Below are 71,417 nucleotides of genomic sequence, written 5' to 3'. Positions count from 1 at the left end.
AGGTCTGAGTCTGAGCCCACTTCACCCCACCTGCATCTGCATCCCTGAGGACAAGTCACTGCTCCTCTCTGAGCCTGTTTCCCCAGATGATTCCTGCCCAGATTCTTCACATGGCTGTATAGGTTGCCCCAAGGCAGCCTCTAGAGAGCTCTGAGGGTTGATCCAATGCAATCATTCACCCAGCAAGGATTTATGGGGTGCCTGCTGTGTGCTTGGTTCTGGGCACAGTGTTATGTGCTAGGGACCATGCTGAAGAGAAGACAGATGGAGATCTTGGCCTCATGGAGCTCTCAGTCCAGGGACAAAGGCAGGCATTGCTTGGATTAGTTCAAAGGAAAGGTCTTTGAGAAGTTTAAGATAGGTCCATTTAACTTAGTATGGAGCTGAGACCCCCCCAACCCCCTACAGTGAGCTAGGAAAACTGGAGCCAGGGCAACATGGATATTGGCATGTGCAAAGGCCCTGAGGCAAGAGAAAGTGGGTGAAGGAAGTTCCATGCACAGACAGCAAGTGGGAGAGTGACTTAATGATCCCAGGGATGTGATGCAGACCCTATCAGCAGGGCTTCAGAGGCCATTTCCGCAGTTGGGGAGCCTCTGAAGTGGGAAGGAGCATGACTCAGTTTTGTTTCCTTAACACCTGTGACTGCTTTGTGGGGAAGGGATTGCAGGGAGAGCAAAAGCAGAAGCAGGAACAGCAGCTGGGCGGGCGTGGGGAGTGGGATGGGGTGTGTGTGTCTTTGCAGGTCTGAGCTGCTGCTGACGGTGGCCTGGAATAGAGTAGGGGCAGCAGTGATTGAGCAGATGATTCCAGAATGTTTTGCAGGCGGAGATGGCAGGCCAGCTGAGCGGTTGGGCAGAGCATACAAAGGGCATGGGGTCATCCAGCACAACTCTCAGGTTTCTGGACAGAGAGCTGGGTGGCCGGAATCATCCTCAGGGCAGGGAGTCTGAGGGGTCTGGGAGAAGATGCCACGGGGCAAGATGTAGAGCTGCATGGCACGCAGGCTGGTGTGGGGAGTGCTGAGACGGTCAGGTGGAAATGGTGGAAGTGGGCTGAAGGCATGGAGTAGGTGGACCAGAAGAGGGGTATGGGGCAGAGACGATGCTTCAGAGTCCTCAGTAAGCAGGGGGCATTTAAAGCCACGCGTGTGGACGAAATCATCTAAAGAGAAAGTGTAGTGTAGAGAAGACGGTTCCAGACCCAGTCCTGAGGGCCTCCCCTTAGCTGGGAGGAGAAGCGGGGACTTGGGGAGAGGGGGCCCTGGCAAATTTAGTGTCACAGCAGCCCAGGGAAGAATGTCTCAAGTTGCAGGGGACTTTCAGTTGTGCTGGAAGCTGATGGGCACGGAAGGGCGCCCAGTGGATTTGGCTACGTGGAGGCCGTTCAGACTTCAGCAAGAGCTGCTTGCTGGAACGGTGGGGACAGGAGACGGAAGAGCTGATGGGAGGAGAGGCGGAGGGAAGGGCTTTGCTGAATGAGAGGGAGAACATTTCTGGGTGCTAATATGATGATCTGGGAAAGAGAGAGACTGAAGATGTGGGAGAGAAATTGGATTCTGTGCAGAGGGGGTATCCTGGTGGGACTCAGGGTCCATGTGCGGAGCCTGGCCTTCCGTGTGTGTGTGTGTGAGTGTGTGTGTGTGTGTGTGTGTGTGTGTGTGAGTGTGTGTGGCAGGGACACGGTTCCTCCTCTGTAAGGGGGCAGCTGACAGGAAGGCCGTGCAGTGGGGCTGGAGGAGGATGCCTTGGTGGTGGAAGATGAGGGAGTCCGGATCCGATGGTGTCTGTATTATGTGAGCTGGAGAGACAGGGCCCCTGTCTGTGGGCGAGCGTGGACGGCGAGTTGAGGAGAGACAACAGGAAAAGGCCTTTGGGGAGGAGAAGCAGGAGAAGAGGAAATAAGGTGCCTTTTTGTTGGCAGTTGGTTTCCTGAGGCTTGCCTGCCATCACCTTGACCTTTTCACCCCACAAAGGCTGCCCTGGCCTCTCCATGGAGCAGCGGCACCCTGGATTCCAGATTTTTCCTTAAGCAGAAAATCATTTCTTGAAATAAAACCTGACATGAAGCCTCAACACATGTACAGACGGCAGTAGGGTTCTTTTGCTGATGGCAGCTGCTGCCAGGCGTCCCCCACCTTCCTCAGCCAACTCTGCAGGGTCTCTGTGAGGCCTGGGCCCCTTCAACCCCAGGGCGAAGCCCATGGGTGCAGGAGCCAGGGTCTAGTCCCTTCTTTACCATGTGCTAGGGCAATGCTTGGGCCTTGATTTTCCTCGTCTGTAAAATGGGGATACTATTAGCAGAGTGGAGACAGAAGACAGGATTCCCCTGGGAACCCCACCCCCAGACGTCTGTGATTTTATGAACTTCCACAGCATTTGGTTCTGTTTCATGGTCACTCATCAGCTGTCTTAGGTTGTTATTTAAGAATCAAGACATAATCCTGGTCTGATTAAAGCCTGTGCCATGTAGATGAGACCAAGCATTTTACTTTTCATCCAGGGGCAGCTTCCCACGGAGCTGGGTACCGGAGCTGCCTGGTGGGACGGATGGATGGGAAAGGGCACAAAGGGTGGATCTGCAGGCAGGCAACACTCACGCCGGCCCCGGGCAGTGCCAAGGCGGGCTGGGTGGCCCAGCTGCCTGGCGTTTTCTGTCTGCCCCTCTCCCTCCACGGAGTGTTGTGTGGGGGCAGGGCTGTTATGAGGGCCCCTCAGCCGAATTTGCCATGATAAAGACTCGGCTACTGCCCTCTGGCCAGGCTCTCCCAGAAACAGGTGCCCCTTGGAGACCATGTTTGTGTGACAGCACGTGGAGCCCAGCAGACTTTGGTTCAAGTCCCAGCTCGGCCGTTTCCAAGCTGTGTGACCATCTATGGACCTCAGTCCCCATCTGTAAAATGGTGGCAGAAAGGCTGTTTTTGGATTACTGTGCAACTGTGGGCACAGAGCCCCGCCAATGCCTGGCACATGGCAGGAGCCCTGTACAGGGCAGTCCCCTGGATTTTGCCCATCTGTCCTATCAGAAAACCCAAGGACATCCCTGCCCCTTCAGGCCTGAGAGGTATCTTTCAGAGTCTTGTTTGCTGGAGAAGTTTTTTCTGCTCTTTTGTGTTTTTTTTTTTTTGTTAAGTGGGTATGGATTTTGGATGGGGTGACGGGGCCCCCATGTGGGCCGTGTGGAGGATGGGCACCAGCATGGACCTCAGACTCACAAAGAGCTGCCTGCAGATCTCCCACCTGCTCACTCGGTGACTTTGGAGAAGTCACCTCACTCCTCTGGGCCTCAGTTACGTCACCTGTGAAACGGCAAGAATCATCGCACGGCCTCGGATGGTTATTGTGAGGACCTGAAGCATGGTTGGAAAACAAAAACTGCCATTTTCACCCCTGAAGCCCAGCTGTAGCTACTTCTGCGTCCTCCATCAGGGGAGGAGACAGCACGGTGCGTGTCTGTGGGAGAATTGATCTCTGCACTGAGACCTTCCTCCTACGGAGCCAGCAGGCCAAGAGCCAAGCCTACGGATTCCACGTCCAAAGAGAGACAACAGTTCTAGGGCTTCTCCTGAGGCTCCGGGCTGCTGAGGGCAAAGACTCAGTTATTTCACTGAGCAGTTTGGAGAGGGTTTTTGGACATATAAAGGCATGTGTCTTGCCAATGGGTTTCAGCCCTGGGCAAGTTCGCTATTCATTCAGTGTGATCAAAGAAAATGACAGCCATTCACCCAACTTTATTTCCAGGTGACAGGTCGGTCACTAGAATCCCACCCACTCAGAGCGAGTCTGCAGGCAGCAAGCCAGTCTGTGCCTCTAGGCCTCTCTGTCCTCACAGCCGTCCTCTGGGCCTCTGTCCTCGGCACTGCCACCACCCCAGCCTCTGCTCTGCTCTCCTGCGGCCTTGCAGCCCTGCAACCCTGCAGCCCTGCCACCATATAGTGCCCAGAGCACTGGGCAGAGCTCTTTTTATAGAGTCAACAGCCATGTATTGCCCACAGGTGTGCAGTGAGCTAGTCAACCAGGGCCAGGTGAGAATCCTGGACACAGGAGCTCTCATTTTATCCACAGCAGGTCTGAGGGAATTTCTGAAAGGGCTAGAAGGTGGCTCCAGAGAGAAGTTGGAGGCCGGGGAGCAGAAGAGAGGAGGAGGGGGACAGAGGCTGAGAGGCCGGGGGGAGTGGGCAAGGGGCCTGTCACTGAGGGCTTCCTTCTGTGGGACCATGGGGATACAGTGAAGGTTCCTGTGGTCAGGATTCTCACCTGGCCTCGGTTGACTAGCTCACTACACAGGTGTGGGCAACACGTTGTTATTGACTCTTTATAAAGAGCTCCGCCCGGTGCTCTGAGTTACACGGTGGCCCGGCTGCAAGGCTGCAGGAGAGCAGGGGCTGGAGTGGTGGCAGCACCGAGGACAGAGACTGGCTGTGTGGGCAGAGAGGCCCGGAGGCAGGGACCAGCTTGCTGCGTACAGACTCGCTCTGAAGGGACGGGATTCTAGTGACTGACCTGCCACCGTGGGAATACAGTTGCGTATAAACCCTTTCACCCCAAGAACATTCCACTGTCATTTCTTTGGTCTCATTGAATCCATAGTGAACTTGTCTGGGGCTGAAACCAGGCAAGACAGACCCACAGAAGGATTTCACAGCAGAGATATCTTACCCTCCGTTTTAGAACCATGTGGTTTTCCTCCATTATCACCCCTCAGATCCTTCAGCAAATCTGCTGCCCACATGACTTGTCCCAGCAGACCTAGGAGGGACCGAGGCAAAGGCCTTGCCACGTTTGTTCCACACTTGGGTGGACATGAGGCAGGGAAGACAGAAGGACCATGTGAGTGAGAGGGAGACTGTCCCGGAGTGGTGGGACTCCAAGCGAGCCGCATCATTGCCTGTGGCTTTGTTTGAACATTAAAGGAGAGCAAATCCACAAAGCTGTAAGACATGGCAACGCCATCATTCATTCCTGGACACTTACTGAGCACATGGGACATGGCCTGCACTCTGCCAGGTGGACCAGGGATACAGGTGAGCAAAACGGAGGGGGCAGGTGTCCAGGCAGGTAATCAGAGTTACACATATAAAGCTTAGCTTGGTGCTTGGCGCACTGCAAGCACCACAGGCTTGTCTTTTCAGAGGGTGGAGGTCTGTTCTGGGAGGAGTGGTGTCCATGGGGTGGTGTTAATTCCACTGAACGAATGAGAAGCCAGAACAGGCACCTGAGGGTCATGGGCTCCGTGCTAATTGCACCCGTGTTTCTCCAGCCGGGGGTGTTGGCTGTGATGCAAGTAACACAGAACTGGCTCGGAGCTGTCATCTTTCCAGCTAGCTAGCCTCGCCCCACTTACAGACTCAGTGGGACTCTGGGCTTTGCACCTTTCCTGTCCAATGAAAACACCTGGAAAGTAAATGGCACTCTCTTCTCACCACACATGCAACTTGACAGATTTTAAGATCAAATTCACTCTCGCCATCTACTCCCCTGAGAGCTGAGGCTGGAGCTGGCTGCAGCGTTCAGGAAAAATCCAGGCGGACACAGAGAAGTCCGACAGTGTGCTTGGGGTTATGGAGTAAGGCTGTTCTTCGAATTCCTCTTTGCTGGTCCCCCAAAGGGAGAACCCCTGCATTCAAACTCCAGCTCTGCCTCTTACCAGGACATGGTCTTGGCCAAGGCACATCCCCTTTCTGAGCCATGACGCCCTTGGCTGCCAGCTGGGTCCCATATGGTGCTTTATTTTTGGGGTGTGAGAATGAAATGGATGCTGCTTGGGAAATACTCAGCATGTTACCCGGCACTGAGTCAGTTCTGTTAGGAGCAGCCGGGGCGGCAAGCTCATCAGTTCAGACCCCAGACAGCCCCAGACCCTCCTCCTGGGCACGTGGAGGTCTGCATGTCTGGCCCCCTCGGCGCTGGGTTAAGCCATGGGCTGCGTCTAGCCAGTGAGTTCGGCATGAACTGGGGGTCATGCTTGCCCCTGTGAGACCCTCTAGGGGCTTTTCCCCCCTTTTCCATGATGACTGGCTGCTCAGGCAGCCTGGGTGCTGTAAGAGGAGGAGGCTGCAGAGCAGACCCTCAGGACCCACCGCAAAAACAAATTAAATACATAAGAAATGAACACCGTGGCTTCAACCCACTGATACTTTGGGGTTGTTAATGCAGCCAACATAGCCTTTTCTGACTAATGCAGAGAATGACTTCCCATCTCTGGACTTCACTTTCTCTCTCTGGAAGGTGAGGGATTGGACCGGGTGGTCAGTCTCCCCCAGGTTCCCTCCACTCTGAGGAGGAATCCGGGGGGTGTTGTCGACACCCGTTTGGGGGTACCTGCCTCATTTCCTTCCATGCTCCCCCCGAGCCGATAGGTTCCATCCTTCCTGCAGCTGAGCAGTGCTCAGAGGATGGGGTGAGCCAGGGATGGGGGTGGTTCCACGGGCATTTCAAGCTCAGCAGACCCAGAACAGAATTCCTCCTTCCACGGGTCCTTCCTCCTGGCTTCTCTCGCTCAGTGAGGGCTGCACGACTCGCCACTTGCCCAGAAGAGAACCCGGGATGCCCCTCTGGGCGCCTCCCTTTCCCTCCCCAGCCCTTTGCCTTCTGTCCCTTAATCCCTCTGACACCCATGCCTCCTCGCATCCCTTCGCCCACCTCGCCTCCTAACTGCTATCTCTGCCAGTTACTCTGAACCTCTCCCCTCATTCATTCACACCATTGCTGCCAAGAAGTCTTCCGAAATGGCAGCTTGGACACGTCACTCTCTCCTGAGCTCAAAACACAGCAAGCGACTTGTTGTTCCCACAAACGGTCTCCATCCGCGGTCCGTGCCGTTCCTTTTTCCCAGCTCCCCTTTGTCCCATGGCTGCCCGAAAAATTCTTATTCCTTCTTCAAAACTCAGCTCCAAAGCCTCCTCTGATATCGCTAGGTCCGCGGAGTGCTGCGTGTCGTGCCTCCGTTATAACACCTAAAACCAGGCCCTTGGACACATGCCCAGCTGACCTGTTACCGCCAGCCCGGGAGCTGCCAGTGGCAGGGACCATGTCATTGGCTTTCTCCCAGGGGTTCCTAGCACAGGGCCCGGCACACGGTCAGGGCTCAGCAAGTCTCCTGCCCTGGCCTGCCTGCTCACTCACCCGCCTTGGCTCTCTGCAGCAGGCTAGGCACCGGAGACGCAGCAGTAAGTGTGAAGCTTGCTTTCTACTGGGAGATGGCGGAGCCCCCAGTAAGCCAGCACCAAAGCAGATACACAAGGTGGTTTTAGACAGAAGCAAGCACTACGTGCCTTAAACCTGGGGATGCAGAAAGGGAGCTGCTCTAGATAGATTGTCAGGGCAGATCTCATCGGAGAGGTGGCATTTGAACTAGGACCTGAATGATGAGAATAATGCACCTTTCATGTGGGCATCTGACAGGAAAAGTTCCAGCCGGTAGGAATAGTATTGCAAGAGCCCTGAGGCGAGAAGACCCCAGTGCTTATTGAACCGGTGGGTGGGTGGTGCCCACTGCCTCTTCTCCCCTTGGAGTCTGCATGATGAATTGTTTAGGTGGCCAGAGTCAGTTTTCCTCACTTTTCAAGATGATGACCTTCTCTCCCAGAACCGTCGCTGGTTGTTTATAGTCAGAAGCCAAGAGCTGACACTGGCTCCTGGAAGCTGCTCACAGACAGTGCAGGGGTACCCGTGACCTAGGCTGCTGGTCCCCTAAGGAGATACACTTTTGTCTGGCTGGTTTGCATTTACTTGAGCCAAGGCACTGGGGAGGCTGTAGACACCTGCTTCCTAACACATGTCCATTTTTAATTTTTTGAGAATTTCTTATTTAGACCCACCTGCAGCTGGAGGGGATGCATTGGACCAGACCAAATACTGGGAAGGCCCCAGCCTCTTTCCTTCTCACCCTGTCCCCCACCACTGCCTTCTGTTTTTGCGGCTTTCCGAAGGAGTTGGTACCACTAATTTGATATTTCAGGCTTCCTGGCGGATCCCCACTGCATACATACACATAGGTACTTCTCATCTCCGTGAAATGCCTCTAACGAGGAGGTGCAAATTAACGAGTCAGAGGGCAGGTGTGGGACTTGCTGCAATCAGCCTGCAGAGCAGCGGAGGTGGTTTTCCCCATCTGCACCCAGGGACGCCACACCGCTGTGCTTGTTGGATGAGGCTGGAACCAAATTTCCACCCCTCTCCCCCCCTGAGCTTCCCTCCCCTGCTCTCAAGCCAGCAATTAAGCTGGGACCAGTGACTTTCCCTGGGGAAAGGAGAGACAGCTAGCGTTGCCACCCTCAGGCTGATGGTTTCTGCAGTAAGAGTTCCTGGACACCTAGAATGTGGTATGAATCCTGGACTTCTACAGCTGACAGGCTATGTCCTGTGCAGGGAGGGAGTCAGGCCACGGCAAAACCCTTGGGACAAGATAGGTCTGGTTTCCAAGCCATCTCCAGCTCTGAGGTGTGGCTTTGAGCATGGAACTGACTTGCTCTGAGCCTCAGTTTCCTCATCTGGAAGGGGGATGGCAGGGCCCAAGGCCCTCCTCCTGAGTTGTCGTGAGGGTGAATTGCAATACGTCTGTCAAGTCGCTGGTGTGCAGAAAATGCTCACTGAATGTGAGTTTGGGCTTGGGGATCTCCCTGAGTTTATCATGTTGAATTTTTCTACCACACCCCAGTGCCAGGGTAGAAAAGAGAGGGAGAATCAGAGATGTAAAGTGACCGGCCAGGTACAAAACCTACTGGACCCAGGCAGTCTACTTCCCAGGGCTAGGACCCAGGCCCGGAGGAGCAGAGGGAAGTGAGTATTGGCTTGGCAAAGGGATGTGGCTGTCTCTGCATGCTGGGCAGGTCAGCCCCACCTGAGTCCCCCTGGTGACAGGTCCCATGGACCCTCTACTGCCAGCAGGGTGGGGCCAAGGTCTCTCAGGGAAGATGATAGGATGGGAGAGAGGCATCCTTGCTGTTCTAAGCCGGGCAGGTGTCAGAGCTGCCTGAGCTGAGCCCTGGTAAATATTAATAGACTGAATGTCAGACACAGACCTCCTGCATGGGGGCTTCCTTGCAAAGCTGTGGAATACATAGTTTGTCTCCAGGGTGGGGCTTTTCTAGTGGTTTGCTACTAAAGTGTGTAACAACTAGCTTTTTAAGGAAAAAAAAAGACAAAATCTAATTTGTAGCATTTGCCGATTTCCATTGTGTAAACACCTAGCAAGGCCGCTTTCACGCTGCTGTGGAAGTGGGGAGAGATGGCTAATCAGCCCTCACCGAATCATGTCCAGCACACTCTGGGCTTCTCCCTGGCCTTCCTATGTTCTGGAGCCCCCACCCCGCCACCTGTTCTTCCCCTTCTCCTGCACGCAGCCTGCACTCATGGCTCATGGAAGTGCTGGACTCGCCCATGTCTCCCAGAATGGCTTGTCTTGAGGCATAGCCAGTGATGGACTATGGCTGGCCTCTGGGACTGGCTGCAACTGGAGATGTGGGAGGTAGATTGTTCCAGAGATGATACATTTTTTTTTAAGATTACAGGCTCTTTGAGGATCTAAGATGAATCAAACATTTAACCAGGGAAGTGTACAAATATGCATATGCAGAAAACATCTTGTGCACAGTATTGGATTCCTGGACCCCCCAAAGCAACTGGAGGAAATTCTCAGTGTTCAGGGGTTAAGTGGGGAGAGGATCAGTGACGAGGAGCTCACACGAGGTCAGGATGGTTATGTGGGGTCTCTGGATAGCATTTCAGGTCTTAAAACATTCTCCCTTCCATCACCGGAAATTCAGTGCCTGGCCAACCCGTGGACGCTATGCTGTTCTGTTCCTCATTACCCCTCAGATTAGGAAATGGTGGCGGAGAGAGGAAAGATACCACCCAAGAGCCTTTTGTTGCTAGCAGCACATCTGCCATCTTTTGGGTACCTCCTATGTGCCAGGTGGGTTTTGCTATTGTTGTTGTTTTATTATCATCATTATTATTATTCAGCATATGTTTGTTCAGCACTAACTATGCACCAGGCACCTGAATGCATTAGTGAACAAAATAAAGACTGCCCTCGTGGGGGGTACATCCTAGCCCAAGGAAGCAGAAATACATAATTTGCTCAATAAATCTGTTGGAGAAATCTCAGATACTTCACATAGAAACTTGAGACCTTTTCTTAAAGTGGGACTCTGGGCTGTCACATGGCAATTGCTAATTGTCTGAGATTTGTGACATCTGAACTCTTAAGTCTGTTATGGGCCAGGGGTTTTAATAAACATTTCTTATCTTTCCAGCTCTGAGAAGGTGATCATGAGTTTCCAGGGTTCGTTGTAATACAGATTACCACAACTTGGTGGCTTAAGCAACAGAAACGTATTCTTTCGGTTTTGGAGGGTGCAGTCTGAATTCAGTGTCACTGGGTCAAAATCCAAGTGTTCGTCGGACTGTACTTCCTCCAGAGGCCAGAGGCAGCATCTCTTTCAGCTCAGGCGGCTGCCAGCATCCCTCGGCTTGTAGGCACACGGCTCCCATCTTCAAATCTCTCTGCTGCCTCTTTTCTCTTTCAAACCTTCTCCTCTGCATGTGCCACATCTCCCTCTGCCTTGCTTTTATAAGGATACATGTGATGGCATTTAGGGGCCACCCAGACAATTCAGGATAATCTCCCCTCCTCAAGATACCTCCTCAAGTACCTTGGGGATATTGTGAGTTTGACTCCAGAACCACCCCAATAAAGTGAATATTGCAATAAAGCGAGTCAAATGAATTGTTTGGTTTCCCAGCACATATGAAAGTTACATTTATGCTGTATTGTAGTCTATTAAGATATGCAATAGCATCTGTCTAAAAAAAGTTTATTGAATACTTACTACGTGACGGGAACGGAGCACATACCTTAATAAAAAAATACTTTATTGCTGATGAACGCTATCATCTGAGCTTTCAGTGAGTCGTGATCTTTTTTGCTGGTGGCGGGTCTTCCTTGGATGTCAATGGCTGCTGATTGATCAGGGTGGTGGGTGCTGAAGGTTGGGGTGGCTGTGGGAATTTCTTAAAATAAGACAATGTGAAGTTTGCTGCATCAATCACCTCTTCCTTTCATGAACGATTTCTCTGTAGCACATGATGCTGTCTGATAGCATTTTTCCACAGTAGAATTTCTTTCAAAATTTAACTCAGTTCCCTCAAACCCTGCTGCTGCTTTATCACAAGTTCATGTAATATTCTAAATCCTTTGTTGTCATTTCAACCATCTTCACCAGGAGTAGTTTCCATCTCAAGAAACCACTTTCTTTGCTCATCTGTAAGAAGTAACTCCTCATCCGTTAAAGTTTGATCCTGAGATTGCAGCAATTCAAATATGTAATCATGAAAAAGTTTGAAATATTGTGAGATTTACCAAAATGTGACACAGACACAAAGTAAGCAAAAATGCTCTTGGAAGAATGGTGCTGACAGACGTGCTCCACACAGGGTTGTCACAAACCTTCAATTTGTGAAAAGCAAAGTACCTGCACAGCTCAATAAGGCCACATAAATAAAAGGAGATGTGCCTGCATAGAAGGTAGGCTTCACAGGTTCCTGGGATTGGGGCGTGGCTATCTTTTAGGGCATGCATTTTTCAGGCTACCATGGCTGAGCATCATAAGTCCCTTTTTCTAGGTGACATTAACTCACCTGCTTGGTGTTCCCTGTTGCATATACAGCACCCCTGGGATTCGAACCCTGATCTTCGTGTTCTTCCCACCCGCCCCCTGCATTAGTGGTACATAGTCCGCAGATGAATAAACTGAAGCTCAGCGAACTGATGTGATGGTCCAAGGTCACGGGCTACCTCGGGCTTTCCATGCTCTGAGTCCTTTCCTTGAGGGCCAAATTAGGGCCTTTCTGATCCATTCTCAGGCAAGCCTGTGCGCACAGAGCTGGCACCGGGCCTCCACTTGCCGTCAGAAAACACGTCGACAGAAGGGGTGGCCGAGAACTCCCTTCTGTTTCTGCATTTACCAGCTTTTAGCTTTCAAACCCAGTCAGCCTGAAGGCTAATTTTCTGCAGCTTCCAGTTGTTCAGCCCCATTTATCGTGCCTGACACTGTGAAAGCTTTTGCTATTGATTCTGGGCTATATTAACGTTTCCCCCTCTCCTCCCAGCCCCAGCCCCAGCTCTCCAGCAGTTTTTGGTCCAGCAATTAGGTATTGGCAGGGACAATACGGGGTGACTGCCACTGCCTTTCAATTACTGTCACAGTAAATACAACTTACTCTCGGCTCCCGGAGTCCCTGCCACACTCGGAAAGAGGAGATCACTGCTTAAATGACTCCTGTCTCCTGCTTGGCACTCTGCCATGAGCTGATCAATAAGCCTGTCACCCCGCGGGGCTCCTCTGAGACCACCACCCACACTCGCTAATTAGTTCTGGGAGTTGGCTGGCTAGTGGAGTGTATGGATGTCTGTGTGCGTATGTACATGTGTGTGTCCCTATGTGTGAATCTTTGTGTGGGTCCCTATGTCCCTGTGTGTGAGCATATATGGTGTGTGTGTCCCTATACATGTCTCTGTGGGTGTAAGTGTGTGTCTCTGGGTATGTCTGTCTATATACATATGGGTCCCTGTGTGTGAATGTGTGTCTGTGGATGAGTATATGTGTGAGTGTCCCTGTGTGTGTCTCTGTGTGTATGTGTGTGTAAGAGTGTTTGGGGGAGGATGTGGGGGTTCTCGGTTTCCTTACTCTGTCCCGGGTTCCTAGGGGTGGGAGTGCCCCTTTAGCATGGAATGGATTGGAAGGGTCTTTGGCTCTGGGGAAAGGCCTTTGAGTTGCAGGGATGGCAATTTGTGGTTCCTTCAGATTCAAATTCGTCCCCACAAAGCCAAGGGACAAATAGAGGCATTTTAAGGTAGTGGTTATGCATAGGGTGTCACGTCAGACCAAGGTGAGTCCTGAGCCTGGTTCACTAACTTGCTGCGTGGCCGTGGCCCCTTAGCCTCTCTAAGCTTGCTGTCCTCCTCTGTAAAACGAGGGTAATGCCCGCAGCCCTAGGGAGCTGGTCTGGGGGCAGATGGAGAGGCAGGTGTAAAATGGTACATAGGTGGAGCTGAGCTCACAGTCCTCAGAGGAGCTGGGTCTTGAGGTCAGGCAGACCTGAGCTTGGGTCCTGGACCTGCGCCTTGTGTAGCCATAGGATCTCTGTGCCTCGGCTGCCTCTTCTATGAAATGGGACACTAATAGCTGCTATATCAGTTGAACAGTATTTCTCCCAAATTCATGCCCACCTGGACCCTCAGAATGTGACTTTATTTGGAAATAATGTCTTTGCAAATGTAATTGTGTTAAGATGAAGTCATACTGGATTGGGGTGGGTCCCAAATCCAATGACTGGTGTCTCTGCAAGAATGCCGTGCGAAGCCATGGACACAGACGCACAGAGGGGGAGGCCATGGACAATGGAGGGGGAGGGGGTGACCCAGCTTCAAGCTCAGGGCCACTGAGGACTGCTGGCTGCCATCAGAAGCTGGGAAGGAGCTGCCACTCTCCATGTGGAGCCCCCATCCTGTGGTAACCCCAACTTCCCATGGCTCCTCTGCTGGCTTCGAGCCCTGTGAAATAGTGGTGGGGCTTTGTCCTTCCCGGAGGCTCCAGCAGTGATGTAGGCCTTGGTGTAGCAGGGCGGGAGGCCCACGTGGGACGGTGGCAGGGGACATGCCAGCCTGAGAAGTGTGGCCTCCCTCGCTTTGCCTGGGCAGTGACGTGATCTGAGACAGTCTGCAGTTTGGGGCGCATCAGCCTGGTGGCCATGTTGCAGGGGGATGAGAGGCCATGTTAGTTTGCTCGGCTTTCGTAACAAAGCACCACAGACTAGGTACAAAGTACGACAGAAATGTATTTTCTCATGAATCTGGAGGCTGGCTGTCCACGGTGTCCTTCTGAGGCCCCTCTCCTTGGCCCGTAGGTGGCTATCTTCTCCCTGGGTCCTTCCTGGCCTTCCCTCTGTGTTGTCTGCACCCTAGCCCCCTCTTCCTTCAAGGCCACTGGCCATATTGGACTAGACCACCCTAACGGTCTCATTTTAACATAATCACCCATTTACAGACCCTATGTCCAAAATAGCATCATATCCTGAGGTATGGGGGTTTGGACCACAACCTATGGATTTTTGGGGGACACAGTGCAGCCCATAACAGAGGGGTGAGGCTTGAGGCCAGGAGGCTTTTAGGAGACTGGGGCAAAATTTCATGCCTAAATTAGGGCCATAATGGGGAGGAAGGAAGGGAGGGAGAAAGCAAGTCAATGTAGCTCTTTTCCTGCATTCTGAGCACTGTTCAAACCCCTTGTTTTGTGGGAATCAGAGAAAAGCCATCCCGGTAGCAACGGCTGCCAGGCAGTGAGGGCTCACAATGAACCAAACGCTGTGCTGGGAGCCTGACCTGCATGATCGCATCTCATCCCCACCAAACCTGGATGGACAGGGGCTACTATCACCCCCATTTTACAATAAGGAGACTGAGGCACAGAGAGGGTAAACAACCTGCCCAAGATCACACAGGGAAGCAGCACAGAGGGATTCACACCCAAGCCTGGATCTCAGCCCCTCACATGCTTTCATCTGGAAGCAGACTGGGGTTTCACACAAAGTAGGCTGGCTGTTATTACTGTTGTAACTGTTATGTGCTTCCCATAACAGGCCAGAGTTGCAGCACAGGACCCCTATGTAAGCACTGAATAAGTATTTGTTGAGTGGACTAAGACAGGAAATTGCACCCTTGGTTTAAAGTAGAGCAAAGTGAGATGGTGGAAGTTCGGGGGGCTTGACAAGAGCTGCCTGCATGGAGTGCAGGGCCTGGTATGGACTTTGCTGCCCAAGTTGGGGTCCAGGGCTCCACGGAGCTGTCTGTGGCAGGGAGTGGAAAGGGGTGAGGTGACTTAACCAAGGTCACAGAGTGAGGTGTAACGCTCCCAGGGTCACCCGTTGAGGGAGGTGGCAGGGTGGGCTGCACACCAGGCCTCCAGGGCTGAGGCACCTCCCACAGGCACTGGGCACATTCCACAGTGGAATGGGGGGTGAGCAGGGCTGGCACCACTGCACACCCCTAGGCAGCCCAGGGATGGGGAACACACAAGTGTCCCAGAAAGGTGCTGAGGGGTTGATAGCTCACAGGTTCATGTATATTTCCTCTCTGGAAGGCCGATCTCAGCTCAGAATTACACCTCACCATCTTAGAGTCCTGGCATGAGCCCCTTGAACCTGTGCAGCAGCGGCCTGGCCAAGAGGCCACCATGATGCTTTCCTCACAACACTGTGTCCCCACTTCCTGCTGCCACTGGAAGCACCTTCTTATTTCTGCGTCTTGCTACTTAAAAACCGCATGCCCTTGGGTGAGTCACATTGCCTCTCTGAGACTCAGCTTTCTCCTCTGCAGCATAGGGATCCAGCAAGGTCATACCTGATAGCATCGGGTCATGGGTCAAAAGGGCTGTATCCAAAAAATGGGCACAGGAGCTGAACAGACACTTCTCCAAAGAAGAAATTCAGATGGCCAACAGGCACATGAAAAGATGCTCCACATCGCTAATCATCAGGGAAATGCAAATTAAAACCACAATGAGATATCACCTGATGCCAGTCAGGATGGCTGCCATCCAAAAGACAAACAACAACAAATGTTGGGGAGGATGTGGAGAAAGGGGAAGCCTCCTACACTGCTGGTGAGACTGTAAAGTAGTTCAACCATTGTGGAAAGCAGTATGGAGGTTCCTCAAAAAACTCAAAATAGACATACCATTTGACCCAGGAATTCCACTCCTAGGAATTTACCCTAAGAATCCAGGAGGCAAGTTGGAAAAAGACATATGCACCCCTATGTTTATCGCAGCACTATTTACAATAGCCAAGAAATGGAAGCAACCTAAGTGTCCATCAGTAGATGAATGGATAAAGAAGATGTGGTACATATATACAATGGAATATTATTCAGCCCTAAGAAGAAAACAAATCCTACCATTTGCAACAACATGGATGGAGCTAGAGGGTATTATGCTCAGTGAAATAAGCCAGGCGGAGAAAGACAAGTATCAAAAGATTTCACTCATCTGTGGAGTGTAAGAACAAAGAAAAAAACTGAAGGAACAAAACAGCAGCAGACTCACAGAACCCAAGAATGGACTAACAGTTACCAAAGGGAAAGGGACTGGGGAGGATGAGTAGGAAAGGAAGAAGAAGGGGGAGAAAGGGGCATTATTATTAGCACACATAATGTGGGGGGGCAAGGGGAAGGCTGTACAACACAGAGAAGACAAGTAGTGAGTCTATAGCATCTTACTACGCTGATGAACAGTGACTGTAATGGGGTATGTGGTGGGACTTGATAATGGGGGGAGTCTAGTAACCATAATGTTACTCATGTAATTGTAGATTGATACCAAAAAATAAATAAATAAGTAAATAAATAAGAACCCTCAACAGACAAAAAAAAAAAAAAAGAGCTCTGTCCACGCCAAGAGAGAGCAGTGTCTAGCACAGGGCACACCGCCGGTGTTTGCCAGGTAGATGGTGATGGTGATGAGGAAGGATGAGAGAGGCGTAGCACTGTGCCTGGTGCATGGCAGGTTGGTCATGATTACTCTCATCTATTATTCAGGATCAGGGTCCTGCTGGGGGCTCTGGAGGACTCCTACCCAGACGCAGAGCCCAGGGAGTGGAGGGAAGACATGGTGACTCATCTTGCCTCTGTCCTCTCTGAAGCCCTCCCCCACAGGTCGCCCCCACCTCATCCTCTCCTCCTGTTTCTCTCCTTGAAACAGCATGTCGTAGCTGCTCATGCAATCATGAATGCCTAAGGAATGAGCAGGCAGACCACTGCACCCCCATTTTGAGGGAGCAAAGGGAGATGCTGAGGCTGGGGCCTGTGCAGGGCCGCACGGCACCACAGGAGGGAGCCGAGGAGGGTAAGGAGTAGGGTCACTGGGGGAGAATTTTTAACAGCAGAGACCCTGAAGGCAGGAAGGGAAATCAAGTCAGGGGGAAGGCTGGCTCCTCAGCAGGAGGTCTCCCCCACCCCCTCTCCTGGGCTGAGCCAGGCCTCTGGGCTGCCCGCTCATGGAGCGGGGTGGAGATGAAGGTGCTAATGTGCCCTGGGCTCCCTGGATGGGGGAAGCTTCTGAGAGTGTCAGCCTAATGCTTTCTCAGCTGCTGGGCGCCAGCCTCCGAATCCTCCTGGGGCCCTGCTCAGGCATCGTCCTGGCTCTGCTGCAGTTATCAGGGCTGATCACATGACAGTAGTGTCCCATGCTTGAAGGAAGGTAATGAGGCCTCCCAGGAGCTGTTCAAGAAAACAAAACACAGAGCAAAAAATAATTCCAGGAATATTAGGCCAATATATCAAAGTGCAGCAGGAGCCCAGCTGGCACAGGGAGGCCAATGTGGGTCACTTTTCCCCAAGGGAGGCAAAGGGCCTGGGGTTAGTGAACTGGCGAGGAGCTGCCTCCATGAGGGCTGCTGTGCCCAGCCGGGGCAGCAACCAGGGGTCTCCTGGGCCCAGAGACCTCTGCTGACCTTGAGGACCGATGCCAGGAAAGGCAGGGATGGGATGGTGAAGCCAGCGCACTCAGCACCCACTGGCTCTTAGTCGACGAAGTAAGGTACTTAGCAATGGCTAAGCTGCCATTTGCTGCATACTGTAGGGCCTTCCAGTTAGTGTCCAGGCACAGGAGGAGGTTCAAGGCCCTGCTGGGGGCTCTGGAGGACTCCTACCCAGATGCAGAGCCCAGGGACTCCTCTTGCCTCTGTCCTCTCTAAAACCCTCCCTCACAGGTCGCCCCCTCCTCATCCTCTCCTCTATTACAAGCTTTGCAGTGAGGACACCCCCTCCAATGAGGGTGATCACCTACCCTGGTTTGCCTGGCCTTGAGGAGGTTCCCAGGCCAATTTTGAAGCTTGGACAGTGCCAGGGAAACTGGGCTAGAGGCTCTGGCTTGGTGGGTATGTCCCCCTTTGACCTCATCTCACCTGAAAACAGCCCCTGACCCCCCACTGCAGCCCCACAGCTCCAGATTCGAGTTCTTTGTTTCAATGTTTGGTTTTGCTTTTAGACCCTGGGCTTCTGGAGCAGCTTATTTATGTCTTTGTCTCCAGGGCCCTGCATGGGGTCTGGCACACACCAGGGGCCCACCTGAGCTCTGAACCATTGACCATCTACCTGCCTACAGTGAATGACTGAGTGAGGAATGAGTGAGGGACGGAATGACGGCCCTTTCTAGCTCCATAGTTTGGGAGAGAAGGAAGTTCCATGCACTTTGTTTGTTGATGTTTTCTTTATCTCATTCCTGTTGCCTTGGGGTTGGTGAGCAAGTACCCTACACGGCCAGAGGGGTCCTCAGGGGTCCTCCTCCGTGCACCATGGGAGGGGCTGCAGCCTGGGCTTGGGCAGGAGCCTAGGTCTAGCTCCTGATGTGCAGCCCATTGCCTGATCCCAGCTGTCAGGGTGGGCTGGGCCCTCAGAGGTCATCCTGCTCAATCGCCTACAATATAGATGGGAGAAACCGAGGCCCAGAGCAGACACAGGACTGCCCAGCCTGCACAGTGGGGCAGGGCCAGAGGCAGCCAAATCCAGGCCCCAGCTCCCAACCCCGTGCTCTCCCCCTGGTCCGGGTTCCCTGCCTCTGGGGACCATCAGACTCAGCTTCTCCTGATGGGAGCCTGTCTGGTTGTTGGTCTCAGTCCTCTCCGGCTTAGGATGCACCTGCATTGCTGGGCCTGGTCACTGTCCCCCTTCTGCAGTCTGCCTGCCTCTGCTCCCCTTGAAGTGACTCTTCTCCTCATCCCAGGGAGACCCCTGCAGTTTTTTGGGTCCCCCAGCATTGTCCTCTTTTCATGGAGCCTGAGGGGGCTCAGTTCTCCAAGTCCCTGTCAGAGCCCCACCTGTCGCTGTCTGTCCGTTCCTCCTTGACATTCATTGTCACCTATGATGGGCCAGACCCTGGAGGTACAGAGATCAACTCCACATCTGGTGAGGAAGGTGAGCACACAGGGAGATTCTGACACATCAGGGTGACGAGGAGGGTCTGAGCCGGGGTCAGGAGCGTCTGAGGCGGAGCAGGCCCCTACGCTGGCCCCCACCCCTGCTGTCAGCAGAGGCGGGGCCTCCTCTGCAGAGCGACTGTCACACATTTAGTCCATGTCTCCTAACTGCTTCCAGCACTCACGCAACCTCCTTGAGGGTAATCCCAGTATGTGGAGAGCATGTATGAGCTCATCCTGGGGGCAGGCAGTACAGGCTCTGCCCCACTGTCATCCGCCATGCTCATGACTGTAAGATGGGGCAATGGATAGCATCATTTTACAAAGGAGAAAGCTGAGGCTTGTGGAGGAAATATTGTGTCCCCCTGAGGTTATTTGCCTATTCAGTGGCTGAGCTGGGACAAAAGCCAGGTGTGGGGGCCAGTCTCTGCCAAGGGTTCTGCCCGTCTGCCAAAGACCCAGACAAGCCCAGTCACTCTGGGCCACTGCCAAAAGCCCACTGCTCAGAATGCACGAAGCCTGCTCTCCCAGTGCTCCTTAGACACGGTTCAGCCACGGCAGGCTTGTGCCACTGAGGGGCACTGGGCATATCACACGCAGACTGACCTGAGTAGGGACACCACCTCTGACTTCAGAAGGGCTTGGGTAGGACTATTCTGAGATGTGACTGGGGCTCCAGCTGTTTCTTTTCCACTTATAGACAATGCTCAATCTTTGTAGGTGATGTGACTTGAGCACTTTAATTGACATCATTAGCTACTTTGTTTAATACCTAATCTGTGGTTGACTCCTTTTACCTGAAGCAGCAGCAGTTGCAGGAAAGGTTTTAAAATCAAAATGTAATTACTTATTGAATCCAGTAGGATTGCATGCAGATGCAAGACCCAGAAAACCCAACAAACAGGGGATTACTTTTCACAACACAATGGGGAGTCCAGAATTAAGCAGTCCAGGTGCATCTGAAGGAAGTCATCAAGAGTGCAGCCTCATTCTTTCTGCTCTTCCAGCCATATGACTTTCATCTTCTTGGTTGCAAGATGGCTGCTGTGCCACCGGACATTGTGTCCACATTCTAGGCAGGAAGAAGCAGAAGGGTGGGGCAGTGCCTGTGTCATGAAAGGATAAACATTTCCATAAACATTCAGTAGACTTCTATTTGCATCTCAAGGGCCATAATCATATTTCATGTCCACTCGGAACGGCAAAGAAGTCTGGGGAATGAACTGCCCTGAATAAATTTAGTGCTCTGGAGCTGAGAAGGAAGAAAAGAATGGATGTTGGATGGATCCCAGGAAAGTGTTCTCCCTCACTTATATAGCAGAATTAAAAAGTGCAGCTATTAGTGGCACATCTGGCCTCAGAGTCTCCTTGGGGAAAAAATGATCTTTGTTTTGGAAAATCCTTTGGCAATCTTCTGAGGGTGGAAGATAAGACTCGGCGTGAAGTGTCTGCCAATGGCGGATAGCTAAACCAGCAGCCTCTGATGTGCATGGGAATCTGGAGGTGTGGGAATATGGAGAGGAGAGATCAGCAAGAGGGAGAGGGGAGGAAAATTGACAGTAGATGAAAGCTAAGGAGGAACGCTGGTTGTGGGGTGACCAAATATTTTTTAAGAACAGATTTCTAACACCCTAGTGTTAAGTCATTTGAGATCCCGTGATGTGGAAATCCTGGCAACTCCACCAGACTTTCAGTAAAGCCTGTTATACTCGCAGAAACCTTGTAAGTTGTTTGGAGGGTACTGGGGAAAAGAGGCTCTCGGGTCTGGGAAGACACCAGTGTAAGAGGAAAGATGCGGGCCAGATGGAGGGATTAGAAGAATAAGACGTTGGACCCCAAAGTGAACAGGAATTCACACATGCCTTGGAGAGATCCCAGACCTCCAGGGACCTGGACTGGGGGATGTATCAGTTATCTATCTCTGCGTAACACAACTGACCCAATTAGTAATTTCAAATAACAAAAATCACTTATTTGGAAGCTCTGCGAGGCTGGCTGCTTTTGTGTCCACCTCTGAGGTGACAGTTTTCATTAACAGAGATAGGGTGACAAGCTGGGGCTTAGCAGGGGGATGACTTTACTGGTTTTTCTCAAGGCAGGTACTTGTAATTCTTTTTTCCCACTCATTTTGGCATGGTTATGAAGTCACAGTGACTTGCTGGGACATCAGACCCTCTAATATCCAAACATGAGAACAAAAACATGCTCTGGAGCCAAATATAATTGCATTTTTAATTATCTGCACCACTGCTCCCTCCCATTAGTGTGGGAAATCAAGAGTTGAGTGTACAGTATTTACAACAATAATCCCAGGCATGACACTTATACTTTCCAAACAGCTCCTTATCTCTCCTTGCGTTTGATGCACACAAGCTTTGAGAGGGCTCGGGCTAGTCTGGGTGGCCTCTTCATTTTTTGGTTGGATAAATGGAAATGCGGACAGGGATGAGGCTTGGTGGAGGTGGCATGGAGGGGAGGCAGAGACAGATGGCAAAGGTTGGTCACCTGGGCATCTTCTTTATCAAGCGGAGGGCCAGTCTGTCCTGGGCTAGGACTGGGGGTTATGGGGTGTGTGAGGCCAGCACTAGACTTGCAGTCAGCAGACCTGGTTGAGTCCCAACTTGACCACTTCCTAGCTGGGTAACGTTGAGCAAAGCTCTCTGCAGTTCTGAGCCTCAGTTTCCCCAACAGCAAAATGGGAATAGGCCCGTGTCTCGTGCAGGGATGCTGTGGGGCTTGTCACAATGCCCCATGTGATAGTACCTAGTGTGTGTGCCTGGTATGTGGTGGAGCTGTAATACCGTTTTCCTGACTTAGCTTCTTCTAGAAGTCAAATTGGCAAGGCGATGTCCATTTGCTTTATGTCTCAAGACTCCGTATCTCTCAACAATCAAACCTGAGCAGAGACCCCTTCTGGAGGTGGAGGTGAGAGAATGTGCCGTGATCTGCTCTGGCCTCAGAGTAAGCGGTGTGGGCAGGCGGGCCAGGGACTCGTTCCACGTGGCTTGAGAGGGTCTGGATCCCTCTGCCTGCTCTGGGGGCTGCACATTCTCATTGCTTCCAAATGATCTCAGCCTCCTTGGGCTTTTCATTTCTGTGTGTGTGGGGTTAACTTTTCTTCCCAAGAGAAGGTTGAGGACAGGGATGGGCTAGCATGTGGCCTTGGAAAATTCCTCTGCTGCTCTGGGCCTCAGTTTCACCACTTCTGCACCTTGTCTTCAGTTCCTGCAGCTGCTATAACAAGTCACCATAAACTCCAGGGCTAGAAAAGCACACACTTACTCTCTCCTAGTTTTGGAGGCCGGAAGTCCAAAATCAGTGTCACTGGGCTGAATCCAATTGTCCTCATTGCAGCTCTCCTTCCAGGGGCTCTCAGGAAGAATTGCTCCTTGCCTCTTCCAGCCTCTAGTGGCTGCTGGCATTCCTTGGCTTGTGGCTGCATTGCTCCTGATCTTCAAAGCATCTTCAGATCTCTCTCCTCAAATCACCTTCTCCTCCTGATGTCAAATCTCCCTCTTCTCTGCTCTTTAAGGATAGGTGCGATTGCGTTTAGGGCCCACCCAGATAATCTGGGAAAATGTGCCCACCTCAAAGTCCTTAATTGCATCTGCAAAGAGCCTTTTCCAGATAAGGTGACATTTACAGGTTCCAGAGATTAAGATCTGATATCCTTGGGAGTCATTATTGAGCCCACAACAAGCCTATAAACAACTGATTCAAAATTACTCAACAAATTCAATCAAGGGTTACAGGTGTAGGCACTGAAGCCAGGCTGCCCGGCTTCCAGCCTCCCGGCTGGGATACAAACCACCAAAGGGAGGGAGAGCATGAGCGGGATCTGACTAGTGAGGGAGGTCAAGGAAGGCTCCCTGGGTAGGTGACGGCTGGGACATCAGGAGGGTGGGCAGGGTGGTGTGATGAGCATCTGGGGCAGAGAGGACAGCCCGGCCGGGTGGAGGGGCTGGGGAGGTGGGCAGGGGTAAGCTTTGTTCTCTGCTCTGAGGACTGCGGTCCCCATCTTCAGAGCAAGGGGATGCCAGTGAGCGATTTTAAGTGGGGTTGACATGATCTGATGTGTTTTGTGCCTTGACAAAATTAATCTGGCTGATTAAGGCGTGGCTGATTAAGGAAGGGAGGTGGAGGTGGAGTGACGAGCAGTGTGGGCTCCAAGAGCTGTTTAGGGGGTGAAATTGACAGCACTGGGGGGTGGATCTGTTGTGAGCAGGAGGCTGGGGGAGAGAGACGAGGTGACTCACCAGGTTCTGGGCTGAGCGCCCGGACGGTGGTGTGTCATTCATTCCCTGAGACAGGGAAGCAGGAGCACGGAGGAGGAGGCGTGGAGGAGAGTACTGGGGGCGTCTCCTGAAAACGTTATTTGAAGATTCTTTGAGACACTTGAGTACCTAACAGCTTTTGGAAGGAGGTGTTGGGGTTGGAGATGGGAACCCCACAGAGGGAGAACTAGGCAAGAGACAGGCAGAGTGTTTTGCAAAAAGCTGGGCACCTGGAAGGGCTTCAAAAGAGGGCAGGCCCCTCCTTATTATCTTAAGAGTGAGAACTCCCAGGGGCCCAGGGGAAGTTACATCACTGGTCAGGGAGGTGGTCTGTCTGGACCTTGGGGACCATTGTCCATCTGTGCTCAGACATGCAGATCTGATGCCATGGGTGGGTGACTGGGAGGACCCTGGGTCAGGGTGGAGACTCAAGTAAACTGGAACCTGCTGAGCCCTAATCTGACTCAGAAGTGACCTGATTGGAACTCAAGGGGAAAGAGATGCCCAGGGGCTGGGTCTGTAGGCTCAGGAGGACCAGCGTCTGCCCAGCCCCTCTGCTGGCCCTGCCCACTCAGGGAGGGTGGCCTGGGGCCTTTTCAGACAGTGTCAGGACCTGATCTTTGGCTGGTCTTTATCCAGCCGAGTGCATTGCGTGTGGATTATGCTCAAACCAGATCAGGTTGAGTCTGGGGCTCCTTTCTGCATCCCCCAAAACCTTGGCTAAATCCAGTGCATGCTTGATAAACACATCTCAGGACCAGAAACACTATGCTGCTGTTGCCCCACCTCCCCCTCCTCCCTGCTCTTTCTTCTCCTCCTCCTTCTCCTTTTCTTCTTCTTCTCTGAGGAACTATTTTGTTTTTCCCTTCATAAGCCCTGGGAATCTGGTTAATGAATACATGTGTCCTTCTTGCTTTGGCCACTAGGAAGCTCCAACCCAGGAAGAGCCCAACTCAAGTAGACTGTGCAGGACATGACATTTTATAACTTCACTCCCTGTTTTATTTCCTACTCTCACTTTTCTTTGTTTTGACTGGACATCTATTTATTGTATCTGGTTACATGTATTTTGAAAATTGCCTCAAGCCTTTTTCTTTTTTGGTCGAGTGAAATGATATTTATAAACAAATCAACAAAATCAATAGAACAAACATTTGTGGATTGATTTAAAAATAGAATGTTTCTGTATTGCACTGGTATTGAAAAGGAGTTGGCTGTTTGGAGAGTTTTGTGGTTAATCTTCCTGCAAGGGGAAGAGTTGTTCCTTGATTTATCTGTTGACTGAGTCTGGATTTTGGTCCAGGGCTTAGCAAATCAGCCAGATGTGTTTTGAGGACATACATTGAAAGATCCCATAAAAGGGTCTAAGTTGAACAAGTACATTATGGATACCAGCCCAGGCAGGGGTCAGAGCTGTGAGTGAGAAGCAAGTGGGGAACCGCATCTGCTGGCTTGGATGGTCCCCACTCTCCCAATTATCTGAGGAAAGCCTTAAAGAGTCCAGGGCTAGGGTTGAAGCTGGGGTTGGCATCAGGCCTTTGGGGATTGGGTCTACAGGCCCAGCTGTCAATCAGCCAGGATGTGCAGAGAGCGGACGGGGCACACTGGCTGCATGACTGGGCTGCTGTCGCTCTGCTCATTAGTTGTCTCAGTGAGCAAATGCTCTCTCTGCTCATCTCTCCAGCTTTGCCACCATCTATCAGCTTTCCCTGGCTGGGCCCTGCCCGGGCCTTTGCATGTGCTCCCTGCACGGGGAATGCCTGTTAGCATGGTGTAGAGGTAGAGAGCCCAGAAGCCAGAACCAGTTCTTGGCTCCAGCACCTACTGTCTCTATCATCTCAGGCAAGTTCTTTCCCCTCTCTGTACCTCAGTTTCCTGTCTGTAAAATGGGGATGGCAGGTGTACCTAGCTGGTTGGTTGGCTTTGAGTCCCGGTGAGTTAACCTGGGTAGTGCTTAGAAAAGTGCCCGGCATGGTGTTTGCTGCCGCTGTCCTTCCCTCCCGGATGCTTCACCTGGCTGCTCTCTGTCCGCCTGCCAGCGCTCAGGGTCTCCCAAACCCTTCACTCACCACTCCCTCTGCCGGCCAGATAAGGGACCCTCCTCCAGGCCTCTAGAGCCAGTCTTGCAGACATCTGTCTTCTTCGGTTGTTTCTGCATCCTCCCCTCGACCTGGAGCCCTTCAGGGACTGAGGGTGAGTCTGGAACATCTCTGCAGGTGCCTGGTGTCCAGCCCAGGGCCTGCAGCAGCAAGGTGCTGGGAAGGGACGGAGGACCAGCAGCATGGCCTGGGGATGCAGGATGCCAACAACCATGGATGAAGAAGCAGTACTGCCAAGAGCTGGCATCACTCGGGCCCCTGCCATTCTGCCCACCTGGAGGTAAAGGGTGGGGCATCTCCCTTCTCCCAGGGGCTGGGAGAGCAGAGGCTGATGATGCTGGCCTCCTGCTCCTCTTGGCGGGAATATTTCCAAATCCAGGTTCACCTGGATATCCTCCCGATGAACGGCGTCTGCCACATGGAGACCATGAGTAGGAAAGGTGTTTTACTCTGTCTGGGGGAGGCAGTGTAGCACAAGGGTCAGAGCTCAGGCTCCAGAGCCAGGGGATGGGGTTCAAGTTCCTTATCGCCCCATGTCTCAGTTTGTTCAACTGATAAATGGAGTTAATAATAGTAGCTGTCTGCTAGGATTTTCTATGAGGATTGAAGAGTTATTATTTGCGAGTTCTGGCATAGTGCCAGGTACATAGACATCCTTCAATAAACAGTAGCCATTATAATCATTCCTGCTATCATCCTTCCATGTGTTTCGGTGAGGGCCTTCAGGAGCTTGTTTGGTCCTTTCTCCCCAGTCATTTGCTGCTATGTCACATGACAAAGCTGCTGATGACCATGTACACATATTCGCCAACTTCATGCTATCTTCACACCCTTGTCATCAGTTCTTATCTATTGAATGACAGTACATCCTGTGCCTTTTCTATGTTATTAAGTCTTCATGGCCACTCTGCAGTGACAAAAGTGAGGTCCAGGGAGGTGAAGTGTGTGGCCTGGGGTCACACAGCTTGAAAAGGTAGGAATCGAAAACCATTTGGTCTTGCTCCAAAGCCCGTACTCTTTCCACCAGCTCATGCTGGCTCGATGCCTGCCACAGTGGGTGATGCATAGCGGCACTTGGGAAAGAATGCATGTTGAAAGAACAGATTCACTGTGTTGGACACTGAGAATAGAAAGGGGACTCGGACATGGATCAATGGCCTTACAGTCCAGTAGGTTCGAATGTGTTGGCCATTCAGGGTCCAGTGGGCATTATGTCTGAAGGATGCTGTGGCACACTGTGGTGGCTGCTTGCCCTAAAGCTATCACTGCCTTTTTCCTTTGATAATAGAACTGCCCTGCCTGTCTAGTGCTGGCTTATGAGGTGGAAGGGGAAGTCTGCTGGGGGAGGGAGCTTCCTCCTTGACAAGAGAGGGATAAACCAGGGAAAAACTCTGCCTCTGCCTGCGTGCTGCCTTTAACATGTTCATGGCGAGTGGAGGGGTCTTATGCCTGAATAGCTTGACACCTTGTGATCCTGAGAGTGAGGTCAAAATATTGCAGAGGCTCCCTGTGTCTTGATCATCAGTGGACCCCTGACCCAGTCCCACAATGCCTCACCTCCAGGCTTCTGAGCAAATACAAGAGGATGCATGAGAAAAATATGCCTGTATGGGTATCTGCCCCTCTTAGTTGGGGATTCTGTTACCTGCAACCAAAAGCATTCTCAATAGATACAGAAGCCAACTGAAAGTGGGAAGAGTGGGGACTCTGACATCAGAAGACATGGCTGGACCCTCATCATTGTTATGTAGCCAGCATTTTGGACTAGCCTCGTAAGTGATGTGCATCTTAGCTTTCTGGTACATAAAATAGAGCTTGCTGTGAGGCTGCGGTGAGCCTAACACCAGTGTCCCCTTGCTAAACACAGGCCAAGGGCCCAGTGGTTGTGCTCTGATGAGCAACTTGTGTGGACAGAGGGCTCCCTTGAGCATTTAAGGGGGTCACGTAAAAGGGCTTTTTAAAAGCAAAATGACCCATGAGAGCCACAGGCAGGGCCATCTTCCTGCAGCAGTGCTGGGGCAGGAGACTTATCAGCCATGGGGCATAGGGCAGCACGGCTCCACTAGGGTTTAGAGGAGTGAGAAGATGGCTTGGGTGAGAAGACAAGGGCAAAGCTCGGGTCAGGAGAAATCTGAGAAACAGCAGGAATGAAAGGATTGTGAAGGAGTCGTAAGCAAAACGGGATATAAGGACGAAAGCTGGATGAAGGGAGCGCTTCTCAGGGTGTGGGCCCAGAACCAGCAGTGTCAGCATCATCTGGGGACTTGCCAGGAATGCAGGTTCCTGGGCCCTCTCCCAGACCGGCTGAATCATAAACCCGGAGGGTGGGCCCCAGAGTCTAGGCCTCAACAGGCCTTCCTGGTGATCTGCATGCACACTGACGTTTGAGACCAGTGGGGGCTGTTCATGACTTGGTCTGTGATCAACAGGTAGGTACCCCATTGCCCCCTTGGCAAAGTGCCTGACCTCTGCTGGGGGGGGGGCAGTGGGGAAGGGTTTAAGGAAGCCACACCAGGATGCTTATGGGGGGGTATTAAGTTAATTTGTAGAATGGGGGCACAGGAAGTGCACATCCCATGTTCTTTCTGCTGTGTGGGAGCCGAGTCCAGGGCTTTGGATTAGAATGTGAAGGAGTGAATACTGTTCCAGCTTTCTAAGAAAGAACAGGAGAAAAGAATGTGGCCCGTGTGTGTGCCTACTTGTGTGTGTGTGTGTGTGTGTGTGTGTGTGTGTGTGTGTGTAGAGGGAGCTGGAGAGACTTGCTGACATCCTGCCATAGCTTGAGGCAGCCCTGTACCAGGACCCATTTCTCTTTCTCTCCAGCGGCTGGCTCAGCTCAGTGGAGGAGCCACACACTGACAGCAGCCAGTGGTCCGGACCGTGTTCCCCCTCCAGCTGAGGTGCAGGCTCTATGCGGGGCATCGATGCCAGCTGGGCAGGCTGCCCACTGCTGAGTGAAGATGTAAGGAGCATCCTTACTGGGAGCCAGCTCCCTGCCTTCTGCCAGGCTCTGGGGTTCCTGAATGCCTGTGTCCCTGCTCTGGGGCGGGGGACTCTCCCGGGGACTCATTTAGCAGCCACGGGCTTGAAACGGAGCATGTTCCTAACTGCTTAACTCTTCTGGATGCTGGGTTCCCAGTGGGGCAGTTCCATCGGAGGGATGAGGAAGCAGCTCCATTTAGGCTGTAAATGGCCCCATTTAGCTTCCTTCTCTCTGTCTTCATTTATATTGCACGCGGCGCAGGAGGCAGAGAAGAGTCTGGTGGGAGGCAGAGGCAGTTCTCTGGTTGCTGGGCCTCTGCCCCTTCCCCACCTCCCCTCCAGCCTCATACTTCCATTAGGACTGTCTGTGTTCACTCCAGTCCTGGCTCCCCAACCTTTTCCTCCCCTGCCCCAGCTTTTCCATGACCTTGGTGACAGGCGTCAGTACCCACCTGGTGACTGTTGTGATGTCTCCTGCGTGGCTTCCTGTCTCTGGTCCCCAGGGCTGACTTCTCCATTAGCCACAGTAGGCATGCCTAGGGTTCACCATACTTCTGGGGGGCCCATGCAGATACTTTAATTGTTTTCAAAATTAGAAGGAAAAAAGACTGTTAGAGCAAAGAAAATGTTTTAATAGATAATATTAATAGATTTGCCTTCATACCAACTAAATACCAATTCAAATAGAATTTTTAATTTTTTTAATGGAGGAAACGACCCATGAAGGTAAGCGTGCCTAGGGCTTGAAAGTCATAACGTGGCCCTGTCCCCTTAGCCCCAGCCCATGTTTTACTTGATGCTAGGCTTTAAAAATTCAAGGCTGCCCATGTCCCCTTTGCCGCTTGTAATGTGATGAGCAGAATGACCAAAGTGACATGGCAACAGAGTCTGGAATGGCTGGACAGTGAGCCAGAGAGGACTGAGTCCTTCCCACCCCACTCTTCCCAGTGAGGGGTCTGCATCCAAGCTCAGCTTCCCACGGGACTAGGAACTTTCTCTTCCTTGGTGGAGGGGCTGCAATACCCCCTGGATGTTCACGTCTCTAGTCACTGAACAGCTAGTGTTTCTGGGCAACTCCTGCAAGCTACTGGTCCCCCATATCTGGTTACCTGGCATCAAGTGGTCTGTTGTATCCCCCACTGACATGGTTCCTCAAACTGGCACTTTAAGAAGGGTGAGTGGCCAGGGGAGAGTCCCTCCACGGGAATGGCAGACCCACCTTAACGCATTCCAGGTGGTGGGGAATTTGTTCTAAGTCTTGGTGCATGGTCCTAGGCCAAAGGGCCCCACCTTGCGGGATACTTAGCTCTGAGTCCCCAGTGCCCATAGATCGGGTCTGAGATCTTAGCCTGGCTCTCCAGTGATCAGGCAACTTTTCCTGTCTCCCTTCTCCAGATCTCCGTGCCCATCTTCATTCCTGGGTAGGCATGCCATTTTAGGTTTCTGGGCTTTGGTGCACTTTTCTCCTGGCCTAGAATGTCTTCCCTCCACCTTTCTCCCCAGTCCGCAAAGGGGAGTTTCTGTTCATCCATCAAAATTCCATTAAAGTATTACCTCCACAAGGAGGCTTTCTGGAGTCTCATCACCTTTATTCCAAGGTATATGAAACAAGAGTTCAGAAACAATAGATTACTTTTAGCTTTCCACTCTCCCACCTCGAGGAAGGAGAGACCATAATTAAAAATAATAAACATTAATTTATTAAATAATAAATTTAATTTATTTACTATTAGAAAAAAAATGAAGAAGGAGAGGGAAGGAGGAGACTTCCTCTACCTACCTGTCTGAGTGCATCAATGTTAACCTTTGTCCTCCATGATTATATCCTTCTGTAAAATAAGAAACTTTGAAAATGACTAGTAAAGCTGGAGTCCCTTTGTCCACCCCCCCCAGTTCCCCTTCCTCATTGCATAGAGGCAGGTATGATCATGAATTTTAGTTCTTTCTGTTCATGACTTTACATTTTTACTCTATGTGTTTGTACTTATCAACAATATGTAGTGACTTTTGCTTGTTTAGGCATTTTGTGTAAATAACACATTGTGTCTAACCTTCTGCAGTTTGCTTTATTGATCCAACCCCATGTGTGTGAATTCCATCTGTGCTGGTGCTCACAGGTCTAGATTATTCATTTTAATAGTCCATCACAGCTTTATAACACATTTAAAAATGCTCCAATATGGAAGGGCATTTAGACTGTTTCCTTTTCTTTGCAAATACAATCAATGATGTGCCTGAGTTTTGCTAGATTTAAATATACGTAACAGTAGATGTGCTGGGTCACAGAAACAGACACATAGAATAGAATGTTTACCTGTCTAGATACCACAGAACTGTCTTCCAGGGTGACAATCCCAATTACAATCCCAACACCTTGAGAGATACTGCCTGGACAAGGATAGGAGGTACATTTTTTTCTTTTTGGCCCATGTGATCTGTATGCAGTAGATTTCAATTTTTCTTTTGAATTTCCTTGGTATTTTCTTTTATTCAGTTTTCTGGTTAGGTTACTTGTCTTTTCCCTTTTGAGTAACAGGAGGAGTATTGTGTATTCTAAATAATATTTCCATACCGTTGCGACTCTCTTCTCCAAATGTGTTCTTCGTACTTTGTTTCGTGATGGTTTTAACATACAGAAATTTGAATATTTGATGAAGTCAGATTAAAATTTTTTCCATTACATTTGTATCTTCTACTGTTTGTTTAGGAAATCTTTCTCTGACTTAGTTTCGTGAAGATATTCAATTATATATCCTTATAATAATTTTAAAGTTTTGTTTGTGATCCACCTGGAATTTATTTATATCTGTGGTATGAGGTAGGGATTCCAATGAAAACATCCCCTATAGAGGTACCAATTATCCTACACCATTTGTTGAATAATCATCCTTCCTTTGCTGATACCTAAAGCCACCTCTGACATGTACCAAGTCCTCATAAATACATGGGACTGCTTCTGAGCTCTCTGGTCTGTTCCACTGATAGATTTGTCTATCCTGAATGCTTATCTCATTATTTTAATTTCACATGGCTTTATAGTTAGTCTTTATATCTGGTTGGGAGAGTCCCTTCTCCATGTTCTTTCATCTTGGCTCTCCTTTGCCCTTAACCATTTCAAATGAATGTTAGAACTAGTTTGTCAAGCTCTATGAAAAGCTCCACTGGGATTTGGATTGGAATTGCAATGAATTTATAGATTAATTTGGGGGAGAACCGACATCTGTATAATACTGCATCTTCCCATGCATGAACATGTTATATTTCTCCATTTTTTTTCAGGTCTTCTCTTACGCCCTTCAGTAACTTTTCATAATTTTCTCCATAAAGGTCTCTCACATCTTGTGTTAGATTTATTCTCAAGTAATTTACAATTTTTCTTGCTTTTATGGCTGGGAACTTTCTTTCAGTTACATTTTTTAATAGATTGTTGCAGGCATGTTGGAACACTATTTTTTGTGTCCAGAAACATCTGCTGGCTTTTATGCTAGTTCTAATGATCTGTTGATTATCTTGGATTTCCTATGTAAACAATCATAGCACCCACCATCACCAATTTCTTCCTTCCTTCCTTCCTTTTTATTCCTTATCTGATTTTTTCTTCTTTTATATTGCTAGCTAGGTTCTCTAGTGTATTGCTACTGCTGCATAAACAGGTATATCAAACATGTTTTATTTTTGACTTTATAATACTTTTACAGTTTTGTCACTGCATATAATGTTTACTTTAGGTTAAATGTCATAGAATGTTGGTAGATACATTTTATCAAGTTAAGGAATTTTGCTCTATTTCTAGTTTACTATTAAAAAAATACTAGCTTTATTGAGATAAAATTCATATATTTACAATCCATCATTTAAAGAGTACAATGCAGTGGTATTTCAGTAGATTCCCAGGGTTGTACAGCCATCAGCATTATCTAATCTTAGAAGAGTTTCATTACCCTGAAAAGAAATTCCATACCTCCCCTCTCTTCAGCCCCTGACAGCCACTGATTATTTACTTTGTCTTTATGGAGTTGCGTGTAAATGGGATCGTACATTATGTGTGGTCCCTTGTGTTCAGCTACTTTCATTCACCGCAGTGTTTTAAGCTGCATCTACTGGTGTAGCATGTATCAGCACTTCATTCCTTTTTATTGCTGAATAATATGCATCTTTGGCTACATCACAGTTTGTCTGATCACTTGTTGATTGTTTCCACTTTTTGGTTTTTGTGAATAATGCTGCCATGAACATTTGTGTACAAGTTTTTGTGTAAACATATGCTTTCAGTTACCTGGGGTATATGCCTCAAGGGGAATTTCTGGGTCATATGTTAACTCTGTGTTGACGTTTTGGATAACTGCCCAACTGTTTTCCAAAATGGCTGCACTATTTTACATTCCCATAGCAGTATAGGAAGGTTCCAATTTCCCCACATCCTTGCTGATACTTGTTATTGTCTTAAAAAAAAATTATAGCCATCCTAGTGGGTGTGAAGTGGTATCTCAGGTGGTTTTGATTTGCATTCCTCTAATGACTAATGATGTGAAATACGTTTTCATATTCCTATTGGCCACATTTCTATCTTTTTTATTTTTTGAGAAACGTCTATTCAAATCATTTTCCAATTTAAAAATTTTGGTTCTTTTTATTGTTGAATAGTAAGAGTTCTTTATATGGTCTGCATGTTAGTTTCTTCTGGATGTATGACTTGCAAATGTTATTTTCTATTCTGATTATATTTTTACTTTCTTGGTGGTATCCTCTGCTGCATAAAAGTTCTAATTTTGATAAAATCTAGCTTATCTATTTTTTCTTGTGCTTTAGGTGTAACATCTAAGAAACTACTGCCTAATCCAAGGTCATGAAGTTTTACACCTGTTTTCTCCTAAGTGTTGCCTGGTTTTAGCTTTTACATTTAAGCCTTTGATCAGTTTTGAGCTAATTTTGTATATGGTGTGAGTCCAAATTTGCTTCTTCGCATGAGAATACCCAGTTATCCCAACACCATTTGTTGAGAAGACTGTTATTCCCATTGAATTGTCTTGGCAACCTCATAAAAAAGCAATCAACTATGGATATTTATTTCTGGACTCTCAATTCTATTCCATTGGTCTATACATTTATCCTTTTGCCAGTTCCACAGTGTCTTGATGGCTATAGCTTTGTAGTTAAGTGTTGAAATAGGAAAGTGTGAGTTTTCTAAATGTGTTCTTCTTTAATCAAGTTTATTTTGGCATATTTGGATCCCTTGTATTGCTGTAAGGATTTTAGAGTCATTTTGTCAATTTCTGTAAAAAGACAGCTGGGATTTTGACAGGGATAATCTCGAATCTGTAGGTCAAGTTGGGAAATATTGCTATCTTAACAATATTAAACCTTCTAGTCCCTGAACATGGGATGTCTTCCCATTGATTTAGGCCTCCTTTAATTCATTTCAACAATGTTTTCTAGTTTTCATTATACAAGTCTTGAACTTATTTTGTTTCATTTATTCCTTAACATTTTATGCTTTCTGATACTATTGTAAATGAAATTGTTTCTGCACTTTTTTGTATCTTTGAATCTAAAATGTATCTCTTGTAGGCAGCATAAAGTTGGACTATTTAAAACATTAACTTTTCCAATATTTGCTGTTTGGTTGAAGTGTTCAATCTATCAATGCTCAATGTAATTTCTGATAAGGGTGTATTTCCATCTCTCTTTTCTGCTGTTTGTTTTCTATTTGTCTTATGTCTTTTTGTTCCTCTAATTCTCCATTAATCCCTTATTTTGTGTTAAATAGATATTTTTCTAGTGTACCATTTTCCTTTCTTGTTTCTTATGCTGTATATTTTTTAGTTATTTTCTCAGTAGCTGCCCTGGTTAACATCTTAAATTAAAATAATCTAGTTTAGATTAATACCAACTTAATTTAGACAGCATACAAAAACTTTGCTCCAGTATAGTTCCATTCTCTCTCTTCTCCTTTGCTCAATTACTGTCATACAAATTTTATTTTTTATTATAATCTCTTCAAAACAGTTTTGTAACTATTGTTTTTGCAGTTGACTTTCAAATCAGAAGAGATTTCCAAAGAAATACATTGAAACAGTACTTTATGTTTATCAGTCCTCCTTATTTCTTCTTATGAATTTTAGTTATTGTCTAGTATCCTTTTATTTTAACGTGAAGGACTCTGTTTAGTAATTCTTTGGTTTCCTAATGACAAATTCTCTCAGTTTTAATTTATCTGGAAATAATTTTATCCGGAATAATTTCTTAATTTCTTTCTCATTTTTGAAAGAGAGTTTTTCTGGATATAAAGTCCTTGGTTGACAGTCTTTTTCATCAGCATTTTGAATTTGTCAACCCATTGCCTTTTGGCCTCCATGGTTTCTGACAAGAAATAAGCTATTAACCTAATCAAGGATCCTTTGTTGTGATGCTTCTCTTCTCACTGCTTTCAAGATTCTTTCTTAGTCTTGTGATAGTTTGAATATGTTTCTAGGTATGGGTCTCCTTGAGTTTATCCTGCTTGGAGTTTCTGAGCTTCTCAGATGTACAGAAAACCATTTTCTTAAAAAAATCAAATTTGGGGAGTTTTCTACCATTATTATTATTTTTTTATTTTTATTTTGATATTGTTAATGTACAATTACTTGAACAACATTATGGTTACTAGACTCCCCCTATTATCAAGTCCCCCCCACATACCCTATTATAGTCACTGTCCATCAGCATAGTTAAGATGCTATAGAATCATTACTTGTCTTCTCTGTATACACTGCCTTTCCTGTGTCCCCCACCAACTACATTATGTGTGTTAATTGTAATGCCCCTTTTTCGCCTTTATCCCTCCCTTCCCACCCACCCTCCCCAGTCCCTTTCCCTTTGGTAACTGTTAGTCCATTCTTGGGTTCTGTGATTCTGCTGCTGTTTTGTTCCTTCAGTTTTTCTTTGTTCTTATACTCCACAGATGAGTGAAATCATTTGGTACTTATCTCTCTCTGCCTGGCTTATTTCACTGAGCATAATACCCTCCCTCTAGCTCCATCCATGTTGTTGCAAATGGTAGGATTTGTTTTCTTCTTATGGCTGAATAATATTCCATTGTGTATATGTACCACACCTTCTTTATCCATTCATCTACTGATGGACACTTAGGTTGCTTCCATTTCTTGGCTATTGTAAATAGTGCTGCAATAAACATAGGGGTGCATATGTCTTTTTCAAACTGGGCTCCTGCATTCTTAGGGTAAATTCCTAGGAGTGGAATTCCTGGGTCAAATATCTACCATTATTTTTTAAAGATATTTTTTTCTGTTCCTTTCTCTCTCCTATCCTTTTGGCCTTCCATTATTTGTATGTTGTTATGCCTAATAGTGTCCCATAAATCTCTGATATTCTACTCATTTATCTTCATTCTTTTTTCTTTCTGTTCCACAGACAAGGATACATTTAATTGACCTATCTTCAACTTTGCCATTTCTTTCTACTGTCAATGAAAATATGCTTCTGAGCTCTTCTAGTGAATTCTTCTTTTCAGTTATACTTGTAAGCTCCACAATTTTTATTTGTTTTTTTTATAATTTCTGTCTCTTTTTTGAAATTTCATATTTCATGAAACATGGTTCTTGTACTTTCCTTGAATTCTTTACACATGATTTTATTTAATTATTTGAGCATATTTATAATAGATGATTTAATGGCCTTTTCTAGTATATTCAACATGTAGGTGTCTTCAGGGACAGTTTCTACTGATTTTTTTTTCCTGTGAATAGGCCATACTTTTCTGTTTCTTTCTGTGTCTTAAAAATTTTTTTGTTGCATAGTGAATATTTTAAATTATATATAATGTGGCAACTTCGGAAATCAGATTCCGCCACCTTTGCAGAGTTTATTGTTTGCTGTTTTCCCCACTGTTTGTTTAGTGACTTCTCTGCGCTAATTATTTAAAGTCTGTTCCCTATTATGTGTAGTCACCAAAGTCTCTGCTTGTTTAGCTTGTCCGTGGGTCTGCTAATGATTGGACAGAGATTTTCTTAAATGCCTTGTACCAAGTAAATCTTCTACCCTTTGCCTAGGGATTCTGTGTGTGTCTTCAATGCTCTGTCAGTTTACAACTCTGTTTTAACTTTCGCCTTAAGCTTGTTCAGAGTCCCAACATCCAGAGGTGAGAGATTGGGATCTTCTCTGGACTTTTTGGGCATGTTGTCTTCTAGATTCCCAGGAATATGTTATAGGTTTTGAAGCCCCTGTGGACATCTCATTCCCCAGATTTTCCTTTCAAGTTCTTTGGTCACACTCGTACTTGCTCCAGCTGTGTCACCACCTCAGGCAGCTGTGATGTTGAACAATTGCCACTAATTGTTTTTGGTTTTTTTGACAAATGCTCTGGCTTAAGGCTTTTCCCACTGAGCAGACTCCGGGTCAGATCAAATAACAACAAGCCTTGCAAATAGGGCTTTTCCAGGGAGCTGCCACGCAAGTCAAATAGTGACAATTCTCTGGGGATGGAGGTTTTTAAGGAGTTTCAAAGCCAATCTGCCCCCTCCAGTGACTAGCTTTCAAACTATTATGGTTCTGTGACTGCTGGTTTTCAAGGACATGGTGCTAGGAAGAAAATAATGGAAACAGAGAAAGTTAAAAAAGTCACAAACTTTACTGACCTTTCCAAGATTAAGCTCTTTTTCTTGAATAAATGTTCCTTGGATTATTGTTAGCCTTTGATTATTTTACAGTTCTGAAAAAGTTGATTTCAATAATTTTTGCCAGTGTTCTCATTGTTTTTGTAGAGGGCTAGAGTCTCAGAAGTCAGACATGTACTTTTTAAAAAAAAATCAGCAATCAGTTTTAAAATTTTTCAGATGCTTTTATGCATCTATTGAGATGAGAAAATGATTATTCTTCTTAAATTGTTACTGTGATAAATTACTTGATAGGTTTTCTGATGTTGAAGTACCTAGCTGAGTTTCTAGGGTGAGTTACTTAACTCCTTTGTGTTCTAATTTCCTCATTTTCACAATTGAGAAAATAAGAGTATATTCTCATTGGTTCTAAGTATTAGAGAGGAATTTAGAACAGTGTGTGGCATGTAGTGAACCCTTGATGAAGGTCAGCTATTATTATCTTTACATTTCAGGAATAAAGCATACTTAGTCATGGTGTATTGCTATTTTAAATACACTGCTAGATTCCACTTGCCAATATTTTACTTAGAATTTTTGCATCCACAAACATAAATGTGAGATTGGTTTAAAATTTTGGGGGGCCTTTTACTGTCCCTGTCCAGTTTTGATATCAGGGTTGTTTTGGTCTCAAAAAAAACCAGGTTGGGTGAATTACATTTCTAATGCCCCATTATGGGGATGTTATTAATGAAGGGGATGAGTGGGTCTTAGAGAGAGAAAATGGGAGATTTGGAAAGCTTCCCTCAGGGCTAGGAATGGCCCAGAGATTGTTATGGAATTCCAGATAGAGAGTAGCAGAACCTCACGCTCTTGCAGTTACTCCAGAAAGTGGGAGATGTGTAGAGAATGACTACGTGGATGGAGCATCAGTCTTACCCGCTTTATTGAGGCCACTATGCCCAGGTTTGACTTGGAAACAATGCAACTGCCTAACTTCAAAGGATGGTATGCGCTTGGACAGGAGTATATGCGATTGGTTACCTCCCCTTAATGTTCTGGGCTGTAAGACCCTGGCATCTTGACTCAACCTTTGGGGACAAATAGAAGAGTCCCAGGAATGGCTGAGATTGTATTTCTGTTACTGAACCAAACAAACCTGGGTCCACTGACCAAACATGCCACAGAGTCGAACATTGACGTTGGGATGTAGTGAAAGAAAGTGGTATTCATTGCCGGGCACCAAGCAAGGAAAATGGGTAGCTAATGCCCAAGGGCCCAAACTCTCCTCTGGCTTACGAGCAAGGGTTTTTAAAAACAAAATACTGGAAAGGGTTACAGGGTGTGTGATCAGCTTGTGCATATTCTTCTGATTGGTCAGTGATGAGGTGATGGGATTATTTCAGGAATCTTAGCTATCAGTTTTCTGGTTCCAGCCAGTCTGGGGTCTGCATACTTATAGTCAGCAAGTAGCTCATCTGGTAGGGGTCTAAGTTTCTGTGAAAGATCTCAAAGGTACATAAGTCAAGAATTTATAGCCTTGAGGGGGCACTGAGTCCTGTGTCTGTTTAGTTTGCTTTACCTTGGTTTGCAAACTCCTACTTTTTAAATCTCTAACTACCCAGTCTAATTTTCATACTCTGGGTCATGATTAAGAGACTTGGGTTTCTCTTGTTCATGAGAAGTCTGGGGAACTTCATGAGAAGTGGCTACCTGTGCAGTTATATTTCCTTCCCACCCAGCAGGTAGAGACTTGGAAAAGGTTGTCTCATTTATAGAGACATAAAACCTATAGCATGTCACATGCCCCATGATATGGAATTAACTTCATTTCCACTGCCTCTGCTCTGTGTCTTCTGCAGTTTATTTTCTATTTCTATGTGTCCCTCTTTAGACTATGAACTTGGAGAGGACTGGAACCTAGCTTTAATCATCTCCAAGTCTATAGCTCTTAGCCTGGGGCCCAGCACTGATGGGTTCCCTCAAACTCCTTGGTGGAATGGAATGGAGATGGAGATAAAGGTTCTCTCAGTGAGTTGGAAGCACATTTCTGAGTGAGGCTTTCAGGACAAGAATTATTCAAATCTGCAATAATTGGCTGTGTATGTGATGATGCTATGAATTCACTTGTTCAACATGTTTTCCAACCTCCACCTAGTGTGCCTTCAGGTACTATAGAGGCTGGAAAAATGAAATTAATTTCCCAGACTCCCTTGCAACCAATATTTCAGATGTGATTTACATTCCGTCTGTCAAAATTTCTTGTGCAAGACTTGGATTTGGAGTTTAGTAAGGGACAGAGGCAGTGTGCCCAGCGTCCCCGTTCTGCTGGCATGGGTCATGAAGAGGCAGTGAGGCTGAGCAGCCTTGACAGTGGGTGAGAAAGCCTTCTGATCACAGGAGAGATGGAAGGGTTCTGGAGACTGGAGGTTTTCCCTTTGAGCTCAGCTCAGAGTTTGGTTCTCCTTTTCTTCCAATGGTCCATAAGCATTCTAATATTTGGTGATAGATCGCCTTCTGCCTTAGTGAGAGTGATTTCTATTACCTGTAACTGAATCCTAATAGGTGGTAGAATGCAGATTTCGAAGGAAATGGACATCCATCAGTTTCCTGACCTGGTTGTATTTGAAGGCAGTGAGGAGCCGGTTGGCAGAGAGGGTAGGACCTAGGTGTTCAACTGTCCTACTGGAGAGAGGGTCCTGCTGAGGGCCATGACGCCAGATGTGGGCAGGAAGGGCCAGCCTGGGGGTTACAGCCCTCACTGCTGGGCTCTCGCTGCCCACCGTCCCTGTCCAGTCCGGATACTTCTCTCCCCAAAGCTACAGTTTGGAGGGCTGGGTTTGGTTTGATGGAGGGAGAAGCTACGTCCTTGTACAATAGATATACCATGGCTCACACCCTGAAGAGAAAACCATGGATAAGCTAAATCCTGGTGGCTGGGCAGAGTTTAGAGTTCACATGCCAATCAGAGTCCACCTGTCTCTATACAGTTCATGCCCACACAAAGCCAAGGCCAGCAGAAGACCAGTTTCTCCCAGTCTCCCGGGAGGCTGTGCTGTGATTGTTACTCTCCCTTACCCACTGTGATGGGGGAGAGGCCCGGCCAGGGGTTGCCAAGTTGCCAGCATGAACAGCAAAGGCAGGAAGCCGGAGCTGCCTTTCTCACCTCATCTGGGATGACATAGAGAGTCCTAGAAAGTCATGGGTTTTCGAATGGAAAGAGATGGTTTAGTTCTGGTTTTGCCCCTTTTTTGGCTACAGTGGTCTTTGCATCCATTCCTCCGCCACCATCCAAGAGATTTTCTCAACTGAGAGATGAACCCCCTTAGCCCTCAAGATAGCTAGGGTGGGTGGGATGGTCAGAATCCCCAGGATAGCCACGTCCAGAGAGATGCACAAATATCAAGTTTGGTGTAGGGGAGCACCTGCTTACGGCATTTGTGATGACCCAAGTCCCCTCACTAGTGATCCACTTAGGGATGGACATACAATTCAATCTTGGCCAAGAAGGAGTGAGAGGAAATCTGCTGGGGCAGGGAAAGTTTTCTCTCTTCTAGAAAGGACACCCAGTCAGAGATGGCCCTTTTCCTTCCCCAGAATGCTGTGTCCAAGCATGATGTCTTGGACTGAACCTCTGTAATCCCTGTCTGTGGCGAGACTGGAAATGACGTGTGTAAATTACCGATGCATGGTCTTCACTCAAGGTATAGCTATTGTTTTTATTACTCTGATGAGATAATACCGGGTAAACCCAAGTTCAATATAATTCATGCCTGAAAATGATGCAACTCAATTTCTAGTCTCGAGGACGGACGGCTACCCTCAATCCCTTCCCTCCCGCTGGGCACATGCCTCTTCTCACGTCCAGAGGTGGAGCTCACTCCCTTTCCCTTTGAGTGGCTGCTTTGGTCATAGAATGTAGCAGGTGTGATGTTCTGGGACATGTGAGCCCAGGTCTTAAGAAAATTGGCAGCTTCACTTTCCTCTGTTTCATAATGCTACCCTTGAGGCCCTGCCTCTCAGAATCCAGCTGCCCAGATGTACAAGGCCTGAGCCACGTGGAGAGGCCACGTTGAAGAGAACTGAGGCCCTCCAGCTGAGATCTCTGCCAGCCATGGAGTGAGCTACCTTCCGGTTCTGCCCAGTTCTCCCCACGGGATGACTGCAGCCCAGTTGACATCACATTGAACAAAAGAGCTACCTAATGTCCTCTCAGCTTCCAGGGTTGTGACAGAAAAAAAAATAGATGTTGTTTTGAGCCACTAAAGTTTGGGGTGGTTTGTTCTGCAGCAAGAGATACCAGAAACAACTTTAAATGTACTTTAGAATTCTGGCTGTTGACTGAGCTCACGTCAGCCCTGCCGGTTGCTTTGTGAGCCTTGGAGGTCATTGGCCATTGAGGCCCACTCTCTTTCTGTCTCAGGTCTCTGTCTCTGGAGCTCCTATACTGATGAAATCCATGTTCTGGAAGCACCTCAGTTAATGCTTTAAGCTTGTCTCCATCCTCCCTGAAATGCTTGAGAACCAAGATTTGTGCCACAGGAAGAACATCAGATATGTGGCCACAAGGCTCAAGTTCAGGAACTGGCTCTTTTACTTACCAACTGTGGGACCTTCAGCAAGGTTCTCAACCTTTTGAGTCTCATTTTTTTTTCATTTGTAAACTAAGGGTAATAAAAGAAGGGTTCCCATAGAATAGTGGAATGGTGCAAATAATATAACTCATGTGAAAGTACTTGGGAAAAAGTATCCTGCACACGTGGTGATCATCATTCTTATGCTCCCATGTGTAATGAACACCAGTGCCTGAGGCCACCGACCAGTAGTCCTTCTGTATGGCTTCTAGTTGAGTTTTCCCCAACACTGAGGGGAGGTAAACGCCGTCGCTCTCACCCTTATCATCGCCTTCATGATGGCCATCACCATCACCACCACAGGCAGCAGCATCCGATTATTACCGTCACCACCTTCAGGTCCCATTTCTTGAGCATTTACCAAGCTACACCCTTGTCGCAGAGTCTCACAGCGATCATTCGGGATGTAAAATCCTCTTTTACAGATGAAGAAATCAAGGCTAGTCCAGGTTAATCTCCTTGCTCAAGATCATACAGAAGTAAGCGTGGCTCACTGGCAAGGTAAAAACCAGATAAAAAGGATATTTATTGCTGCATACACGTGTCTCCTTCCCCCATCAACCTCAGAACTAATGACTCTTCTTAAGTGGCTTTGCGGGGATTTGGGATATCAACAACATTATTAAGCTGCACTCCAAATGCCGTGATGCAAATGGCACTTTTTTTCAGGGGGGAAAAACACCCTCTGGCATTGGAATAGTGGCTACGAAGGCTGAATCTGAAGCTGTCGACATCTTGAAAGTCCATGGGCTGGAGCTAAGGGGAAGCCAAGCGTCGCTGTTTATTTGCTGTGTGCAGCCATCTCTGAGAAGCTGGGCAGGCACTAATTAGATAGCCACTCGGAAAGTTGCTATTGTGCTCTGGAAGCCATCCAAATTGCTCTCTTTGTTCCAGAAGCTTCAGAAGAGGATGCCCCCCTCCCCAGCTCTCTCCCCACCCCATCCTTGCTTGCCAAACCTCAAAGACCACAAATATAGCTAATTATGTCAGCTTGGTTTGTCACTGGTTTTCCAGATAGCATCTTTCATTAGTATTGACCTTCCAGATGACTGGCTGCTGTTCCTTTGGGGGTTGTGGATGATGTGATGGTTACCCTGGTGACATAGGAAAGCAGTAGAGGGGGGAGGAGGGTGTGGATGACATCTCAAACAGGCCCCAACCCTATGTGTTCTCTTTCTTCCATGCGTCCTCTGCTTTCATAAGGTGGCACTAAGTCCTCTAGGGGTGCCAAGGAAGAATCTGGTGTCCATTTGTTAGCTGTCTCAGTCTTGTGTATCTTCAAGGTGCTTTGTGGGCCCCCAGATGTAACTTTTGGAGGGCAGTTACTGTATTTTATTTATTATCCCTGTAGTTCATCCCCCACCACACACATACACATACATGCAGAGCCCAGCAAGTTCTAGCAATTGCAAGCTCTTAGGTAGGAAGTGTGGAATTGAACTTGCATCATTTTATGTATCAACAGCAGGGGCCAAAGACAGGCGGGTGGGGGTGGATCTCCTTAAGAGAACAAACTGTTTGCAAGTCCTTTAACATAGCACTCAGGGTGAGTTCTGGGTTCAGGAGTCATGCTAAATGGGATTGGATACTATGATTTTGAGAAGGGTTTTGTTTACTAAATTTCCTATGAAGTGGGGAAGTGTGTGGCCTTTTATGAGATAGAAGCTCTACAGGCATATACAGAAACAAGTGCGACATTGTCATCTAGACTATTTCTGAGCAGGCAAGCTTTTGTCTTTTGCCAGGTACATCCACACCTGGCTCTAATCCCTGCCCCAAAGTGACCAGGTGGGCAGCTGACTGAAAGAAAAGCAAAGAGACTTATATGTGCACCAGTCCCTTGACCATGGGAGAGGGAATAATAACTTTTCATTCTATCTCTGGCTTTCAAAAATCTTTTTTAATTCTTGGTATGACAAAGGCCACAAGGAGAAACCTATTGCAAATAGTCTACTTTTTTGCCAGGAATTGTGAAACCACCAGTCCCTAACATCATTTACCTTCTTGCTTATCAGCCTTTTGGGAGAGGGGAGATGCATCACAAACTCGGAGAAGCCAGTGGTGAGGGGCAGTGGTCATCTGAAATGGTCATCTCAGCAGGAAAGCATAAAATAAATCTTCATTTACACAGACAATAATGTTAACGACACTGGGAAAAAGATTTGGAATTATGACGGAGATCCCCCCAAACCAATAAAGTGTGAGATTCGGCAGGGATCATTATGAAATACACAGGACCGAAGGCAGACTGGTTCCAGCAGACAACAGAAAAAATAGTCCTTTTTCATTCTTAGCCCAGAAAATTTATCTAGCAGCCTGGTTGACTGCACTATATAGAAGTCAGTTTATACACAGATTTTTCCTCCTTTCCTTGTTTGTGAGAGTTGCTTGCAGAAAACAGCCAACAAGCCAGGCAGCCAGATGAGGTTTCCTTCCTTTATTTAATCAGAGAAAGTGTTTCATGTAGTGCAGTCCACGTAGGAACTAATTCATGTGCTAGGTGCCAAAGAAAAATTTGAATTTGTTTGTCTGATTATATAAACTGTGCTGAGGAAGCCCAGAGGCAGAATGTCTCCATTTACATCCAAGGCAAATCTCTAGGGTGCAGAATGAGAGAGAGAGAGAGAGCGAGAGAGAGAGAGAGAGAGAGAGCTTATCTGGTCACAAAGCTGGTTAGTGGGAAGCCAAAATTTGAATCCAAATTTTCTCTAACTCAGCCCATAGTGTACCGATTATTTTAGGGGTAAAGTATCTGAAGTATTGAGGACCATATTTTCCTCATCTGGGTGGAACTTAACTTCTGATCCATATACTGTGAGAACTTTAGGGTCAAGGATCCAAGCAGCCCAGCCTAATGCCAGGCAATGGCCGGGGGACAAGTCCTTCAGGGTGGGTCAGCTGACCCAGAATGCCTTAATTGTGAATGCTGATAGTCCCTTTTGCAACAGCATATTGTTGTTCAATATGATCTCTCTCTCACCCCCACCATTTTAATGACAAGGAAGTAGGTATTGTGAACTTTCGTTTTGGGCAGCTTTAAAAATAGGGTCACTTAGATCGAATGGGGAAGAATTTAGGCAAATAGACGCTGCTCACACAGGACAGGTGGGGTGCAAGAGGGCATGGGGGAGGTTCAGCATGGCTGGAGCCACAGGTGAGCCAGATTCCCAAAGGGCATTCACTGCAGGCCATGCAGAAACCTGGACTATACCCTGAAAATGGCCAGTTACCAGTGACGTGATCAGCATGCAAAAAAGATTAATACCAAATGAGAATTCTCGGTTCTGATTACCTAGAAACCAGACTTTCTCAGATCCTATTTTCCTCACAGGGCAAATGGAGACATAGGTGTGCCTTAGACAGGCCAATAGTTGGGTGTTAACCTTTCTTTCAAGGAGAAGCTGAATTCTGGGAGTAAGCAGAGGAAGATTCCTGGTGGTGGTACTTAGTCTTTGTTCTGAACAATCTACTTGGGACTCAAATTTGCAAACCCCATTCAACAAAGCAAAAGTCCTGCAGTGAATAGAACTTGCCTCCTTAGAAGTTATTTAGTGGCCAACTCATTTGTCATTGTCCAATCCAATATCTTGGATTCTCATCTGCCAACTTAAATAACTTATTGTGGTGGCTTTTAAATTTGAATTCTGCTTATAGCCACAGTGGAGAATCAGGGAAGAGAGTTAACCCCTCCCTCCTTAAACAACTAAATTATCAGGCAAAATATATGAAGCAATGGTTTTCAGATACTGGAAAGAGGCAACATGGACTGTCCCTTAAGAGAAGGGAAATTAGTGAGGTGAGCCTTACATTATCTGAAATAAAAAACAACACTGGATGAGATTAAAAGCAGATTAGATACTATAGAAGAAAAGATAAGTGAATTTGAAAACAGCAATTGAAACTATCCATAACAAAGTACACAGAGAAAAAAACTAGAAGAAAATAAACAGAACATTAGTGACCTATGAGACAATAACAGGTGATCTAACCTGAGACCCAGAAGGAAATGAAGAAGATGGAAAAAAATGCAAAGAAATAGAAACCAAAACACTTCCAAATTTAATGAAAACTATAAACCCATAGATTCAAGAAGCTCAATTAACTTTCCCAAAAAGAACACACATTTCCCTAATGACCCCTGATGCCAGACATCATTTCCTGTGCTTATTCACCATTTGTATATCTTCTTTGGAGAAATATCTATTCGAACTCTTTGCCCATTTTTAAATTAGGTTATTTTGTCTTTTTATTGTTGAGTTATAAGAGTTCTTTATATATTCTGGATACTAGACCCTTATCAGATATATGATTTGGATTGTCTTTTCACTTTCTTGATAGTATCTGTATCAGTCAGGGTTCTCCAGAGAAACAGAAGCCGTACAGGCAATAAAAAAGATATATATTTTAAGGAATTGGCAAGTCTGAAATTCATAGGGCAGGCCTGCAGGCTGGAAACTGAGACAAGATTGAACATGTATCCTTGAGGCAGAATTTCTTCTTTTCCCAGAAACCTCATGTTTTGCTCTTAAGTCCTTCAACTGATTGAATGAGACCCACCCACATTGTGGAGGTTAATCTCCTCTACTTAAAGACAGTTGGTTACAGATGTTAACTACAGCTACAAAATACTTCCACAGAAGCATCTAGACTATAATTTGCCTAACTAGGTATACTATAGCCTAGCTATGTTGGCACATAAAATTAACCATTACAATGTCACTTGACATATTTTAAATTTTGATGAAGTCCAATTTATCTATTTTTTCTTTGAGTACTTATGTTTTAGGTGTCACTTATAAAAAACCATTGATTAATCTAAGGTCACAAAGATTCATGCATATGTTTTCTTATGAAACATTAATAGTTTCAGCTCTTACATTTAAGTCTCTGATCCATCTGAGTCAATTTTTATATATGGTGTGAGGTAGGGGTCCAATTCATTCTTTTGCCTGTGATGTTGCCATCTTTTTCAGCCACTCAGCTTAATTTTCTCCATCATCTTACTATTCCAGTGATGTGCTCAAGACCCTTAGGGGGTTTGGGCCCTTAACTGACCAGTTTGCCCCTTAATCCAGTTCCAGATCTCAAACTGGAAGAAAATTTAGGGCTTTTCATCTCATTTTCCTGAATTACTCCCTGTTTAGTAAAGAGGTCCTGTTAGGCCTTGGAAGACAATGGGAAGAGCTGGAACAGGTTAACCTTGGTGTTTTAGAGGAAGTGTTAATCAGCAGGTCACTGTGAAGTGCCTGGATTTGTTTGGACTCATAACCTGGCAGGGGAGGCTACAGGGCTCTGCAGACGATGGCCCGTGGGTCAAATATGGACCTCTGCCTGTTTCTGTAAATAGTTTTATAGGATCACCACCACACCCATTCATTTACATATTGTCTATATTGGCTTACAAGCTAGAAGGATAATTAAATAATTGTGATAGGGACCATATGGCCTTCAAAGCCTAAAATGTTTACAATCTGGCTCTTTAGAGAAAAGACTTTTTGAGTCTTGACACACATTCCTAGTGTGTCCAGAATGGAAATCTCTGCTCTCTTCAGAATATGAGAAAATGGATGTGGAGTAGACGCTGCTGTTGACGCCCCACTCAGATCCCTGGTATTCCTGGACAATGAGGTTGCCCACCCCCAGGTCTGTGCTATTTCTGTGAATGAATCAAACTACAACTTTCTTTTGGCTCTGGGTGGCTTGGTTTCTTTTCTCCCTCCTGCTTCTCTTATCCACTTGCTCATTTCTCCTGAGAGCATTTCCTCAGTTTGTCACAGACACACACATTCTGCTCTCAGGCACTACTTCCAGAGATTTCAACCTAAGACAGGATGCATTACCAAAATAGAATTCCGGTTCACATTTTCTTTTTTCCTATCTGTCTGCTTGAATAATGTAGTTCAAAAGTCATCGGGTTGGGGCAAGCAAGGTAGATCTGTCTGCAATGGGGGACAGGATTTGCGTTCTGGCAACTGGTGGGAGGTGTTGGAACCTGAGCAGAGAAAAGAGGGTGTTTGCATAGGCAGGTGCTTGACACGGGGTAACAGCGCCCTGGCAGGGTGAAGAGGGTAACGGCTTGCATGGGCAATGGTGGTAATGGGACATTGTTAGTACAGGGGAGTTGATCCAATAATTACATATATTGAGGATAATGGGAGTCAGGTTTCTCCTTGTCTGAGGGGTTAAACTATGGCAAGAGAGAAAAACTAGAATAAACTCTGTGGTATTAGATTGGAATTGCAGGTATCAGTGTGATTTTATATTTTCAACATACAGAAATAAAGAAATAAATATAGAAGTAAATGCATGTGGCCACTGAGAAGGCCTGGAAGTACCAACACCCCTAAAACAATGAGCACCCTTAACACCCAGACTTTGGTTTCAAAAATACCTTCTGAACTAAAAAGAATAAGGACTCCTCGAGAAATGGTTGATTTCAAAAGTGGGGCAGAGAAAGTCCAAAGTAAGCTAGACTATCTTGTTATGCTAGAAAGTATGGAAATGTTCAAAGTATAAGGAGAAGATGTCAAAAAGGACACAGAAGCTAGCTTGGAGGGGCTCCTACTGGCCAGATCTGGGACAAGTTAAGCATCAGAATAAGTGATGTTAGTAACATTATAATCCATTGACTAAAATGGGATTCCCTACATCTACACTGATATAAATAAATGCATGAATAAATAACTAAGGGGAAAAGAAAGGTCTTACAGTAGAAAGCCATCTAATAAATGTAGAAGAAATGATGGAATTAGAAAAATCATCATTTGGCAACCATCATCATAATAACTGATTCTGCCAGAAAATATCTATGGATGCTGACACTTGTAGGTGAAAGTTTGATGAGAAGAGGAGATTTACACTGTCTGAAAGTACAACACACTGACTACTCACAAAGGGAAAAAGAATAACTTTACATGGAGAAACCTGTCAGCAACCACCTTAACTGAGTCATCAAATCTCCAGTAATGGGGCAAATCAGGTGTAGTACCAAAAAGGATGCATGGAGAGCACAGCAGCACTTTGGGGCTATTCCTGCCAAAATGCATACCTTGAATTTAATTATGAGAAAACACTGGACAAACCCAAATTGACAGATATTCTTGGACATAACAGACTCAAAATTGTCAAAAGCATCAAGGTCATGAAAGTCAGAGGGACTGTTCCCGATTGGAGGAGCCTAAAGAGACATTTAGTGATGTGTGCCCTGTGAGGTCCTGTTTAGATTGCTTTGCCACAAAGGACGTCACCAAAACAACGGGCGTTCTGTGGGATGGGTGGTTGTAATGTATCAGTGTTCGTCTCCTGCTTTGATGGTTGTATTGTGGGTGTGTGGGAGAACGTCCTTCTTTGCAGGGAATAAATACATACTAGAGAATTTGGGAGGGACAAAGCATCTTGTCAGGAATCTATTCTAAAAAATAAAAATGCTCAGGAAGAGAAGGTTTTTGTATTATTCTGGCAACTCTTCTATAAAGTTGGAATTACTTCAAAAGAAAAAGAGGAGAAAGCAGTCAAAATCCCATGGCTCACTCTGCCCCTGTGGAATGGAGTTTGCAAACTGGAAGAAAGAATTCCAGTTGAATTAGTAATTGAGTTGAAGACCCCTGAGCAGTCACCCCCTTCTTGCGCTCTGTGGGGACACCATGGCTTCCGCATAATGGGTTTAGCCGTTTCATGTGTGTTGGTCTGACTTCAACGGCCAGCACCTTCGACTCTGTGTGAGGACTTCCTCTGGTTGCCAGAGTGGCACTGCCCATGCGCTGGAGGCCAAAAATGTCAGAAAATTACTGACCCCAAGAGCAGCCCTCAAAGAATGACTGATGGGGGTTAGTAAATAAATAGCCCAGTCCCTCACCCTTCCGGTGGGATAATGCTGAGACGTGCTCTGGACAGCTGCCTGAGTTCTCCAGCGGGTCCAGCCCCGTACACACCATTTACTGCTTTTCTTCCCTTCCTCATCCCACTTCACACTCCCCATCCCCATTGCCCAGAGTCACTTCCTTAACGGACTATTGGTGCTCAGTTCCTCTTCTTCAAGTCTGTGTCTTGGGAGCACAAAGAAAGACCTTCTCTATGGTAACACCCTATCTTATTGGCTTCATAGCATTTCTTATCATCCCAAATCATCCTCTTTATTCCTTACTTGTTTTCTGTCATGACTAAAATGGTACTTGCCTTGTGCAGGGTGCTCAGCAAGTGTTTGTGGAGTGAATGACAGAGGAGAAGAATGTTTTCCTATCTGAGTTCCCACATGGCGTTGCTTCAGCGTTTCACCCCATGTCAAGAGAGAAACTCAGCCGGAGGCCCCTCTGGACCAGATCCTCCCAGGAAAACTGTGGGTCATACCTGTCATGGTTCCTTGGAATTGAAGAGATCAGAATACGCCACACCAAAATATGCCATTTTGGCATAGGGATTATTTTGAGCTGAAGATAACTGAGAATCAACAGATGCAGGAAGAGTTTTCTGCCCTCTCCTTATCTGCCTTAAAGCAGGACATAAATTTCCCTTTGGGGAAGCCCACAAGTCCCAGGGGGAGAGTAGCAACTCTTATCATTGAAGAAGGACATGAACACCAAGATGAATTTGCATAAACAGACCTTATTAAAATAGCCCTTATCGGCTATGGGTTCCCTCCATATATTTCCTCATCATTTACCCACAGTTTATTGTCCTCTGAAGTCCAGGCCCCCTTTCCTTTGTTAAAAGAGCCTACAAGTGCCAGACTCTAATTACTTCTTTGAGTTTCAGTTCTTTTCTGTGAAGTCCTGTGTGTGTATTTATTAGTAAGAATTCTGTGCTTTTTCTCTGGTTAATATGGCTTTTGTTAGTTTAATTTGCAGAGCCTCGTCACACCCCTAAGAGGGTAGAGGAAATGTTTTTACTCCCAGAGACAATGTAAGCAAGCCACGAAGCTTATTTGTTAAACAAATTTTAAACCGCAAAGCTAATTCACCCAGCTCCTTTGACTGAAGAGGAGTGGTTTGGCCCCAAGTTGCCTTGCTAGTTGGTGGCAGAGCCCAGATGGAAGCCCAGATTCGCTCCATGAATACAGTGGCTGCTGGATCAGTCGGCAGGATGCCTGGTAGTTCCCATCAGCAGCTGAGCCCGGAATCTGCCTCTTCATTTGACCAAATCTGGGGGAAGGTCAGAGTGAATTTAGCTGCCATTTATGGGCATAAACATACTCCTTAGCTCTTCACAACAAACTTATGAGATAGGTATTACCCCCATTGTATAGATACGGACATTAAGGCCTAGGGAGAATTACTAAGAATTACTTAGAAATCTGAATATAGGGGATTGCTTTCAGTGAATTACTGCATTATTCATTTCAAGAACATGTGGTGTACTAACTAACCGTTCGCAAAGTGTTGCCACATATGGGTCCTGCCAGATCCCTCTTCACCGTAGAAATAAGGCTTATCTGCAATTAGCTTATTCATTGTGTGCAAATAGTACTAATTGCTTGAAAACAGTGCATTCTCTTAAGTAGTTAAACATTCCCTTCTGAAATCTTGTTTATACTATTAATTTGAGCAACGAACTCTTCCTTTCTGAAACGAGGTACCCTCCAGCCAAGCCAGGCCAGGAGAAGGGTCACAAATTCCCACTTCTTGAGCTGGGACATGGGTGTAAGTCACCCTGCGCCTGCCAGCCTGTGCTAATGCAAGCCCATTGAACGGAGGGTCCGTCAAATTCACCAGCCTCCTCCATTATTAAACATTTGATAAGAAATGAAAATTACTTCTTTTCTACTACCAGAGAACCTCGAACTCTCTGCCAACAAAATCTGCCAACTGGAGATCCTGCTGGGCTTACTTTAATGAACAGATAAGCCTCAATTTTAATTAGCACACTAATTGTTTCCGTGCAAATGAATGCGGGGAAGGAACTTGCATACAGTTTATTTTCTTAAGTGGGTTACCAAGGTGCCCCCTGTTGCCTGCTCCATGGTGCTCCCTGGCACAGCCAAATGTCTTGCTCACTGAATAGCACAAATCTAGCTCAACAAACATTTCCTGAGCACAGCCATGTGCCGGGCTCTGTACAGGAGTTGAGGGATGGTAAAATAGACCGGCCAGAGCTGTTTTCCAGGAGCCCACTGTAGAGGTCAAGGGTGAAATTGCTGAACTCTTATCAGTCAGGGTTCCTGGTTGTAAACAACAGAATTCAACTCAGGGTAAGTGAAGAGAAAGGGAATTGAACTGAGTTGGAGGAGTTCGGAGGTTAGAGGTAGGCTGGGCAGGGGGGCTGAGGAGAGCCAGCAGAGGCAATCTGGTGGGTATATTGCCATTACAAGGACTCCTCTCTAGGTGACCTTGTGTCGTGTGTCATTTGGGCCATTGCCTCTGTTGGGACGGGAAAACCTCTTAGGCTCGGTACTTGGCAGCATGCAAATTAAACTGACAAAAGATAGATGACCAGGAGGAAAACACACAAAATTCATTCATACATATCCAGGAGCTCACAGAAGAAGTAGCTCCCTAAGTGGCTGAAGTTTGGGAAGGAAAGGGGAGAGAAGAGGCTTCTATGGGAAAAACCAGCTAGATTTCTAGGGGAACAACCAGGAGATAAGAAAAGCTGTGATAGTGTTTGTTTATGCAGGTGTGAATGGTCTTTTCCATCTTTTTCATAGCCATAGAATTCCCCTAGAGAAGGGAATTCGTGCTAGTTTCACTCCCAGAAATTCCTGTTTTTAGTGAGACAAAGAGAGCTCTGAGAAGGCTTCTTTCTGCATCTATTAATCTCCAATGTTTTTAGCTTAAAATAATCTTCATATTAATTCTGAGGGTCCAAGTGGGTCCCCACACCACTCACCTGAATGACCACAATACCCTCCTAGCTGTTACCCCATTTCCTCTCCAGCTACCCACCAATCCATTCATTCTCTCTCCAGCAGCCGGAGGGACACACATAAAACCAATATCAGATAATGGCCATCCTTGTGCTTGGAAACCTCTGAAGACCCAGTGCCTGATCTTGGTTCCTAACACCATTCTCTAGTAAAAGGAAGTAGGGCTCCTTGGAGAAGTGGTGGATTCTAGGGCTGGGCAGGGTAATACAAGATAAGCCAGGAGCATCTCAAGAAGGAAATGGAGCAAGTGCAGAAGAAACCAAGCAATGGGGGCGTGTCAAAGGGACACGGCAGGCGACTGAAAGAGGTCCTAGTAGCCAAAGCTGGAGTGATCTTGGCAGCAAAATAAACAACGCAGTATTGGAATATATACAACCCTTCCGATCCCTTGATGACTCCTTCTAAAGGGCAGAATATGGGAAGAGGGAAGAGAGAGTAATTTTACAATAGAGAAGCCTGGCAAATGCTACCTCAGGCAGGTAGGTGGTCAAGGTCAAAGTCAACACTGATAAGTCATGTTGATAGCAGGTACCCTTGGATATGATGTGATAAGAGCGGCTCTGTGCCTCTGTAGGCTTCCTCCCGCGATCCCGATCGAGTGCCCCATGACCCACGAGAAACACATCAGATGGAACGACCCTGAAGGGCCGTCTGCAAAACCCCTGAGCGGTGCTCCTCAAAACTTCCAAGGTCATCAAAACAAGGGAAGTCTGGGAAACTACCACCACAGAGAGGAACTGCTAACTGTGACGTCTAACTGTAATGTAGCATCCTGGAACAGAAAAAGGACGCCGGGTAAAAGTTGGGAAATCTGAATAAAGCACGGACTTCAAGTAATGATAACGTGTCGGTGTTGGCTCCCTAGTAGCAATGAATGTACTATATTAATGTAAGATACTAATGGGAAGCTGGAGGTGGGGCATTTGGGACCTCTCTGGACTGTCCTTGCAACCTCCCTGTACATATGAAACTCTCCCCAGATAAAACATTTATTGACAAACAAAACAAAACAAAATATTCCGAGGACTTCGCATCGGGCTGAGAATAAACCCAAACTTCTTATTCTAGCTACCGTCAAAAATGTCCTGAGTGACCTGGTGACCCCCACCACCTTTCCGGCCATGCGGTGTCCCTCCTCCCAAATGCTCTTCCTCCTGTGGGTGCTCCCTCCCACTCTCTTGGTTCTCTCTCTCTCTCCCTCTCTCCATCCAGGCCAAGCCCTTCTCATCTTTTATGTCAGCTTCAATGCAACCTCCTCCAAGAAGCCACCTTGGGAAGTTTGAGGCATGTCCCTCCTGTCAGTCTCCATCGTCCTACATTTGTTTCCTGCACTGAGCTTAGGCAAATCTGCCACTGTTTTATGTAGCTGTGCACCTGTGTACTGCTGGCTGCCCTGGAGAATGTGCCCAGCCTGCCCACAACCAGAACCCTAGCCCTTGGCAGGGAGTAGTTTAATAAGCATCCAATGTGTGAAGGGCACAGCTCATGTCTGTCAAATTGTGCTGACTTGCTGGCCTTGTCACTCTGTGTCCTGACCTCCGCACCTCCTGGAAGGGGAACCTTCCCTCTTCTACCTGCCACCCTGGTCTTCCAGCCCTCCATACTCCTCTGGCTCACCCCACGTGTACCTGCAGCTCAACGATTCTTAAATCCAGCCCCTGACCTGGCCGTGCCCACCTTAGCAGAGGTTCTCTCTCTGTACTTAGAGCAACTCAGTTCTACATGACTAAGTGCTCATAATTATGTGATTAGGACCCGCAGTGTAACAAAATCATTAATATGTTCTATACCTTAGCCTTTTCCAAACTATATTTTTGTGAAAGCACCGCAAGTAATTAGTTCAGTCTGAGGCTGAAGTTCATAAACAACAGGGAGCATTTTTCCCTTTGTCTTTCTCCATGGTAATGAGGACTGAATGTTATGTCTTTGAGAAAGAAGCTATGGGGTTCTTTTGCCCCAAAGCATCCCACTCAGCAGGGCTCTGCCTCGTTTGCAGATCTTCCCAGAATGAATGAAAACCAGTGTATCTTTGTGCTTAAGGCACAGTCCCAATTATCTGTGCTGATGGAGAAGAAAACTTCCTTATCTTTGTAAGGGATGTTTTCCAAGTTGAAGACAACTTTTACTTACCAGGGGTGGGGAAAGGAGGGGAGGAGGGGGTGCAAAGTAGTGGTTAACGGATACAGTTTAGATTCAGGCTGATGAACAAGTTCGGGAGATGGCTAGTGGTGATGGTTGGGCAACAATGTGAATGTATTTACTGCCTCTGACCTGTACATTTAAAAATGGTTAAAATGGTAAATTTTATGTTGTGTATATTCTATTGCAATAAAAATAAACCCAGTGATATATTTTACTTGAAAGTAATCACAATATTCTGCTAGGAGAAAAGGTCAGTTACACAACAAGTATAGAGTAAGATCCTATTTTTTATTTTAAAACTTATGGGTAATAAATAAAAAACTGGAAATAAAGAAGTCAAAACAATAACCAATTATTTCTGAGTGGGAGTGATTTCTACTGTCTTTTTTGGGTTTCTCTGTATTTTCCAACTGTACATTCTACAATCGATGTTTGTCTGTCTTTTGTAATCAGATAAAACATAGACACAGCATTGTGAATGTATTTTATGCCATTGAATTGTGTACTTGAAAGTAGTTATGATGGAAAATTGTGTGTCATATGTATTTTACCACAATAAAAAGTATGCTTAAAAAAGTCAAGACAACTTGTGCAAAGACATTATATGTTTGGGTTTTCTTGAGGTCACTATTGCCCCAGTTGACCCACATCCCTGACCCTCATCCCGTGGGGGAGAAAAACCAGGCTTGGGATGTGAAAACAAGTGGCTGAAATATACCAGGTATAGGTTTAAATGTAAATCTAAGTACAACCTAAGGTTTTTGGCTTCTTTAGAACAGACTGGAGACATTGTGTAACAGGAGTCATTTGTTTTCTAAAGATTTCACTCAGAATTTATTATGATTCAAATTGAGGCCAGGTTAAAGCTAACCCTCATATTTTCTACAAAGTCAAGACTGCTGAGTGTGATAGTGTAAACATGCTTGCAGGAGAAACAATCAGAAATCTTTAGAGGATAAACTGTTTTCAAGAACACAAAGGGACCGCATCACTCTGCCACTCATTACAAATAAAGATACATTATATTTGCTTAGTGTTTTTAACCTTCTAAAGTGTATTCACAGTTTTTATGTATTACACTATCAGGGAAATCACAGAGAAGTGGCTCTTCTTTCAAGATGCGAGGTGTTGGAGCCCATTTGAATGCTGCTTGGACCCATCCAGGAGGTAAGGGGAGGTGGCTGATGCCAGAGCAGGGCTGCCCAGGGTATGACGTCCTAAAGAAGGTAAGAGGGGATGTGTTCAGGGGGAAGGAGGGCCTGCCTCTTCCGCAGTCTCTTGAAGGAAGGAGGAGCAGGTGGGAGGATCAGCAGGGAGGATTGGAGTCTTTTTGTTAAAGCAACATTATCAAGGGAGGCAGGCAGAGCATGAGGCTGAGTTACCCACTGAGGACTGGGGGAGCGGGGTATTTATATACCAACTCCTGCTGGTTGGGCTCCTCCCGGGGGCATTACCTCCCTAGGCAGTGCCAGCCTGTCCCTCAAGGGAGTGGCCCCAAGGGCTCTTGGACAGCGTGCCGAGCAGTTGTGCTCAGCACTGTTAAGAACAGAAGGGTTCTCTGCACCCAGATATTCTATGCCAACCTGGGGGGAGTTTGAGGAAAGGGCAGAAGGCATGAAACAGTCCCTCTTGGGGACAGGAAAGCAACCCAGCTGGGCAGCACCCAACACCCAGTTGTGGTACCCGACGGCGCATTTCCAACAAGGTCGCAGCTCAGCTGTGGCTTCCTCTGTGCTGGGTGGCTGCTCTGTGCTGGCACTGAGGACTGAGGCAGACAAGACGTCCTCACTGCCCAAGGGGAGCTCACGGGGGCCAGCAGGCCTGCTGTGGAGGCTGCAGTGTGAGGCATGGGGGTGCTGTGTGTGCAGTGCGGGGTTCCCTGATGGTGGGGTGCAGAATATGTGTGGCGGGAAGCTGTGGCCACACTTTGAAGGCCATGAAGGATGGCTGTTGACATCACAGATGAGAGATCCCTCTGAACCTTACTTACCTCATGTGTGAAATGGGGCAATGATAGACCTGAAATCTCTGTATAAACTTCTGCTTGAATGCAAGTGCTGGGTATGTGGTGAGAAGGGTCATGGCTTTTGGTGAGCGGCCTGGGCATTTTGGATTTCCAACCCTCACCCCCAGGACCCAGCCCACGCCATGAGGCTCTGGGGAGTCCACCAAATCAGCAGCAGGGGTGTAGGCACCTAAAGATTAAGAGGGGTTCTGAGCAGCTCGAAGCCGGGTGGGCTCACCCAGCGGCACTCGCCACGCTGATTCTTTCTTCAGTGAAGTGTTACTGAGCTCCCGTCCTAGACCCTGACCCTGGGGACGCAGTGTGAGCCGGACCCAGTGAGCACGGCAGCCGAGGCCTCTGACTCCACTGTTCCAGGGCGGGTGGGGAGGGCAGGAAGCCTCTGTTCTCAGACCTGTTTCATCTCTTGACCCTGGAGTGGCCCTGGAGTTTCATGGGCTCCATCGCGCATTGGCTAAGCAAACATGGGCAGGTTACTTAAAATCTCTGTGCCTCAATTTCCTCACCCACAAAGCAGTAAAGTATCTAACACAGAGAGTCGTTTTTAAAATTCAGTGAACTATTTCGAGTCAAGTGTGTCTACAACGAAGCCTGGTCCTCAGTAGGTGTTAGTGGTTATTTTTCAAGGAGCTGATCTGATCATTCTAAGCAGATCCTCCTCAGAGCTGGCTCGGAGCAGTCCCCCCACAGACCTTGGGGCCTGGGGCCTGGCAAAGACCTAGTCCTTCTGGGAATGGCAGGTGGCTGGACACCAGGCTCATGGCCAGGCCGCCGGGAGGGACCCCAATGCCCTGGATGCAGGATTTGGAGTCAGGCAGACCAGGGCGGGGCACTCCAACTTCTCTACCTTGTAGCTGTGCGATCCTGGGGAAGTTACTTCACTTTCTTGGATTCCAGTTTCCTTTATAGGAATTATTTATAGTTTCTGACTATGAAATGGTGATAATGCATACATCAAAGGACTGTTGTATCACTTACCTATTACTGAGCTCAAATCACCCCAAAGTTTAGTGGTTTAAGATCACACCCTGTTTCGCTCACGAGTTAGTGGACTGGCCCTTTGGGCTGGGTTCCGTCAGACGGCCTGCTGGCCTTGGCTGTGTGTCTGTGGTCAGCTGCTGGCCAGTGGCTCACTGCTTGGCTGGCCACCGTCTAAGGGAACTGTACCTGGGTCACATATCACCTGGCAGGCTAGCCGGGGCTTGTACCAGTGGGCACAGTCTCGGGGGGTTCCTAAGCGTCACAAGAGAGTAAACCCAGTCCCCACCCTGTCTAATGCAAGTCCCACAGCCGGGTTCAAGGGGTGGAGAGATTGATGGGGAGCAATGTGCCCAGCTCTGCCACCTACCAGGTGTTTGGAGGATGAAATGAGATCATGTACCTTCAGCACCTATTAACATTGCGACTGCTCAGAAAATGTATTGGCAATGATTACATTTCTCTCTTCCAGGTTTTTTATAATAAAAAGGTAGATGCAATAGTTCTTAAATTGCAATTTTTAATTTTTATGAAATGTTTGGACTTGGCTTCTCCTATAGCATGAGGCTAGTCACTTTCAGACAGCGATGTCTTGCTAGGAATTCCAAGAGGGAATGACAGTAAAGTCTTCACACAGCCCCTGGGGCCAGGACGCCATTGTTCTTATTATTGTTATAAGATCCGTGGCTCCACCTCCTCCCTGCACACCAGCCGGCCACCCAGACTTGATTGCTTTTTCATTTTTGTTTTATTTTGACCCACATCCCACTTTTCACAAGCCCCAAGGCTCAGAGCTGTTTGTGGAGCCTTCCCTCCAGGCTGTCCTTTCTTCCTGCCCCCGGCTGCCTCTCTCCTCATCTCCGGTTCCCTGACGGCACCGCCTCCCTTTGAGTTTCTTGCCTTTACCTCTGCGGTGTCTGCCTAGGGGGCTCCTCCTGGCTGGAGCCACAGCTGCAGGGGATTCCAGGGCGTCCCTGGGGCCACAAGACGATTCCAGGTACGGATGACAAAGGTGGGGAGTGCTGGGCGCCTGTCACAGCAATAAATATCTGCAAGCCAGACAGTGCACACTGCTCCCAGTGGCTCTGGGTGGCTCTTATCCCCCACCTGTAGAAGAAAGGAGGTCCCTTCACCTCGCACCTTCTCAAAGCTTCCAGGAGCACCGAGCAGCCTCTGAAGTCCCCTCAGTGGGACTGCCTGGAAAAAACACTTAATGCTTTGAGACTGGGGAAACTCAAATCAGGAAGGCACCTACCCTGGAAAAGGAGAACAGAGGCTCAGTCTCCAAATCTGGACGCTGATGGTCTGAAGTATGAATAACTTGAGAACCCTTCCCCGCCCAGATCTTGTCAAACCAGATGGGGCCCCTGCAGACAACCTTCTTCCTCCGGGGACACTGAGAAAGGGGAGTGGGGGTGCCAGAAGACCCTCCTCTGAGCAGGCTTGGGGCACCCTCCCTGCGGGAGATCACGGTTCTTCTGAGACAGACTTTGAGGGATGACTTTGGAGCAGCCCCTGGGGCCAGGAGCTTTATACATGGTTCCCGTTAGTTCTTACGCTCGGATGGTAGAGCACAGGGGTGCATAAACATCAGCAGGATGTGATTGAGGCTGGCAGTGACAAACCCATTTTAAAGATGCAGATGTTGAGGACTGGAGAGTTTAAGAGTATTTTCTTTGAGTTCCAAGTTTAAGGGTAGAGTTTAATTGATTGGCGTGGGTGGAGAAGGGGTGGGGGCAGCCCAGGAGACGGCGGATGCCAAGTCCTTGGCTCCAGTGCCTGGTGAGAGGAGAATGGAAAAGCACCATGCTGGGAGTGAGCAGGGCTGGTTCAGGGGTGCTTTTAAGGATACGGAAAGGGTCTTCGGACTTTGCCACATCTCCCGTCTGGATCCAGGAATGCCACAGGGCAAAGCACCCATGGTGGTCCCTCCAGGTAGCTTGCCTGCCTGGCTGGGCATTTCCAAGGGCAGCCCTGTGCCCTACAGTCTGAGCAGGGCCCAGGCTGAGCCTTAGACAAATGCTGTGGCTTCTATGGTTGTTCAGCAACCCTGCTCTGCTAGAAAGAACCTAGACTGGGCTTCTCTTGCAAATGTTGGAGGCCCCAGACAGAGAAGAACAAGGAAACAAAGGGTGTTTTATTTATGATAGAAAAAGAAACCAACAGAAAAAAGTATCTATAATCCTGACATGAGGGGGGAACGTTTAAATGGTGGTACAGCCATTTGATGGAATATTGTGCAACCACTGAAATGATGTTTACCGAGGGTTTGTAATAACACCGGAAGATGCTTATTCTAAAAAGTGAAGTGGAAAAAGGAAGCAATTGTATATTCAGCATAATCACACCTAGGCAAAAATCAAGCCAAACAAAAATTATGCACAGAAGAAACAGACTGGAGGAACACGCATTCCAGTTGGGCGGTGAAATTGGGGAGATTTTTTTTATCCTTTTCTTTATTCTCCAATTTTTTTAAATATAACAACATAGTTGGCCTAACATGGAAAGCAACCCAAAGTTAAGTTTTTTTTTTTTTTTTTTTCTAGAGAAGAAAGAATTCTTAGTGGGAAAGCAGGACAGATGATCCGGGGAGAAGCCTAGTGTGACACACAGGCCACTCTGAGGGTAGAGGACAGACCAGGCTCTTTAACAAGGTCAAATAATAAGGTGGGAATCCTAGACTCTGACCCCGTGGAGTAACATGGGCAGGCTGGCACCCAGCCATACATGCAGGTCTGGCACCTCAGTGCGATTTTAACTCTTGCCCCTAAATGTAGGAACTCCACTTCTCTCTTGGGAATGGAGCTTATCTCTGTGCAGGGAGCCTCTTTTATAAATGTTGGCAGAATGGAATTCTCTCCCTTGCATGAAAGGCTAGAACAGAAGAGCTGGCCTCCCACCCTCTTTATGCACTGAGATGGAGCTCCCTGGAGGCAGTCCTGCCCTCCCTTGCCAGTGTGATAAAGCCCTCCTGGCAGCAGGGCCAGCCTTCTGTGGCCTGAGCCAGTCCTGGTCTAGGCGTCCCCAAGATTTCTATTCAGGTTTTTGCCCAGTATCCTCTTACCAGGCAGGCCTGATCCCATTATCCAACTTCCTTGCCTTATCTGTCTCTATAGCACTTATGCAACCTGAATTCTATTTATTTGCTTTTTTAAATTGCCTGTTCTTCCTTTGGAGTGCAAGCTCTGTTAGGGTGGGGAACTTCTGCACCCCCAGCACCGGGAACAGTGCCCGGCCTAAATGTTCTGTAAATGAATACTGACCTCATGGCCCCAGATGGTCTTTGCAGGCCCCCTGCACTACCTTGTTCTCCCATGACCATCCCATGATGGGCCCGACCACTCCCATCCTCAAACCCAGTTCGGAGACCCAGGTCAGCCATGAGAAACACAGCTCTAATCCATCAGTAATGACTGCCTGGAGCCTTGTGTTGAAACCAGTTCTGAGGTCATTAGGACTCAATAGGGAAAGACATGCCGATCAGTTAGTGATGTCTGCAGGGGACCAAAGGGAGGGTGATCAGATGTGCTGTGTACTGCCCAGCCCAGCCCAGGCCCAAATCTCAGCTCTCCCTCTCATCACGAAGACCACACCAGCCATCAGTGGGTCTGGCACCAACGCTGCTGCCTTATCCCTGGATTCATTTCCCCAGTCCCTATCCTGTACATGCAATGGGTTTCTGAAAGGTTTTCCAGAGTGACCCCACATCACCCTTGGCTTGGAGCCTTCCCCCACAATTTACCCAGCTCAGCTGTGGTCTCGTCCTCACTGGAGGCCTGCCCTTGGGGACTGGGTCTGGTTCCACCTGCCCCCCGCCCCCCCGCTCCCAGGTGGAGTTTGTCTCCCCAGCAAACCACAGCCTGGCATCACAATGCTAATGCCACTGTCAGTCATGCCACTGAGGCACACTGCACCCCACCATGGGTCCCTTGGAGGTTCATGCCTGAGTGTTGACTCTGAGCTTGAGCATAGTTTTGGGGTGTAGGTGACTCTCCTCCCACACCAGCCACAGTCCCGGCTAACTCCCCGCCCCCAGTTTCCAATGTAGGATGAACTAAGCGACCTCACTTTCCTGGGACCTAGAATAGGGATGGGGGCCTCAAGTGGTGTCTGCTCATCTCCATGCCAACATGCTTCTCATTCTTTGGTCCAACCCTGCATCTTCCAAAAAAGACCCCCAGCTCAGCCCCGGCAGCTGCAGAGAACACAGGCTCCTGCTAAGACCGCCCAGAGCTAGGGAAGAACTTTCTCTAGGGGATCTCATTCGTCCCCAAGGCAGAGAAGGGCATGAATCGTCCAATCCCATTTTCAAGGTAGGGGTGCTGAAGCCCGAAGCTTCCTTCCTTCTCTCCCCACTTGTCAGGCTCTGCCCTGGTGTGCCCCCGTCTCCTCCAAGGGCGTCACTGCTTTTCTATCTGTATATGTATCTCCCTCAGCATGGAACAAGGCTATGCTGGCAGATTGGACCTGCCTCCCTCCCTTCCCTCCAGGAAGAATGAGTAACTTCTTGAGGTTGGTGTGTCTCCTCCCTTTGGGAATTTACTAAACCTGATGTGAAAGATCCCAGTCTCTTGATGCACCACTAGAACCTTCTAGTTTCTCAGCTCCTTCAGGGTCCTGCCCCTCCCTGGTCCTCTCCTGTCTGATGAGGCAGACCAGGTGACCACATGGCATGAGGAGGGCAAATTATGCCATCACCTCTCACCAGCCTGGTAGAGTTGACTGGTAGCGGCTGCCCGCAGCTCCCAGATGTGAAGACAGGGTTGCTGGGAGAGCTGCATGGTGGAGGGTCCTGAGCCCCGGGAGAATGCAGCGGTCAACTGCAGAGGGCCTGGACAGGGGCCCAGGAGGGTGGTGCACTCGGATCATATCTCCCCCTCCCTCTTCTTTATCAAATCGATTGGATTAGTAGACCACTAGAAGATGTGCCTTTTCAAATGGCTGCTAAAAATGGAGGTTTCTCCTTCCAGTATCCTAGAATTATAGGTAATGAGAAAAAGGGAAACAGGCAATGGTAAATTTACTCTGCAGACAAAGGTCCCCACGGGCACCTCCAACTTTAGCTGTTCTACTTCTCTAACCATCTCGCCTTCTGGCTGGGCACCCTGGAGCTCCTCTGGGCCCCTTCCTGGTCCTGCCAGAACCTCATCCTTCTATTTTTTCCCTACCTTTCTGTCCCAGATGCTTCTGGGAAACTTGGAGGTAGGGGCTCAAGGGACACTGTTTAGAAAGGGGGCCTGGTGGCTTATAGAGAGCTGGCCCATCTGCAGTGGAGTCAGCTTGAAGGGTTATTGGGGGGTCAAGTAGCATTCGGAACCATGGTTGTGATGAGGCCATGCCCCTGATCTTTGCTGGGGTCCTGGCATACCTCCCCACAAGAGTTCAGATTTGAAGCAGGTGCACACATGGCTGCCCTGGCCTTGGAACACCTGTCCCTACTTGTGTTTTCACACTGGGCCTCTGCATCTCACAGCAAAGACACACCCCAGGGCCCTGGCCAGTGGAAGAGGTAGGACTGGAATTCCCCCAGTGCTGGCTGAATTTCTGGGCCACCCGATTTCCCAGACATGGCCCCAGAGTGGTGGGTAGGGCATGCTATTGCCTGCCAGTTTCACAAGAGGAGCCTGGCAGGGGCATCTAGACCCTGGTCTGAGGCACGTCAGGAATGGGCAAGGTCAGGACGGTGGGCAGGAGGGTGCCCTGTGGGGAGGGGAAGCTCTGCAGCTCCTTGGGCACAAACCTGGGAGAGACACTGTCAGCCAGGAAGCAGAGTGTGCGCTGGCGCCCCACACAGTAGATGAGATTGTCCACCACGGCGCACTGAAAGGCGTCTGGGTAAGGTGTCCGGTACGTGGCACACTCATACCACAGGCGGGTGCTGGCACTGCAGCGGTACACGCTGATGCCCAGGCTGCGGTTCAGATCAAAACGGTAGACAAAGCCATTGACTGCCACCATCTCCACTGTGCGGTCCTTGCCACCTCCTGTGGGGCCGGCCCGCCAGCACTGCTCCTGGGCTGAGAAGCGGAGCAGCAGGTAACGCAGTGTGCCACCCGTGACGAAGATCTCACCGGCACACGCTGTGGCCGTGTGTGCCAGGGCAAAGGTGTCATTGGGGAGCGGTGGGGCAAAGGTCCAGCGGTCCAGGCGAGGGTCATAGCATTCCACTGTGTTCAGACACTCACCCCCAATGGCGTACAGGTGCCCATCCAGGGCCACTAGTTGGCAGTGCGGCCGGGCCTGATTCAGAGGGCACACTTCACTCCAGATCCTGGTCAGTGGATTGTAGCAGAAGACACGGTTGGAAGGCTGGCCCTGGGACCGCTGGCAACCAGACACCACAAAGAGATAATTGAAGAGACTGCAGACAGTACAGCCACGGGACACGGCCTCGGGGGGCAGAGAGGCCAGCGGGCGCCAGATGTCCTGCTCATCATCATAACAACAGAGGCGGCCAGAGGCTTCCTGGGGGCACACGTCGGCCACCACCAGGTGCTTACGGCCCCGGAGCCGTCTCTGGAGGATCAGGTCCCGCTCTGTCCCGCTCAGGCACCCGTAGATGTCTGGGCTGCGCAGTACCTGGAGGTAGTTGTCACTCATCACCTTGTAGGCTGCCTCCTTCAAGGCCTCCAGGTTCTGCCTCTTGGCCAAGGTCAGTACCTCATAGCAGTTGCCCAGGTCCAAGTGGACATCTGGGGCTGAACTGGAGGTAAGGGGGAGGTGGAAGAAATTGGTCCCGGCCACGAGCTGCACGTGGGGCTCACCACTACTTCCATCTGTGCCTGACCCGAGAGAACCCCTGGAGGTGGGGCCGCTGGGCATGGCACCCTGGTCTGGACAGGATGGAGCCGGGGCCCCCAAGCCATCAAGCTGCAGCTGCAGCTCTGGGTTCTCCACAATCTGGAGGAGGCTCCCCTTCCTGCTCAAGCCTTGTGGGGAGGACAGTGCAGGCTGGGAGGTGGTGACTGTTTGGGCCCCATCTTCTCTACCATCAGCATGGCTTCCCAAGGCTGCCACTGTTCCCAGGGGCCCTGGCAGTGACGCAGGAGGTGGTCCCTCAGCCAGGGCTGCTGCTCTGGGGGCCCACCTGCCCTTGGAAATGGCCCGAGAAATGGATTCAACATAGTAATCATACACCTTGCCCTTCAGCCTAGGCCTGATCCCCTCTACCTTCTCCCGTATGAAATTCTCCTGCACACGAACCTGGGCCACCGACGAGAAGGTGTAGGAGGCATTGGTGGCTCCCTGCTGCCGACACAGGGCCAGGCCCATGTCTGAGGCAGCCTGGAGGGCCCCAGCCTCCTCCCTGTAGACCCCTGTCATGTGGGCAAAAACCCAGCCCTTGTTCAGGTCACTCTTGCCTTCCATGTGGGCCATCTGGCACTGGCGAGGGGATTCCTGCTCCCCAGTGCCAGGCTGTTCCGGGGGTCTGTTGTCCCGCCATGGAGTAGGCTCACCACCCACACGGCTGCCGTCTGCCACAGTGAGGTTGGCTGGGGAGCTTTCGGGTTCACTGCCCAAATGGGGGTGGTGGGGCTGCTCAGGCTTACCGCCAGCAGCTGTTCCGGCTTCCTGGCCACTGCAACACGGAGGCGCCAGGTCAGAGTCCGGGCACTGCCCACCCCACTCGTCACCAGTGCCTTTCTTCTCAGGCTTCTGAGTCACTTGGGCTTCAGAGTCCCTGGCAGAGGCCCCTGTTGCCAGGACCCAGGAGCTGCCTGGGTGCTCCTGGCCATGGCCCAGCAGTGCTCCAGCCGCCTTGCTTCCCTTCCGACGCCTCAGGCCCCAGGGTGACACCCAGAGAGCAGCCCCCTGGGAGGCAGGCTGCCCAGAGGAGCCCTCTCCCTTCTCCTCAGCCCCAGGCAGGGGGCCCCAGGCAGGCCTGGACTTGTACAGCCTGTAGGCTGCGGTCACCAGGAGCAGGGCAGCGGCGGACAGCACCACCTTGCCTGTCAGCTGCATGTCCAAATGCCAGGCCTGGGTCTCCGCTCCTCCTCCGGGGAGCATGCTTCCGGAGCCAACCTGGGGCTGAGGAATGTCAAGAATCCGACCAATGATTGCCCAATAAGGGCCGGTTCCTGGTTCCTGCCGAGCTGAGTGGGAGGGGGTTCTGGGCTGGCTCTGGCCTGCTAGCAGAAGAGTTGAAGAAAAGGTGACTTTGAGCTGGCACAGGGTGGCCTCAGGGGCTCAGGGCTGGCAGAGCTCTGTGGCTGGCTTCCTCGGATCCCTCAGTGCTTTCGCCTGGGGGCGGGGGTGGAGGTGGGGTCTGCCCGGGCGCTGAGCTTGTGATCAGCCACCTGAGCCAGTAGCAGCTGGAGGACGTCTGGGTTGTCCAGTGGGTACACAAAGAGGGAGGAAGTTCCAGACCAAAGAGTCACCCGATGCCAGGACACACACGGGGTTGGTCATTACTTGTGCATTTTATTTTCTCTTTTGCAAATCCTCCGGGCTGGGAGGGTTGGGTGTGGTGAATTGCGGAACAGGTGGAGCCACTGGCAGGTGTGGCGTGAGACCCTCCCGGGTCTGTTTTCTTCCTGGTGGGGTCTGCTGGTCCCCGTGGTGGGGTCTGCAGGTAGCAGCAGGGGAGGCTGAGCTGCGGGGTACAGCCAACCTCCCGACCCGGCTTTTCGGTGCCTCTGCCCCCCTTCCCTTCCTGATGAACAGACTGAGAGAACCCGCCCTCCTGAGAAGGGAAAACGGGGCATTAGCACCCAGATGGGGGAAACACGTGGGACACAGTTTTGTTCTCAAAACCACACAGCCCCGAACGGTGAGAGGCTGGCCGAGGGAGAGGCGCCCTCCCCCTCTCACCAGCGCTCTGGTTCCAGATCCAGGTACTTGGCTCTGCCGCTCACCGGCTGCGTGACCCTAGGCAAGTGACTTTAATCTTTCTGTGCCTCAGTTTCTTCATCTGGAAAATGGAAGGTCAAACATATGTGGTGAGAATAAAATGGGTTAATGTGTGTAAAACTTACAGGGCAGGAGTCCACCTCATATGAGCTCAGTAAACGGCCATTTTTCTTCCTCTTCCTCCTCCTCCTGCTCAGCGTCATTACCACCCACATTAACTGTTGTCAGCTGGACATTCTGGAGCCCCTCCCCTGACCGAGGTCCTTTCCCGGCCCCCAAAGGCCAGGGCAGCGATCTTAAACTCCTGCTGCCTATGGGGGCCAAGCAGGTAAGTCAACAAGCCAGGGCCCACCAGCTGATGGCATCTCATCCCACTGTTTTGGAGATGCTCAGAGTCTAGGACATAGTGATGTGATCACTCTCGATAGAAAATATTGATATCTAATTAAAAAATGAGAATAAAAGGCACTCCGTGGACCACAGGAAACACATGCCTGGGAAGACTTTGGCCCTGAAGCCTTAACTTGAGGGATAAAACCCTGGCTCTTTGCGCAGGTGTCCACAGCCCTCCACACTCCAGCCTCAGTTTACTGTTCCCAGTTCATCTCCTGGCCGCTGCCTCGAATGCCTGGCTCTGGCTTACCTCGAATGCTGGGGCTCAGGCCAACTCCCCTTTTCTTTTCTGGCCGTTTAGAGTCAGGTCGAAGGCTGCGCCTCCTGTGCCTTCTCCCCTGGGCCCTCCATCCTGCCAGGACCATCTTTAGTTTCTTTGGGGCACAGTTGGGACCAGGGCCAACATGGGGGATGACCCTCAGGACGGGTCCCCTCTCATGGTCACCATTGGAGAGAGATACGATTGTCATCCCCATTTTATGGCAGCTCCAAGGTTACGTCAATTTGCTTATAAGCGGGGGCCTCTATCCCTGTTTCCCGAGTCCAGAGTTTGACAGACCTGCGTTTGTCCGACAGGTGTGACTTTCCCGGGAGGGCGGCCTCTTCAGCCTGACCCACTGGTTGTCCCTTTCTTTCCATCACGGTCAAAATAGTGATTCTGAATTTAACAAGCACTGAAGTCCCTGGGGAGAGGTTAGAAATGCAGGTTCCCAAGCCCTGTCTCCTAGACTTTCTGATTCAGTAGGTTGGGGGTGGCTCCCGGGAAATCCCACTGAAACAATCCCTCAGGAGCTTTCAGTGGGTCTAGGAATAAGAAGTAAGCCAGTTTTCCTACTTGTCTGCTGAGAATTCCTCTTCACCCCTGGGAAAGGGGAATGCTTAGCATAAGTAAAAATCATTTCATCTCCCCAGTGATTTGGAGACATGGGTATTGACATCACTTTTGTTTTACAGGTGAGGAAACTGAGGCTCAGCGGCATGTGCCAATCAATGTCATATGGATTGTGAGTGGCAGAGTCTTGATTTATATCCAAACCTCTCTAGGTGCATGGTCCACCCATCTTCCTCTAGAAGAAGAAAAGGCACAAAGGGCAATAGAAATGTGTCCAGTGGTGAAACCAGGGCTTGGGGGCTGTTGTGGGGCCCCCTAGTGGCCAAGCTACCATTTCAGCAATATGGGCAGCTCTGGGATTCCTACACCCTTGGAGAGGGGGAGACTTGTGGCATGCCCTCTGGTGTGCTGTGACCTGGCATTGTCCTCTCAGATGCCACCAGGAGAGCAATGTCCCAGCTCCTTTGGCCTGCTGTGCCCAGAGCACTGTCCCTAAGGCTCCAGCCTAAAGCCTCTGAGTTGGACCACCGCTCTTTCCATTTGGAGCCATGCTTCTGGGCACTGGATGTGGCCAAACCAGGCCCCGGGGCAACAGAGGGAGGCGGGAGGTCCACTGGGGGCAGAAGACACAGCCTGCCCCAGGGGTCTTAGGTCCTGAATTGGAAGGTGGCACATAGACCTGAGATATGATCAAGCCACAGTATATCACAAAGGGAAAATTAATTAGATGGTTTGTCACCAGGTGCTTATTAACAAAGTACAACCAGGTTGTTGGATGGCCAGGGAGGCTGGAGCAAGGAGCCTCAAAATAGAGGCAAGGAGAGGATTCCAGAAAGAGGTGTTCAGCATTGAGTATTGATAGAGGAAGGAGGGGGCATAGACTGATTGATTGATTGATTGAGCAAGTATTTACTGGGTGCTTATCATGCACCAGGCCCTGTGCTGGGGTGTGATCACATAGATTAAAGAAATAGGTGGCAGATGGCCAGCTCAGGGGGAAGAAGGTGCTGAGCAAGGAGATGGTGGAGTGTGGCAGTGCTTGCTGCTGAGGGTTTGGATCGGAGAGTGACACAGAGGCCCTGCAGCAGGCTGGGAGTGAAGGGCATTTGATGTGGCAGCAACGGGGGAGGCCAAGAGGAGGGAAATAGCAGGCATGAGGACAAAAGGCCCAGGAGAGCCATGGCCGTGCATGAAGACCTCCGGAATGACCTCGGCTCTGGCTGCAGGCAGTGTGTGGGGCGTGGGGTGGGTGACACTGATCTGAATCCTGGCCTGGCACTTCCTGTGACCTTCCCTCATCTGAAGGCAGTATGCAGCCCCCCGTGGACAGCTGAACACAGAGGAGGCCTTCATTAAACGAGGCTTTGCTGTCCACCCACCCTTCCCATTCCCAGTGAACACAGCCGCCTGAGGTTGTTTGAAAAGGTAGGCTTTATCAACTCTAGTCAGGAGATGACCGCCATTGGCAAGAGGGTTTGTCACCCACTGTTCCCAAGAGGCTCTCCCCACCCTTTGCAGGGCCACGTGAGAAGCACCAGGACCAGTCAGGCAGCAGAGAGAGCAAAGCTGGACAGAGCAAGAGTCTTTATTGTGCTTTTCATGGGAAGGAGTGGGCAAGGTGCGGTACACAGGGTGAAGGTTGGCGACCTTGAATTTCAGGGGGCCCAGGGCTGTCTTTATGTGCCTTACACCTGGTCCTGGAGTGATGGAGGTGGAGGCATGTCGGTCCTGGTGCATAAGAGCTTTATGAGAGCCTGACAGCGTAGGCTAGAGGGGGTGTGGCCTGGGGCTGGGTCATTTCCGCAGGACAGGTGGGCTCTATTGGGTGGGTCGCTTGGCATCTCTAGGAACCAGCTAAACCTGGGTCCACTCAGCAGGGCCCCAGATGCTGGAGCATAAAGAATACAGAGAATAAGAGGATATAGTTATTACAGAGAGTTAGACGACCAGAAGGCAGGAGGCCAGGGCCTTCGCCTCTGAGAGCGGCCCTGCAGGGACTGAGGTTTTGGCTCTTGACATGAATATCTCATTCCAGCCGGGAGTGAATATGATGCTCCCACTAGCTGGCTTCAAACTCCATAAATGACAGCTTTTTTTTCTTTCAGTCTGTTTGGAAAAAGTGAAATGAACAAATGAAGGCAGGAGTGAAATTAAAAGATAATTGAAAGTCTATATCTGGCTTCTGTGAATGTGTGTGCTCGCCGCCAATCTGGTCTCTCTGTGCCGGTGGGATAAATTGAGAACTCTTCGGTCGGCTCGGGGTGGATAAAATAGTCAGAGACAAATGCGTGACATGCAAACAAACAGGCCCATCTTCCAGTGATTAGCTTTGAATTCCATCATGCGGGCACCTTCCCTGTGCTGCTCAGTGCAAGGGTCTGCGTTTTCCAAAGTGGGGACTGATATCAGGTGGGTGTGGCAGGTTAAGGCCGAGTGGAGGGTCTGAGGCTGGGAGGAGGTGTGTATAGGCACCTTGGGAGGTGATGTGTGTGCAGAGATGGGGTGGAGATGTCAGAGAGGGAGACATGGAGGAATATGGCTTTTTCTATACACATGCAGATACATGCTTGCGTGTATGCATACATGTAAATGCACACACATGTTCACGTGTGCACATACATACACACAAATGCATAAAGCGCACGCCCACTTGAACACATGCACACACACATGCATACAAATGCTCACACATGTGCATATACCCCACGAACACATATGCACACACATGCAAACAAATGCACATGTATGCATACACATACATTTGAGGGAAAGTGTAGACCTCTTATGTCCAGAAAGGTCAGCGATAAATGGATACTCATTTGACTGATGAGGAGACTAAGGCTTAGAGAGAGAAAGAGTCTGTCTAGCTGGGGCTAGAACACAGGGCACCTGAGTTGGTCAAAGGGGTGGAAGAGAAGGTAAAGGATAAATTCTTGCTCATCTAAACAGTGCTCAGAAAGTATCTGGTGGTGCGGTGGCAGTTCTTTACACTGACTCAGGGGCCTTTCCTGGATAAGCTCTCCCTGACATATGATGCGCTTTATTATGCTCAGACTCCCTGGCTGCACCCCAGCTGATGTGCTCTGCCACATCCACAGCAGTTGTTAAAATGCTGAACTATTTCCATTCTGGTTGGTGAATAGCCACTGTCCCAGTACCATCAGCCTGGCTGCCGTCCCCCAGGACTCATTACTTGAAGTTAATGCTAGTACTACAAGGGTCCCCCATCCTGCACCACTCATCTGTGGCAGTGCCAGGCCTTACCAGGTGGTAAAATATTGACTCTTCCCCTGGGCTCTGCCTCCCATCAGGCCCCTGTTCTGCCCTGGCTAGAGTTAGGCTGGCACAAATAGTTACTGGGCTGAGGGTGCCACCTCAGTCAGGAATCTGAGACTGCAGAGGGGAGGTCACACCGGGACCCTCGTGGACCCTCCATGGTGAATACCGCTTGCCAAGCCCCTCAAGCCAGCTCACCCACTCCAGGGCAGCCCATCAAGCCTTCTGTTGCATGACCTCAACAAATAGCTGTCATGGTTGCTACCACCACAGCCTGAGACTGGGCACTTCTGATTCACACAATCTGTGCAGTTGGTGTCATCCCCATTTTATAGTTGAGGACACTGAGGCTGCCAGGAAGCGAGGTATCTTGCTCAAGGTCCTGCCACTTGTGCGTGGTATACAGGTGGGGCTCAAATCAGTCTTCTCTCTGACCGTGGGCTCTGCACCTGTCCAGCCCACCCTGCTGTCTGCTGCCAAAGTCCACCTCCAGACAAACCCAAGGGAGGCC

General features: G+C 48.6%; 1 protein-coding gene across 1 annotated transcript; it reads right to left on the bottom strand.

Moving 5' to 3' along the window:
- Positions 1–61,379: 61,379 nt before the first annotated feature.
- On the bottom strand, positions 61,380–65,798 carry KLHDC7A (kelch domain containing 7A). The gene has a single exon (XM_036914444.2). It carries the CDS (start codon positions 65,560–65,562, stop codon positions 63,193–63,195), a length of 2,370 nt encoding a protein of 789 aa, XP_036770339.2. The 5' UTR covers positions 65,563–65,798; the 3' UTR covers positions 61,380–63,192.
- Between the last annotated feature and the right edge of the window lie 5,619 nt (positions 65,799–71,417).

Source organism: Manis pentadactyla, chromosome 4 (assembly GCF_030020395.1).
Source record: "Manis pentadactyla isolate mManPen7 chromosome 4, mManPen7.hap1, whole genome shotgun sequence".
NCBI classification, from domain to species: domain Eukaryota; kingdom Metazoa; phylum Chordata; class Mammalia; order Pholidota; family Manidae; genus Manis; species Manis pentadactyla.
Note: the sequence above shows the minus strand (reverse complement) of the source record. Positions and strands in the feature narration are given on the sequence as shown.

Coding starts and splice junctions, on each gene's coding strand:
- KLHDC7A (XM_036914444.2), bottom strand. CDS start 65,562: ATGCTCCCCGGAGGAGGAGCGGAGACCCAGGCCTGGCATTTGGACATG.